General features: G+C 38.7%; 2 protein-coding genes across 3 annotated transcripts; one reads left to right on the top strand and one right to left on the bottom strand.

Moving 5' to 3' along the window:
- The first annotated feature begins 24,885 nt into the window (after positions 1-24,885).
- On the top strand, positions 24,886-40,254 carry sts (steroid sulfatase (microsomal), isozyme S). Of its 2 annotated transcripts, none has more exons than XM_053477139.1 (10): positions 24,886-24,956; positions 25,373-25,513; positions 27,868-27,989; positions 32,483-32,605; positions 32,845-33,259; positions 35,685-35,821; positions 37,619-37,756; positions 39,055-39,214; positions 39,528-39,649; positions 39,752-40,254. In XM_053477139.1, exons 2-10 carry the CDS (start codon positions 25,377-25,379, stop codon positions 40,153-40,155), a joined length of 1,758 nt encoding a protein of 585 aa, XP_053333114.1. In that variant the 5' UTR covers positions 24,886-24,956; positions 25,373-25,376; the 3' UTR covers positions 40,156-40,254. The 2 variants fall into 2 exon arrangements, with proteins under 2 accessions (XP_053333114.1, XP_053333115.1); XM_053477140.1 differs by having other exon boundaries at positions 24,897-24,939.
- Positions 40,255-52,460: 12,206 nt separating this feature from the next.
- Positions 52,461-63,627, bottom strand: pnpla4 (patatin-like phospholipase domain containing 4). Its single transcript, XM_053476566.1, has 7 exons — positions 63,575-63,627; positions 61,791-61,980; positions 60,605-60,699; positions 57,784-57,919; positions 54,790-54,855; positions 54,399-54,551; positions 52,461-52,607 (listed from the first exon to the last, which is right to left on the bottom strand). Exons 2-7 carry the CDS (start codon positions 61,968-61,970, stop codon positions 52,473-52,475), a joined length of 765 nt encoding a protein of 254 aa, XP_053332541.1. The 5' UTR covers positions 61,971-61,980; positions 63,575-63,627; the 3' UTR covers positions 52,461-52,472.
- Between the last annotated feature and the right edge of the window lie 8,462 nt (positions 63,628-72,089).

Below are 72,089 nucleotides of genomic sequence, written 5' to 3'. Positions count from 1 at the left end.
GCTAACTACTAAGCCATTGGCTTATTTTTACAACTAAATACGTTTTACATCTTTATATGTCTAGACTATAGGAAAAAAAAAACACACAGTGATTTAGCCCACCTAAACCATGTATCAACATGCAGGATAAAAATGGCATAAATCTAAAAATAAAATAAAGAAAAAAAAAACAAGACACCTTATCACCCAAAGGACACCATGCTCATGGTGAAGCACGGTGGTGGCTGTATCATGTTATGCATCTGTTTCCTTTCATCTCGAATTATAGAGGTTGATATCTTTACATTTGGATCTCTTCAAATACCAATCCTTGGACATTTATGGAACCAAAAAGTTTAATTTTTTCTCTCTCTTCCCCTAAATGTTGAAGGTTGAAAAGGTGAATCTGATATGATTTATTTTGGTTCTCTCTCTCTCTCTCTCTCTCTCTCTCTCTCTCTCTTTTCCTGCAAAACAAAAACCTGACATTTTTCATTGGGGTGTGCAGACATTACACAGGTAGACATTGTAACTATATTTGTTGTTTTTTTGCATCTTAATAATATTTCATGTTTGAACCTTTTGTCATCAAAATGTTTTTTTTTTGTTGAATGAAAGCACAGAACTTTGAATAAACAGAATGCATTTTTAAAAATGAAGCATTCCTTCATAGATAAGCATGAACGTGCATCACATCACCATTATAATCACCATTATGTCCTGCTGTGATTTCCAGTTCCAGGCTCCTAGAGCTCATAACAGGCTGCCTTGTCTATATATAACTCTATGCTTTTCTCACCCAGTAGCTCTGTATAGCACCGTGTCTGGCTTGCTTTAACCTTATTTGTCAAACAAGGACGCAAAAGGTTGGAATTGTAACTGAATTAGATGTTAAATAGGTTTAAAAAAGGAATCTATACAGGCAGCCCAGTCATGCTGTAACGACTAGAATTGCAGTTTTTGCATGAACAGACCTAAGCTGTGAAAGTGCTGTTTGTATCTTTGGGCTCAGACCTTGTCAGAGCGAGTGTGTACCAGGCAGTCGGTGCCTGTGTTTTGAAATGCCATGTCGAGAGTGATCACCCTGGGTCCTTAATGCTGACGTCTTGAATAATGGCCCAGTTTACAGCCAAATGGGGGATCTATTACCTCCTGTGTCAGAGAGTGAGGGAGACTGAAAAATAGGGACGTGTGTGCATATGTAGGTGGATATATAAGTGTGTGTGTGTGTGTGTGTGGAGAGATACAGTTAGAGAGATCATTGCTCTGATAGTGCTGATGAGGGCACAGATTGGCACTTAATCAAAAGCAGAGGCATTGGAATCACACGCCGGGGATGAGATTTCACTCATAAATTAGCCACGAAGGACTCGCAGAGGCTCACTGTTACCGAAATGTGCCTGCTCTCCATCACTTTACTACACTCTGAAGAAGCTCAGAGCTCTTTTAGTGCACATTTATACTTCGCACTTTAAGTGCACATTCACCCATGATTTAAAAATAAATATATAAAAAATGTGCTTCATAACAGCCCGGAATGGTTTGATTGACACCGCATGGGATTGCATGAAAAAAAGAAAAATGCAAAGATGGGAATATCAATGTGGTATGAATAATTCTGACTGATGAGATGAGTTGAGATATCTTCCTCCAGTGGAGCATATTTTTGGAGTTTTTATTTGCTTTATTTTGTTTAAAAACGACTACATTTTACATTTTATCAGCAAGACATCCTAGTATATTTAAAATCATACCGATAATAATCGACAAGTAGGTCATTCTGATGCCGGACAACAGTGATTGACATGTAGATGAGCTCTCATTAGGAAGCTGTTCAAATAGCGGCAGCGGATCAATATTTAATCACGGCCACTTTGTGCTGCCAGGCATTCTCATTTCACATGCATTTGACTTAAAACCTCCTTCAATCAATCATCCGGATCATGACCCCTGGCCTGGATGTGCATTGTTCATGAAAACAGCCTTTAGACTATACAGTATATGCACTAGATCAGATAGAAAACTTGAGCTTGTATTAAATAATAAAAAAGAAATAAATAAATCATTCATAGCTTCATCTCTTATCTTCTCTTCCTTGTCAGTGATATCAGTTTCTCATCAGTAACTTAGCTGTTTCTAGGTTCTGCAGTGTTTGTGTAAGGATTCTTTGTTTATTTGTTAACTAAAATACTTGTCAATAAGAATAGTTTTTTATTTGCTTGTTTATGTTTGCATGTAAGGATTTATTTATTTATTTATTTGACATAGAAGAAGTTTGTTTGTGAGAACTAGATATTTATTCTTTAGCTAAGATGTTTGTATATTCTTTTGTTTATTTATTGTTTAAGATGCTGGATTGTTTATTTGTTGTATATATGTGAGGATTGTACATTTATTTTAAGTTTAATATGCTTTCATGTAAGAATTAGCTGTGTCTGTCTGTTAACTCGTAAATAGGATGTTTGTGTGTGAGGATGATTTGTTTATTTGTTGTCAAAGATGTTTTTGTGTGAGATTTATTTGTTTATTTGTTAAATAAGACATTTGTTTATTTTTAGAATAAAATGCTTTTAAAGGATGTATTATTATTATTATTATTATTATTTTGCTAAATAAGATGTTGATATGTGAGATTATTTATTTATTTTAAGTATAAGATGTTTTTATGTAAGGATTACTTGCTTATTTGTTAAGTAAGATATTTGTGGGTGAGGATTATTTGTTTATTTCTTAGGTAAAATATTATTTGTTTGAGGATAATATGTTTATTTTTGTATAATGTGTTTGTGTGTGGGGATAATTTGTTTATTTTTTCAATAAACAGATTTTTGTTTTAGGATTGTTTGTTTATTTTAATTATAAGAGGTTTGTCTGTGAGAATTATTTATTTGCTTGTTAATTAAGAAATCTACAGTATATGTGAGGATTATTTGTTTATTTCCTAAATAAAAATATTTTTGCTTGATGATTATTTGTTTATTTTTAGTATAAGATGTTTACCTATTTGTGTGTTATACTGTATGAGATGTTTTAATTTGAGGATTAGTTGTTTATATGCTGTCTATTTGTTTTTCATTATCTGGATTATTTGTTGTTCAAGGGATTATATGTTGTTTAAGATTGTTGACTATTACATTTCATGGGGTTTTCCTGTGCTTGTTCTTTCTTGTGAACTTTTGTGTTTTTCGAACTTATAATTTGCCATTTGTGCTGGACTTCAATTCCCAGAATTCACTGCACATATCAAGAGTCACATAAATTGTCACCTGTGTTTTATTACATTCTGATTAGTTTCTCCACTTACAGTATACCCTGTGTTTTTGTTGTTTGTCTTGCATCTTTGGTTGTCACTGTTTTGTTCTTTCTGTTGATGCACACATGCCCTTATGTTTTTGTTTGGATATTTCTCCTGACAAAACTTTATATTAAAAAAGTATGTGCTTGCATCGTGCTTTGACTCAGTCCATGATGAAAAGGAAAAGAAAAGGAAAATGGAGATTTAAAAAAAAAAAAACAGAGCAAGAATGCAATCAGTACTGGGGGGAACAAAACACTTTGATGCCAAGTCAGTTCAAAAATTTGGAAAGAGATCCTGAAATCTGAGAAATGAATTTGTTTGTAATGAAAAGAAACAGTGGCTGTTTAAAGGCTTTGAGATGTAGAAATACTTTCCAGTGCTCTCGATTTTTTTTTAAAGCTGAATCTTTACTATGTCAAACATGATTAATTAAGAAACGCAACCACCCTGCAGCAAGTGTCGTGCTGACCAATAGTGTATGCATATATGATTAGGCTGCACTGTTGTAAATAAATGAACCTAAAAGTGTAAAAATGTGCAATAAATCAGATCTTTCAGTCAATCAATCCCTCCACACACGCAGCTCTATATGTTGAAATTTATGTTGAGCTTTAAACCTTAAAGTTGACACACAGATTCATTCATTTGTGTTTCATCACCACCGATATGAACGCCGGTATTGATTTACTCGACATGTTGACCTGCATTCTAACGTGAATTCATCAGTCCGTGAATCCGTGTGCCCTTGAAAACTGTATGTTAAAGGAGTAATGGCTTTCATTAATAAATCTGCACAGTATGATTCTGTATGAATACATCAACTGACTAGTAGTTTTCCATCATACTTTTAATCAATAGCAAAAACGCTTGAAACCATAGATTGATTATGGTCCACGCTCCATTTTTATTTTTTTATTTATTTATTTATTTTTTTTAAAGCACCAGCCAAGAATCATTTTCGGAGAAATCAGGCTATGAAAAAAATTCACAACATGGACTGACACGGTTAATGTCATACTGCGGTGTTGTTTAACAGTTTCATCACATTTCGCAGGTCGTGACAAAAGACCCCAAAAACTATGACTTAAAACGTACAATGAAATATACCATATAATGCAAGTCTAGGAGCAGGCGGCATGGTGGCTCAGTGGTTCGCACTGTAACCTTGCACCTCCAGGTTCGATTCCTCGGGATCTGTGTGCATGTTCTCTTCGTACTTGGTGGGTTTCCTCTGGGTACTCAAGTTAACCTCCCACAGTCCAAAGACATGCAGATTCTGTTAATTGGTGTTCCCAAATTGTCTGTAGTGTGTATTTGTGTATGTGCCCTGCAATGGATTGGCACCCCGTCCAGGGTGTACCACACCTCGTGCCCTAAGTCTGCTGGAATAGGCTCCAGGGCTCCCTCGACCCTGTATACAGGATAAGGCACTACAGACGATGAGTGAGTGAGTTCTTGTTACTTGTTAAACTGATTTATATAATTAAGATTCAGTTATTTGTCGCTTGTACTTAACAGGCTTAAGGGCCTTGCTCAAGGGCTCAACATTAGCAACTTGGTGATGCTGGAGCTTAAACCCCAGAGCTACCAATCAGTAACCCAGAGTCTAAAGCCAGAGAAACAACTGCCACCATAATTTATACATAATAAGACTGTAAAGTTGGCATGTCTGTACATTGTAGATATTTGCAAAATAATTATTTGCTGGGATGTAAGATGAGTAATAGAGCACATCAAGATGATTTTGGGAATTTTTGTCTGTCTGTCTATTTGTTTGTGCACGCATCACTTACGAACTATTAAAAAATTTTTAATGGGGTTTTCACAGGTGTATTTAGCCGAGCTTGAGGTAACATATAGACTTGTTTCATTACAATTGGCCCATAGGAAGAGAAGATATGCTACTTTGAAATTTAAACAGAAAATGCCCTTACATCATGAAAAAATCGACTTTGAAAAAAAATCATTAATTCATTTCAAAATTTAGCAGATCCGGCTTTACATTTTTTTTAACTCGCACCAATGAGTGTGAAGGTTAAAATCTATTTAATAAACACGATCTCACACCTTCATTCCGCACACTTCACGGTAAAGAATTTTACTTCATTTCAAAATTCAAAGGATGCCGTTAAACATTATTTAAAACATGCATATGAATGTGCAATTAAATTCAACACGAACGAAGTCACAGGAACCAGTGTTGTGTATGAGGCAAAAATCTTGAATGTTCTGCTTTTGCAAAGTTTTTCCAACATGCCAAAGAAAAAGTAGTTTCAACTTTTTCAACAGGTTTCGCGATCTCCCTCCATAAGCAAGGATTTATAACCCTTAAAAAAACTTTTCAGCTCTTAAAAAATGAATTATAAAACACCCACCCTAAGATCCATCATTTACATGGATAAAACATACTGGAAAAGTTCTTCTTAACACATCTGATATTCTACAGATGTGGCAATAAAAGATTAAGTATTTGTAGAAATCTTTTAACAGGGACAAAGGGCAAACCCAGAGAACATCAAAACAATGTGAGGGAGTTGTGTCTAAATTGTGATTAAATTACTAAGCAGTAAATCATGAAATATTTTTAGACTGCTGGTATGCTTACTCACTGACCTAGATGTAAAAGAAATGTAAAATAACAAATTCAGTGACTAGAGATCAAAAGTTACATCCATATTAACGCAGAGAAAGTTATGTAAATTTTAATAATTATTATTATTTTATTTTTTTTGTGGTTGTGGGACAAATCATCCTAGTTTTCATTATTTCTTATGGGGGAAATTCACTTTGATGTATGAGTGTTTTGGATTACAAGCACGCTCCCAGAATGAATGATGCTATGTCTGTATATGTATATATATATAGCTACATAATATATATAAAGTATATATATATGTAGCTACATAAAACTATCAGAGAGTAATGCTAGGTGCTAATATTAAACATCACTTAAGCTGAAATAAATGCTTTTAAGTGCAACATTTTCACAGCACTCATGTGTTTAGAATACCAATTTTGCACAATTTTCATTATGCATGCTTATTTCTGAATACAGAGGAAGACACTTAAAGCAAATGAGACGCAACTTAACAAAAGACACGAAGCAGCTGTGAACAAAATGGCAGGGTGTGGTTGAAGGTAGAGCAGGAAGAGGTATGAGACACACAGCATGTAAACAAGAAGTGCTAGAAATAATTTATCCTAACCTGATATGAGACTTTTGATCTTGGGTTTATTTATCACAAAGCATCAGAGCCTTTCACTCTCTTTCTCTCTCTCACACACACACACACACACACACACACACACACACACACACACACACACACACACACACACAAGTGCTCACAGATGAGCCATCTGACATGCCATTCATCATTCCCATAATTCTCTGGATTTTATCAAGAACACACCAGCAGATGGGCTGTGAATAAGAGCAAGTGTGAAGCCACACACACATTCGCGCGCACACACACACATGCCATTTTGTGTATAAAAAACACAATATTCCAAGCATCCATCTTCTTCAGAAGATGTTAATCTTTGCCACCTTCTGTCTACATTTAATTGTAACCTCGCCTGACCGCTCCGGTGTCCAGGTGACCGATTCCCCAATAATAATAATAATAAGAAGAATTATGACTTTTCTCATTATGCTTATGTTTTAATGCCGGTCAGGTCAGGGTAAAGACTGCTTGATCTCATTTACCTTCTGCGTTTGGGACATGAGGGAGCTTTTGGCAGAGAGTCTGTTGACATTTGGCCGTATACTCGGCAGATCCTCTGATGATGCCACAGGATATGATTTAACCAAAACAACTGAACCTGCAAAGTCAGATTCTTTCCATTCTGTGTCTCCGACAGGGGAAAAAAAAAAAGTTAAGACAATAAGTATTAAAATAATAGCAACAGACATTCGCTATTTGGTGGAAATCGTCTCTAATTGTAAGGTCGGTGTCCTTCGGCTAGAAGTGATTATTCTGGCCCGGTTCTTGCACCGGGACAAATGAACTCTTGTCATAATATTGATACCTAAACAATACTCAGTTCACGAGTGTGACATGTGCACATGATAATGAGAACAAGAGGCCAGATTATCTTGGCGCGTCATCTTTCGGGCCCAACCGCTGCCTCTGTCATCTGTGATTAATGCCAGAAAGATTGTGTTTTATATTTCTCTTTCCTGTATGCTAACGATGAGGTTGACTGTTTCTACAATTCATTCAAAGTTTTTTGTTTGATAGTCAGCCAGTTAGACCTGGCCTATTCCAACATGTGACAGAACTACCCGGCGTTCAACAGTGTTAGACTTGCAAAGAGAATATGAGGTTTCTATTTTTGCTACATCTCATTTTCACCATCGCTTCTACTTTAGGTTCGACCTTAAGGGACGGAAAATGGCGAGACTATTGACATCCAGGCAATTCCACCGGATCACGTATTGCTGACGGCATCATGAAGAAGCATGAACAGACTCTTGGTGACCTTTCAGTTTGACACTAAAGAAGATAAGCTTTGGAAAGGTTGCTCTAAGGAATAAAAATGAGAGAGACAGTTATTAAGAAACTGACCGTTCATAAATAATGGAGTGATTCTTTGTTTGTTTGTAATTCTTGGCCCAAGCCTGTTCATTGGGCACGTCAGACAGCTATGGCCTAAAGCATGAGTTCCTAATTTTTTTTGTATTTTTTCCCCAGCCAAAGATTCCTTCCATAGTTGGTGTCAGTGCCAGGTCTGAGCAGATCTAATGCATCTCAGAAAAAGAAAAAAAAAAAATCATTGATACCATACACTTTCCCTTTGTTTGCCATAGCTTATGATTGCAAAAATATGTTTTTTTTATATTAATCCCAATTATTTACTCTTAAAACAACTATCCAAAAAAAAAAAAATATATATATATATATATATATATATATATATATATATATATACCACCCACAGACTAACTTTTTCTACTATAAGATTTATTCTAAACCTAGCCCAATTCTGTGTGTAAACCGTGACCTGACGGTAAGGGCTCTATTATGAATACGGCACAAATTTGTAATTTTAAGAACAACATAGCAAATATTTTCCATCACATTAATTTATTTGAACCATTAGAGTTGTTTTAATTCCTGAACTTTTCACTTGGCCAGATGTAGAAAGACTATGCATCATTTTAGGAGGAACTTCCTGTCTTTTGGAAAATTAATAACATTCATACATTATTTATTAATTTAATTTTTTTTTTTTTTTAAAGAGAACTAAGCCTTTTATTTTAAATCACCAGTCTATTATAGTAACAACTCACTCACTCATTGTCTATACTGCTTTATCCTGTATACAGGGTCACGAGGGGCTTGGAGCCTATCCCAGGAGACTTGGGGCATGAAGCGGGGGCACCCTGGACAGGGTGCCAATCCATCACAGGGCACACACACTACGGGCAATTTGGGAGTGCCAATCAGCCTCCTCCTGTCTTTGGACTGTGGGAGGAAACTGGAGTACCCGGAGGAAATCCACCAAGCACTGGGAGAACATGCAAACCCCATGCACACAGACCTGAATCGAACCCAGAACCTGGAGGTGCAAGGTGACAATGTTAATCACTAAGCCACCGAGCCAACAAACAACTATGATAAGTAAATAATATGTAAATATTGTACGTATAACAGCCTTGATTTCCATCGTTCATTCACTTACTGTATTCTTTATAGTGTTTATGCTATACATGGCTAAAAGGGGCACATCCTGGGCCAATCCATTAAAGAGCATACAACCGTACACATTAAGAGAAATTTAGAAAAGCCGAATAACTTAATCTGCACGTCTTTGACTGTTTGGACCAGAAGAAAACTTATCAAGCACAAGGAGAACATGCAAAGTCTATGTACACAGACCCGAAGCATAACTCGAACCCTTGATGCTGGTGGTGTGAGGCTACAGTGCTAACCACTATGCCACTGTACCTCTAATTTCCATCTAATTTTTGGAAGAACAGCATAATCAGGAAGCCAAGACAGGATGGGCATTATAGATTCCTGTAGATCTCTGGACCCCACTATGCCACCATGGGCCTTCATTAAAGACACGTGTTTTTCGATGCTATCTTGATTGACATTTGTTAGGAGGGTTGGGTTAGTATTAGCATAAATTTCCCAAACAGAATTTACCCAGAAGGCCTCCTAATAGAAAATGGATTCTGTTTGTTATGATTAGGGCTGAAAACAGTCTTGAAACATTCGTGCTAATGTGGTTGGTGGTGCCTGGGAAAAAAAAAAAAAAAAGAATTTTAGAAAGATCGCTGACTACGAGTGCAACTCGCTGAAATCCAGCGGCTGAAGTGTGATGGATGATATCTTGGCATGTGTAGGAGTTGAAAAAGACGTGTTCCACCCAAACACCTGTAGGTTTGTTTATACAATCCCAGGAGCAGCGCGGTTTCGGGGAGGACGGACATGTTGAAACATCATGACAGACTGTCAACACCTGTGTCAGGCGCCCTTCGGAAACTGGCATCCTGTGCACACCGTCTCGAAATAAAGACAGCAAGCATAAAGAGAGCACATCACAGAAGATTACATGAAGTTCCTCTAGGGAATCTATCACAATGTGGCTTTCAGCTGTTCACACATAGTAGGGAGCTGGATGACTTAATGGACCACGTAGTGTCAACATCCTGGCGCGGGATAAAGCAGAACGGGTAATTATCCATTAACGTAAACTTCAAAGTGTTGACATGGCAATACTTTTGGGTGGAATCGTTTCAGCGCCAGTAATCCTTCGAGGTGGTATGTCATCGCTTTTCTGTAATACTGAGCTGTCTAGTTTCTTTAAAAAAATGTGGAAATGAGAATATGACAAATTTCACACCTCAAGGAAAACCCAATAATTGTGTTTATGTAAAGCTAACAGTGCATGCATTGACGCTGAAACAACCCACTGGCGGTTTGCTTTTCATCAATTCACACCCTTATTAAAGAAATAATTAGCTTGTCATTATAACCTCGTCTGATTTACCCCTTTAGTTATTTTGGTATGAATGAAAGAATTTATGAACAAACCACCACGGAAATTAATTCATCACTGGTCGCTGGTAGCCAAATAAACAAGCTGTATAAACTTTTGATGGCTCACTTTCGCCCGTTCATTTGAATGAGACATCTCAAACGTCATTTGGGTTTTCGTAAGGAAGTGACATCACTCACAACAGCTCGTTTATCACCTCGTAAGGATTTACAAATCAACCCTGAAAAGCGAAAACATATTGCGCGTCTTGATAATCTCACCGAAAAGCCGTAGCGCTGGATTAGACCTTAAGTCTCGAATGCACGACTCGCTGCACGGAATACCGCGCTCGCCACAGCATGCCTTCATCTTGCCATATCTTCTCTGGTGGATAATAAAAAATGTCACCGCCTGCTGCGCTAATGGCCTCCATTTGTTCTGCATTACAATGCCTGGGACCGCAGCCCAACTTGCAGGGATTCAGACGGCTTGTTTTCCAATGGAAGTTCTGGAAACGGCTCCCCATGTTAAATTGTTTATTTTGGCTTATGAAGGACTCGTGCTTGATCTCTCGACACGTGCTGCTGTGGCCAGGCCGTCCATTTGGCCTTTCAGCTTGTGAATGGCATGTTTCTGGGTCACGTATGCACGGCCTGAGGCTAATTCCAACACATGGGGCTGAGCTGTGTTTGAGTTTAAGCATGCCACAATGAAAAATGTCTTAGATCATACAAGGTTTTGATCTTCGGTAACTAAATAAATGTAACTTATTGTTTGGTTCGCAATTAAGTTTAACCTTGTCGGGTATCAAAACATACATATTTCTTTTTTCTTTTCTTTTTTTTACTAACATACAATAGGAACACTGGAGATTAAACAGCAAGTGTTTTTTTTTTTTTTCCCTCTGGTTTTCTCCCTAATTTTGTTGTCACTAGAGGCTCCCACATTAAAGCTGCTACTACTACCAGTCAGGGGTGGCTGAAGACTAGCCAGCTGACCTCATCTTTTTGAACTGCCTCCCATCCCATCCTGCTGAGAGATCAGATATCTCTCTATATTGCTATCCCGGCTGCGGGAGGCTACTAGAATCAAACTAGTGAACTCTGGATAATGGGACGACCACTGCGCCACTTGGGGGCCCAACAGCAAGTATTTTATTAATGATTACAAAAAGAACAACATAAAACTTAATACAAAGTTATTTTGTGTTGTAGAATGTCCACAAATCAAGATCAGTAAATGCAAGCTGATTTTCTTTTATTGCCACATAACGTTGCTAAGCCTAGACTTGATTCACTGAAGCAATCCTAGATTACAGTATAACACTGCCTCCAAAGGCTTGTACATTGGCCACTAGGATGCATGATGTGTATATTGCTTCACGTGCTTCCTTTCTTACCCTGACACGCCCATCACTTTGGAAATGCTTTTACATTTATTATTCAACAGAGCTGTTGATGTTTTATGATGCAACTTCACAAATCCACAGTCCTACCACGAAGTTGATGGTTCAGCACTATCGTCCCATGCTTCAGTAATGCATTAAATGATTTTAACCCAATTCCAGTTATGTCAAATCTCCTTAGTTGTTTTCTTTGCTTGATGTTGGACAATATTACCCTTCTGAAATAGGACTTTTTTTTTCCAGGCAACTGTTTTTCCAAGGTGATCACTATTGTTACTTGCACTATGTGGTACACTAAAACACTAAAACAGTATCACAGCTTAGTTACAAAGGCTAAGTAGAAAAAAAGTGCTTGAACTTAGAAGTAAGACGTCAAGGCTAATGCTGGTAATTAATGCTAAAAATGTATGAGCCTGAAGACTAACCTGGCTGGTTACACCAGATACAGCCAACAACCTCTCAATCTGCAAGATCAGTCCTTACTTATTTTGCAAAACTAATCCTAGAGTTTGCAGCAGCTCCCAGAGTAACAGTGTCCAACATTCCCATGAATGCTCAGCTTACTGTGGTTTAGCCTTGTCAGTCAGGAACAACCACTAGAAAAATGAATCTGCACATTCTGACATACTAAAGATGTGGCCAATTGTCAGATATCTCCCACTTGTCTTCGGTCTGCATGAAAAAGAGACAGATATTATGGTTGACTATAAATTTAAGCCTTAGACGTTAAAATTATACATTTTATTATTTTTATTTTAAACTATGTTAACATTTCAAGAGCAAGCAAAATCTACGCCTATGTACAGTACAGTTCAGCAGCTGAAGTTGCTTAATGTCTCATGGTCTCTTAGGAGTGTGACTATTATTTATTTATATGGTGACACTCATTCACTTATTCATCATCTACACCGCTTTATCCTGTATACAGAGCCGTGGGGGGGCCTGGAGCCTATCCCTGGAGACGTGGGGCATGAGGCGGGGTACACCTGGACAGGATCCTACAAATACTATCCTCTAAAGGAATAAAAATCATTGTTGTAAAAGATTTATCCACTTATACAATTAGTGATTTTTCAATTATGACACTTTTTTTATTAATTAATGATACATCTGCTATTTAACTGATCATTTGTTACATTTACTGTTATGCCACATCTGTCAGACTAGTTAGTTCCTGTTATGACTGAAGTTGTAAACAGGCTTTCCCTTATCAGTCTCTCTCTCTTTCTTTCTCTCTCTCGCTCTCTCTCTCTCTCTCAAAATGCAGCTTGTCCTGCTACTGATAATCCAGAAAAACTAATGATTTGCAGCAGCTCTGAAAATAGTTCTGGCACAAATCATAAGTTTATATTAACATGCTCGTTCTCATACAGTACATTATCGTTTTTTATAGTAACAACCTGCACAAGAATGTCTATAGCAGACGCTCCACAAACAAATCTTTAAATGTTCCCTGAGGATTTTTAGTCATCATTCATGGATGGAGACTCCGAAGTCAGCATTTTGTAAAACTTTACCTCCGAGTTATTATCAAATATAGAAAAGTTTTCATTCCCGACAGAAAACCTGGGTTTGTTGATTTTAGTCACACTCTCTTTTCTTAATCATTCACAAACATTTCCATCTGAGGTAAACAAGTTCATGCCTTTACGCTGCTTCTACAGTATCTACAGTGTGGATAGAAAGTAACTAGGCATTAAAAATTGGTAATAAAGTCCATATTTCTAATACAAATGTATTGCACCAAATTGTACATGTTTTTTTTTTTACAAAAATTAAAACAGATTTTTACATTTCAAAGTAGACACAGGTGGCATCAACCAGTTTCCTCAAACGGTCTTTTTAAAGAAGTCGTTTGAGATATTGCTGAGAACCACCTGAATCCGTGCCTCCAAGTTCTCCAGTGTGCGAGGCTTTGTCCTGTACACCTCCTCATTTGTGTAGCCCCACAGGAATAAATCGCATGAAGTGAGATCTGGACGTCTTGGAGGCCATTCATGAGGCCTGCATTGTCCTAGTTAATATTGTCCATATATAAAGAAAAAAATAATAAAGGTTTTGTCTTTACATTGGTCAGAACTCACTCTCTTAATGATATCTTTACATTTCATACATTTAAAGGACCATAAACCAGTCTCAGAACGATGGATGGAGGGATGGAGGGATGGATGGAGGGAGGGAGGGAGGGAGGGAGGGATGGTCGATTTTTGTCACAGTATCACACAAAACTTGTTAGACAGAATTAAATGAAACCAAAAATAAAAAAAACCAGCAAAACTAATAATAGCTAAAATGCTCTGAAGCTTGAAGGTCTACAAACAGTTTGTTCTGAAACTGAAATCGTGATGCTAATAAAAATCAATAATGTAAAGCCAATTATGAGGAAAAACATGAGTCCTTAGAGCAAACGTATCCGCAGCAGTACGAGTATGAGGCGTGTAAAATACCTGAAGTGAGAGCACAATGTAATGCGCTAAAATCTAAATGTTGAGTAAAAGTGTTATGTGTCGGATTTAATAATCTTATTTAAACAGGAAGTGTGTTTTGGCTAACAATGAAAAGAAGTCCAACAAGGCGTAAACAAGGCGTAAGAGCTTATTTTTAGCTTAAATCTTTTAACCATTTTTAAAAACTCTTTACCCATCAATGATGAATACTAACACTAATACTAATAAAATTGCTAGCTAAAATGTTTATCCTCAGTTCCTTACTAAGCATCCTTGCTAGCAGTCCAGTCCATATGTCTCAGTTGCTTAGCGACAATGTTGTCACAGCTTTAACCATTTAAAATATAAATATAAAATGAATTACATGATGGACTTACCAAAACGACAAAATTGACTAACCCCTCAGATATGCCTAGTTTTGAGGTTATAGCATTACAGCTGTTGTGCTTATACAAAGCAAGGTGGTCTCTTTGTGGAAGAAGCTAGCCCACATCCAGTCATCTCTTTTATGTTCACATAAAAAAAAAAAAACACATTCATCAGTTCAAGCGTGTCCTCCCTTTGAATCTTTGCATAACAGACTATTACATTCCTCCTTATGCAAACTGCGTGTAAAACTCAACAAGGTCGCAGCCCTTTGTTGTTTTCTCAGCATCGCCTCAGGCTAGCAGACAATTTTTGAAGCGCACAAATCCCTCGTGTCTGCAACGTGGCTACAAAATTGGTCTCTCCTCCTGTTAAACAATGCCCGCGTTTGCATCAAGAAGTGTGAAACGGACTAAGAAGTGTATTGCTAATCATTGGCCACATGTCAAGAGGAAAAAAACGTGTCAAAGGTCAGGAGTGTGTTTCCATCTCGATTGACAAACGCTCCAGGATATAGCCCAATTTCCTCCTGAGATGCTTTCAAAGCTGGAAGAACATGGATAATGCATGGACCACCTAATTTAACGGGACAAAATTGGCATTCAATGCGATCCTATCTACAGTAGTAATGCCATAACAGAAAGATATTTTGCAAAAAAAAAGTAAATTTGGGTTACCTTTCCCTTAAACCCTAAGGCTGAAAGGATCAGGGTAGGTCTGTGGTGAACGTGAGAAACGTGAAGAACTTTTTCGAGAATTTCATCCATCGATGTTTACATCTGAAAATTGGTACTACTCTAAATATGTCATCGTATGTATGTATGTATGCTATGCAATGGCTTCAAGATTGACTCACCCTGGGATTTTGAGACAGCGAGAGACGACAGAAGGAAATACCTGAGGCATTGTCACAGTTGTCTACGGAGATGGAGCTTGATTCTGAAAGACAGCATGTCAATTACACCAGGCTGTCATGACAGATTAATCCCTTCTATTAGACTGAAGACGTCAATGTTTTGTTTTTTTTTTTTTAAAGGGGGGGGGGGGATTGAAGTTGTGTAAATATAGAAAATCCATAGTTACAAGAGGTGTTCAAGTCAAACTAGGACTTGTGATGACATTTTGACAGTTACTGCAGACTTCAAACACAGTACAGTGAGGAGACTCTTAAATATTTGAATGGTGCAAAAGTTTAAAAAAAAAGCAATCCATCCCTTAATGACATTAACATTTAGGCATTTGGCAGACGCTCTTATCCAGAGCGACTTACATTTTTTATCTCATTACACATCTGAGCAGTTGAGGGTTAAGGGCCTCGCTCAAGGGCCCAACAGTGGCAACTTGGTGGTTGTGGGATTTGAACCTGGGATCTTCCGAACCGTAGTCCAATGCTGAGTTACCCCTGGCATGGGGTAGCTCCTTAATGACCCCTTACCACTTAATGACCATCCCAGGTGGCTGCAGTCATTCCCTTAAACATTTTGGGAGTAGAACAGTTATTCCTTCCAGAAACTTTGCTGGAAGTTATTGTTAAATAATGTTAAATAATAATAACCTCCTCCCCATATTTTAGCCATTTAACGAATTCCTGGGAGGCTAGCGTTTCAGACGTGAAGCAGGGTCAAGGTAAAACTTTCTACCTTGTTGGTATCCAAGCACAAGTGAAACACTGAAATAAATGTATTAGTGTGCAGGAGGAAAATATCTAGAGACATAACTGTGTTCTGTTATACTGCCAATAAAAGGTCTTGAACGGTTTTACCTTCCTACTAGCAAATAGCAAGTTATTAAACAGCAAAATAGCAAAGGTGTTGATGTTCACTATGACATTTTGGCAAGAAAAAACAAAACAAAAATACACCACAGCATAGCAAGTGCTTCTGTAATTGACATTGTATAAAGGTGGAATTACTAATCAACACTTCCTGTCACCCACTCTCACTCAATTCATCTTCTATACCGCTTTATCCTGTATTCAAGGTCACAGGGACCTGGAGCCTATCTCAGGAGGCTTAGGGCACGGGGCAGGGTACACCCTGGACAGGTGCCAATCCATTGCAGGGGGCACACACACACACACACACACACTCATTCACACACACTACGGTCAATTTGGAACACCAATTAGACTAACATGCATGTCTTTGGACTGTTGGAGGAAACCAGCGTACCCGGAGGAAACCCACCAAGCACGGGGAGAACATGCAAACTCCATGCACACAGAGACAGAAATCGAGCCTGGCTGGGAATCGAACCCGGACCCTGGAGGTGCAAGGCGTCACCCTTCTAAAATTAATGTCACTATGACTACAACAAACCTCTCATTCTGGAGCTATAGATCAGTTCGTAATGGTTAATGTTAAGTATACATTTTAGCAAACTAAATTGATAATCCTTAAGGTGGCCTTGCACCATCAGGGTCCGGGTTCGATTCTCGTCTCGGGTCTGGTTGCATGTTCCCCCCGTGATTGGTGGGTTTCCTCCCACAGTCCAAAGACATGCAGATTAGGCTAATTTGGTAGTCCTAGAAATTGCACGTAGTGTTAGTGAATGTTGACCGGAGGTCCGGTTCCACAGTCCTAAAAATGCGAATAAATACAATGATCACAATGATAATTTGAGCAAAAAGGTGTGCTTTAATAGCAATATGTTGCGACATATGTCTCTGGAGGATAGGTTCAGTTTATTTTTTTAAGCTATATGTATTTCATATAAATCCAATGTAAAAATATTTATTTATTTATTTATTTATTTATTTAGGTTCTGATTTTTAGATTGCCTTCAAAAGAAATGAAAATCTCTAATGACTTTTCAGTCATACAGAACTTCCCTCTGTGTGTCGATTCAGATAAGCAAACAGTGACAACGACTTAGTGAAAAGAACTTGTGAAAGCAGAGAAGGCCCACAGTTGCGTTCCTCGCTATGACTCCGTGGCCTTGAGGCGTTTCCTCATGTCTGACAAATTGCCATTACTCTCATGATGTGTACTCTGAGACAACCTCTGAGAGCAGGACCAAGACAGAGCGCTCAACAGAGACATAGAAAAATAAAAACCAGAGAGAGAGAGAGAGAGAGAGAGAGTGGAAGGTCAATCAGTACACATCTTGATATAAAACCTTACATAATGTACAGCAGGGTGCAAAAGTCTGACTACACCACCAAAAGCAGCTCTTTACATAATCACTTGTTAAAGTAACTAACTGATAAAAAGTCATAATCGTTTAATCTTATCACTTTATGACAAATATGATTCAAAGCACAGACAAGCCTTTGTAGCACACACACACACGCACACACACACACGGTAATACATACTGTAGTCATGCTCCGTAGATTATAGACTGGTGATGATCTTTTAGCTTAGTCCCCGTCCAAAGTTTCTCTAGGACTGATGTCATTACCATCGATCATAATATTCATTTGCAGGTTTTCCAAATTAAACAAGAATCACTGCAAATAGAAGTCTAAGGGCAGTTGTAGAATTGTAGTAATAGATAGATGTCTAAAGCACTTAACTACAAACAAAAGCTTATTGTTTAATAGTAAGCGCATTAGGATGAGACTTTTGGTAAAAAAAAAAAAAATACAAGAGGCATTCAAAGTCAAACCAGGATTTTTGATGAAGCAGAATAACAGAACACAGTAAGAGTGAAAACCTCCTTCAGTTCTTTATATAATCCCTTGTTACACTACTGCATTTCAGCATTTCACTAGGGCTTGTAATCTCAGCATTTCACCAGGGCTTCCAGGATCACTCTATCTGCTTTACGTCTGAAACGCTGGCCTCCCAGGAACTCCTTTAATGGCCCAAACTTGTGGAAATTACTTGGAGTGAGGTCACGCCTGTTCAGGGATATGGCTTAAAACTTCCAGCCGTTACAGACTACACCTTTTAAATGTTTTACTGTGGCTAAATGTCTCCACCATACGTGAATGGCCATATGATTCTAATAACTTCTAAGATCTTTAGAATTCTGTGGTTTTGATGTGCAATCACTCTGAAACAATGCTTTAATTTATGGATATCTATGAATCAAAGAATTCAAGACAATATTTAGCAATTTGCATTCAGTACATGCCTTTAGACTATACATATAACTGGGTTTTTCTTTTGTCAGATTATAATTCATTATAATTTAATCTATAAATAAATAACATCTATACAACAAATACAGATAGAAAATCCTTTCTTTGCATGTGTACCCGTCTCTGTTTTATTCCCAGGCCCGCAGCACAGGTGTGCTGTCTGTCATTGCCCCATAACGATAAGATCTGACACTGAGCATGAGAGACGGCTGCGGGACCCTAACCTGATATGTATTGGGCTCTTCCACCTGGGTGGGCTGTGAGCATTGGAACGTGCCAAAGGCGGGCCTGGAGGGGGGCTACCTGTTCCCTGCTGTGATTGGAGCCTGAAGCTAACGACTCATAGAGGAGACTACTTCTGCTGAAAGACGACGGCGTGTGACCCTGAAGGTATGGACAGACGAGAGATTAATTACCTAGGGGAAATGGAAGTTAGAGCGCTAGAGGGAGGAAAAGAAGGAGCACAATGGATGACGAGCAATGTGTTAAACACGTGTTGGACGTCATGAAAGATTAAAGCTTTTGCCAAAACAGATTGTAATCACCCATACAGTATGGATGAGCGTAAACAAACAGAGCTGAATATAATGATTTGTGTTGCAGAACTGTACATACTTCCGGTGCGTATATGAACTGCACAGTAGGATTATCCAAACAGATGATGGCTAGACTGGAAGAATGGCTGTGATTATCGCCTCACAGTCATGTTTCTGGCTGACTAGAATGTAGCTCAATGCATTCTTTCGCTATCTAATGCCAAAACCTTTGCGTTTGACATATTTGAGATGCTTTTCTGCTTAGTATAGTTGTATAGAATAGACATCTCGTCAGCTTAATCTGATCTGGACTTCTCCCATCAAGAAGGGGTTAATGCAACAATGGCCAGACTTAATTGGCTAAACTCTAAGTTGTCATTGGACTTTTGTAGGCTCACATTGAGGGGTAACTTCAGAAGTCCATCCGCTGCACACACTACTTACTGTCATCTAATCCTGACGCAGGTCTTCCATTTTATCCAGGCTTTGGACCGGCGCTGCATCCAGTGTCTGGGGTTTGGGCATTGGGTGGAAACTTAACCCAGCCTTTTTCATGGCAGGCAAGAAACCTACCATGGAGCCAGCAATGCCTCTAGCAAAAACTCTATACATAAATACACTGACCTTTCTAAATCCCAAGGTTTATGAGCAGTTTGTGAAGTACTCAAATTCTAAAACATCTGGCACCAACAAGATTAACTCAAACTCTTGACCTGCATCTGAACGATTTGTATGCACTGTGCAGTTGCCACTTGATCGGCTGATTTGATAATTGCATGAATACGCAGGTGTCATGCCGCTCCTATTAAAGTGGTCAATGAGTATATATTCTTTGTAATCTGTTCTAGTCTTGTGCTGATATTTAAGGCGACTTAACACGCAGTCTACAAAGCCAGCCTACTTAATTATACTGTCTAGTTAACATGAAGCGCCCCGTGCTGGGCTTGTAGTTAATGTTTGTAATTACAAACGCTGTCTCATATATTTATCGTATCATGCTGCACTTGTTCTGGTCTTGTACTCCTGCACAGCTGTATTATCTTGTGCATAGCAAGAACAATGCTTTAAACAGGGATGACGAAACAGAAATGGACTTGAGTTTTTTCCTAGTAACATAATAAGGAAAAATGATCAAACTGTTTTTTTAACTGTATTTCATTTGATCAAATCACTTATTGAAAAGTATAAATACTGAATTTACTATGTATTTAACATACTATAGATTTTTTTTTAAATAATTCATCTACATTAGAATGCTACTACTGCCATCTGCTGGTGAGGAAACCTTGGTGAGTGTATTACCTAATCTAGGGTGACTAGGTTGACTGACTGTATTTTATTTTTTAAACCATAACCTATTCAAGATAGATAAATAAATAAATAAACAAGATGTCACACTAATGATGTGCCCTTTTGCTCCACACACATTCAATAGGATTTTTGATTAAAACGGGTCCCTTGATTGCATGCAACATATGAAACATAGCAAAGTCTCCTCCACATTGATCAGTTTAAAGGGCAATCTATTTTCCTTCTCGTGTTATTACCTAGTTTGTGATCAATGTTTTGTTGGTGTGTGTGTGTGTGTGTGTGTTGTTTGTGCATAAAACTCCAATATGAATCACTGACTGGTTCTCACCTAGCCAAGACCCAAAAAATCCATAAGATTTATAAATGAATATGGTTTGATGTTTCAATTCTGTTTCGTGGCCTTGGGAGCTTGCTGAGAAAAAGACACATGCTTCATACAGAAATGGTGCTTTTTTTTCTGAAGCATTTCCTCGAAGTAGATCCGCTATACAAACCGGCCTTCATGTGGATAGGCTAAGAAATGATTTTCGAAAAATTCAACCTTTTTGAATGACTCCTTTTAAAGTAGAAGTGCATTTTTCTCTCTTGCTGAACTTACCTGAAACATATGCACCGAAACTGCATATAGCGTTTAAGGAAAGAAATTAGGAATAAGAAGGTTTTTTGAGTAAATGTCACTCAATTACTGTACTCATCATCTATACTGCTTGATCCTGTATTTAGGGTCGCAGGAGGGTTGAAGCCTATCCCAGGAGACTTAGGGCACAAGGCGGGGTACACCCTGGACAGGGTGCCAATCCATCGCAGGGCACACACAATAAGGGCAATTTGGAAACACCAATTAGCCTAATCTGCAGGTCTTCGGACTGTGGGAGGAAACCTACCAAGTACGGAAAGAACATGCAAACTCCATGCAGGCAGAGACAGGAAACCAGCCTGGCCAGGAATCGAACCCGGACCCTGGAGGTGCAGGCGACAGTGCTAACCACTACACCACCATGCCGCCTTGAGCAAGAGTTTTGGAGCAAATCCAAAACATTCAGATTTTTCCTATACAAGGTTGCGAGAGGTGTAACACCTAGTTGGTGTATACCCTGCACAGTGTGCCAGTCCATCGCAGGGCAAACACTATGGGAATTTGGTGAATTTGGAGACACAAGTTGGAGACTGTCTTTAAACTGTGGGAGGAAACCGGGGTACCCAGAGGAAACCCCCAAGCACAGTGAGAACCAGCTGAGAAACCAGCACTTTTCCCTGTACAGTGGCTCGTACAATATTTCTAGCAGTGATATTTCATCAAAATACTCATTCAACTCACGTATATAAGACAAACAAAAGGATGAAATCAAATGCAGGAATCAATTCACTGAGGTCTTAATGCTCATTACTAATACAAGTGCTAGTCACAGTGCCAGTAACTAAATGTGTCTGTATATGACAGCAAGTTGGCCAGTGGGATGTTGTAAGTATATAATTAATCACTTGATTAAATCATTAGTGAAGAAGGAACATTAGCTGGCAGTCTGATGACTTTGTTGCATTTGCATACAAACAAGGACTTATTGCTATTATGCAAGAACTGGGACTGTGGTGGTAAAACAAACAAGAGAGAGAGAAGGAGCGAGCGAGAGAAAGACTGCTATAGATTCCTTTATGAAAATATTGCCTTTTTAAAATGTAGCCATTTCTTTTTTCCTATGTTGAAGAACCTATACGTAACATTCAGCAAAGTCAAGTGTAATACATTCTGCTTTAAAATACAACACTAGGACAAGTATACATTCGTCGCCATACAGCACGACACTATCTTGTAATGCATTATAGGATGCTGTTAATGCATGTGAGTTCCATTGCTTGAGGGTATGAGCTACATCGGGGAACCTTAAGAAACAGCCTCATTAGGTTTACTGCATATGGGGCAGATTCCAAATTTCCATACAACTGTTAAGGTTTGCCCGAAGACTTGTTTCCAAGAGCATAAAACATTTATGTAGGAACTCACCCAGTGTGCCAGTAGCCATGTGTATCTATTTGTATATAGTGGATGGTATACATGTGTGTTTTGCTCATCGTTATTTGTACTAGAAGTATACAGTAGTAATGCAATGAGAATTGTAAAGAGCTTGACATACACACATCAGCTGATTTTATTTTATTTTTTTCTCCTGTTTGTTGTTTCTTCGTTGTCTTTCTTTTTTTTTCATCTGAGGATTTAATTACCCTTTGTTCAGACCACAATGCTTCTGGAGAATAGGGGAGCATCTAGGGGTCACGTCAAGACACATACTCACTCACTCACTCACTCATTGTCTATACCGCTTTATCCTGCATTCAGGGTCGCGGGGGATCTGGATCATATCCCAGGAGACTTGGGGCACAAGGCAGGGTACACCCTGGACAGGGTGCCAATTTATCACAGGGCACACACACATACACACACTCATTAAATATTCTAATATGCAGGTCTTTGGACTGTGGAAGGAAACTGGAGAACCCTGAGTAAACCCATCAAGCACAGAGAGAACATGCAAACTCCATGGGCACAGAAACAGGGATCAAAGCTGGCCGAGAATCGAACCCGGACCCTGGAGGTGCGAAGCGACAGTGCTAACCACTCCACCACTACGCCACCCAAGCCACAGGAAGTTGGGTCATGTCAACTTAGTCTTCTTCTTAGTTTAGTGGAAAGGTTTCACTACTCATTTAAGTAGCTTCTTCAGTCTGAAACATGTTTAACAAAGACATTTTAAACAGTGTACTGTAACGCATTAACGCCCACATATGCAAATTTGTAATCTTACTACAGAGTAATATCTCATGTGTCAGGAGCAGTGCAAGGTCAATACTGAAACACAGATTGAAATTAAAAAAGAGAAAATCATAAAATATGAACACTGTTTCATTCCTACACTTACAAACAGTTGAATCAAACAGTTGAATCAGTAATCAGGTTAGAAGTTAAGTAGTTGATGATGTAACCTAATATTTTAATCTCTCTCTCTCTCTCTTTTTCCTTCTCTGTATCTTGCCTCAGGTCTGTGTGCACGGAGTTTGCACTGCTTGGAAACCGACTTTGCCTTCTTCCCACAGTTGATGTTGCTGTTGTTTAGTCTTTTGGCTGCTTCCATCAAGCGGTCGCCACAGGAGACCATCTGATCAACACAACAACCTTACCACAGGTTTTACATCGGATTCCTTTCCTGATGCAATCCTCCCATTTTATCTGGGCTTGGGACCGGTACTGCATACAGTGGCTGGGGTTGAGGTGAAAAACCTACCACTGATTCAAAATGGTAACTGCCATCTCTATGTCACTGTAGTGTATGATGAGGTTTGTGCCCTGTGATGTGTTGGCACCACTTTTAGTCTCTTTCTCAGCTTGTGAAAATATATATGATGGATGGATGGATGGATAGATGGATGGATGGATGGATGGATATACTAAAATATTCGGTTAAAATATCTACATGAGCTTGGTATGATTGATTTTTGATTGATTTTATGTTTCACAATTTTATAAATGTCACTGACCTTTTGAGTGAGATTAAAAAAATTTTTTGTCAAAAATGAAATTCTCACTTTTCTCCAGCTGCAATATTGACGTCATTTAGATGGTTTACAGCAGGTGGCGCTGTTCGACTGTACAGAGTATATCTGATTCTCCCTATAGGAATATACCACAGAATAAAGAGATAATAAGTGACAACTAATTGTTGTTAATAAATTACCCATTACTATATAATTGCATTAGTGTTTCATTTTTTAGCAGTTTGAAGGGAAAACATCTGTCTCTTGCCATTGACAATGGCTGTATTATATATATATATATATATATATATATATATATATATATATATATATATATATATATATATATTTTTTTTTTTTTTTCCTAAATTGCCGTTGACAATGGCTGTATTTTTAGCAGTTTAAAGGAGGAAAAATTTATAAATATTTAAATTAATGTAATATTTATATAACCATATACAGTGTGTATAAAATACTTTTTCTTCGTTAAACTGCTAAAAATACAGCCATTGTCGATCTCATTTGTTTTCACAAGGGATAAAGAAAAACTAATGTAATACATATAAATAACATATTTCTTTTATTAATTATTATTTAATTCGTGTTCAAAGGGATTGTTTGCATTTCTTAGTGTACAGTAATCTAAATAAATCATTTTACACTGTAAATTCATACATACACATACACAAAAATTTAAATTCGGTCATTAATCATCGTAATATATATATATATATATATATATATATATATATATATATATATATATATTTTGTATTTTATTTTTTTTTTTATTTATTTTTTTTATTCCTGTTTATTATTAAAATGACTCGCGGGCACAGTATCGGAGATCCTACGAAGATCAGGTTGTCCAATCAAAACGACAGGTTCAGGTCACGTGATTTCAACCGGCGTTAACTTCCTCGTTTTGACTTCGCGTGAGTTCAGTACACAACCCACTGACGCTGCATTATTATTTCTAAACATTTGAAGTGGGTTTGTATATAAAGTAAGGACGCTGTTTGTAATTCGACACAATGTTACTCTGCTAATAAATCATTTCTCGTGTCAGGTGACCTTGAATGCTCCACCTGGGATATGATAATACGAGGGAAATGTGGTGTTTGTACAGTGCGCGTGAAGTGTTTGTTGTTTGTCTTTGAATGTGGCTACCATTATAATGATGTTGTTATTATACACTTTACCTGCATGAGGTTGTGTGTGTGTGTGTGTGTGTGTGTGTGCACTTTTTATTCTCATCCATGCATATGCTTCACTTGTAAAGCAAAACATGGCAGATTCATCTTGCATTTGTTTTGTTTTTTTGTTTGTTTGTTTGTTTATTCAAACTAGTCTGGCCAAAGTGAATATTTCCCAAGGTGACTATCTGTGTCCTTTTTTTTTTTTTTATTTCACCCCACACAGAACGATGTCTCCATGGATCCTGTTCGTTCTGCTGTGCGCCCCTCCTTCAGTTCGGGCGGCTTCGAAGCCTAATTTCGTCCTAATGATGGTGGATGATCTGGGAATAGGAGACCTTGGATGCTATGGAAACACCACTCTGAAGTAGGCTGTGTGGCGTCACTGTCGGCTTTCATTTAAGCCCTTCAGGGACCCAGGCGCTTTTTTTTCTTCTTTTTCTTTTTCAATACACAACAGCTCGGCAGCAGAAAGCAAAAGTGATGTCTAGTACTCGAACAAACAGCCGTACTGGATGGACGATTTGAACAAATACGGCTGTACTAGTAGATACAAAGGTTGTCAGGGCGGTAACGTGTGGTTTAATCAGCCACTTCATGGGGTTGTCATGGATGATGACCCGCTCTGTGTAGGCAGAGTGATATGGATGAGGCTCTCACTGCACAGCGTTCCACCTCCCCATATCTGTTCATTAAAGTGTCATTCCTTTTAGGAGCATTGACTGAGAAGGAGATGGAAAGCGGCAAGTGTCCTTTAACGTTCGTATTTGGATTTGACGCTGATGAAAAGCTGCCACAAAAAGTTTGCATCCGCTGCCGAGAAATAAGTACAGCATAGTTGAGAGGCACAACTAAATAAGATTTATGGATTAAATGTCACAACGCTGGAAAATCACAAATGAGATAATGTTTCAGGTTTAGAAGGGCAAACTTGTGCTGATAGTAGCAGTTCTTGTGTAATATTTTTTTTTGCGGTTATTCTTATGGTACAGTATGTACTGTAGGTATAAATGATGATTTTATTTTTTGTTGAACAACTTAACACTAAGACGATACTTGTATGCTTGAAACATCAACTTTCGGCTTGAAAGATGTCTGAGAACAAGGTGACGCTCAAAAACTGTCAGCCGATTGAGGCAGAGTAAAACGTATTAATGTACTTGGTATATAATGTATTTTATTAGCCATTCTTTTCACTTGTTCAGTAATTGTACACCAGGGTATAAGTCAGTCCACTGATCGATAAGTAACAAAGTCCTATATAAATACGCCTCCGAGTGGCGCAGTGATAAAGCGCTCGCCCTATCATCCAGAGATCGCTGGTTCGAACTCTCGCTGTTTTCCTCTCACAGCCGGAGGCACAGAGAGAGCTGATTGGCCGAGCTCTCTCAGGGGGAGGGATGTGAGGTACTTTGTGCTCCCACATTAATCACGGCTCTACAGCCAATCAGGGGCATCTGTGAGCTCACGCACATGTAAGGAGCGGCTAGCGCTATGACTAAATTAGGGGAGAAAATTGGAAAAATCCCCCCCAAAAAAGTCCTATATAAATATCGAGGTCAGAATTAATTTTAAATAAAAAAAAAAAGCAACCATTTCACATTAAGTAAAAAAAATAAAATTTCTCTGTCCTCAAAACTTATTCTATAAAGACATGTGAATCTACTATCCTTTTTATAAAAATTGGATTTTAAAATCGTTTGTACACGTTATAATTTTAGGGTAGAACCTAGGGAGTGTAATGAAATTTATTCATTCATTCATTCATTCATTCATTCATTTATTTATTTATTTTCAGCAGCTGCTTTATTCTCGGTCAGAATGGAAAAGGGATACGGAGCCTGTCCCAGTATCACTTAGCCTAGACTTGAGCTGTGCAATTTAAACATTATACAATTCAATCAATCTTTTGGTGGTCAGTTTTTGACTCAGAGTCGATTAAATATCCTTTAAACTATTTAGAGGTGGCACATGGTGTAGTGGTTAGCTCTGTGGCCTGACATCTGCAGGGTCAGGGTTTGATTTCCACCTTCGGCCCGCGTTTGTGGAGTTTGTATTTTCGTCTTGTGCCTGGTGGGTTTCCTGTGGGTACTTCGGTTTCCTACCAACATCCATATTGCCTGTAGTGTGTAAGTAAATGTGTGCTTGTGTAACCTGTGATGGATTTGCACCTTGCCTCGTGCCTCATGGGATAGGCTCCAGGTCGCCTGCAAACTCTGTACAGATTACAGCTTGGTAAAGACAGTAACTTGGACTCTAGATCGAACTGATACTTCTGAAGCTTCGGTAATGATACCAAAGTATGCAAATTAACCAAGACGTGAAATGTTGCAGCATTCGGAAAACATAATACAACATGTAACACTGTGTTCTAGTGTACGTCAATGATTCGAGCTGGACTTAATTTTAGGCAGTTACTTTAATAAATGATTTTGGGAGAGCCTGACTTCCAATATTTGTTAGGTAAATTAGTGGAAACCAAAGAAACAGACATTTGACACGAAACACATTTTTGTCGATTACACTCCATTTAGGATGAGTGGGAAATCTGGGTAAATTGTCTTTTCTGCTGAAGCATGTAATTAACGGTTGATATGATAAAGTCGTTAGGACCGAATCGCCTGTCAGGCAGGAAAAATATTCCCTTATTCATCATTTGCTGCAGAGAGAGAAGTGAACAGGTTTGGCTGTAATGGATGTGCTTTGTGTTTTGCGCTGCAGGACCCCTCACATCGACAGACTGGCAGAGGACGGAGTGAAGCTGACCCAGCACATCGCCGCCTCTCCTCTGTGTACACCCAGCAGAGCTGCCTTCCTCACCGGCAGATACCCCATACGCTCAGGTCAGCGTTAGCTCCCCGACCCGCTGTGCAACCCGGGAGGAGGAAATCTAGTTATTTCAGTGAATGGATGGTATGATGTGCTTTAGTGCAGAAGATTTACAGGGCTCTGTGCTAAAGCTGTCAGACATTAGGCCTTTCATTATGACATCTTACTGCTATATAGAGAGAACATATGCTGTATGTTTTCAAGCTCGACCTTTTTGGGCAAGTCTTTAGTTAGTCTTTAATTAATACCATATTGTTAAAAACTATGAGGAAAAAATGTCACTAGGCACTAAACTTTGGACACGGGGAAGAAATCAATACAGTTATGAATCGTAAATCTTTTGTGTGGTGATTAATGTGAGTGGGGCAGTGGTGGCTCAGTGTGTCGAGGCTCTAAATTACGGATTGGAATATTGCCCTTAACCCTGTCTGCTCCAGGGATGCCTTTAAAAATGGCTGACCCTGCGCTCTGACCCCTACCTACTAACAAGAACCTGGGATATGCAAAGAATAAGGAATTTCACTGTGCAATAATGCATGTGTGCTGAATAAAGGCTAAACTTAACATATCGCCACACCGACTCCAAAATAATTTTTTTAAAACAAGAACTGGTTGAGCGGCCAGTGACGAGAACTGGCTGGTTTTCAGTTTGATTGATATAACCAATTCTGTACTGAGCGCAGAAGCTTCAGAGTGATGCAACAGAAACGCATTTTTATAGTGTTACGTTATCAAAAAACTCAGAGTGGCGCAGTGGTAAAGTGCTCGTCCTTTTATCCGGAGATTGCGAGTACAGCATCGCCCGAGTTCGATCCCCGGGTGATGCTGTAACCTCTCGCAGCCGGAGGTCTAGAGAGAGCTGATTGGCCGTGCTCTTTTAGAGGGGAGGGATGAGAGGTATTTAGTGCTCCCACATTAATCACGGCTCTACATTCAATCAGGGGCGTTTGTGAGCTGTGAGCTCACGTAGGCGGATAGCGCTGTCCTCAGAGTGTTAAGCTGCTTGCGTGAGCGAGCAGTTAAAAAAAAAAAAACGGTCAGTGATGTCACGTGGTTCGGAGGAAACACGTGATAGTCTTCGTCCCTACCGACTGAGGTGTAGTAGCTTAATGTGGGAGCTCCAAAGGACGGGGAGGAATTGGATATGACTAAAAATAGGGAAAAATCTGGGAACCCCCACCCCCAACCAAAAAAAAAAAGCCTCTGTGAGCGAATTAGTGTTAAACCCACTCACCTACACAATTCTCAAAACACAGCGAGTTGACATCTCAGTGTCTTGTCTTGAGCTTTAAGACTTTGGAGGCATTTGAGGCAATAAAACATCACTGTTTCTTTATTATCATTCAAGTCGTACTCTCTGAAATGCTTACACATTTTCATCCTATGAGGTAGGAGCAAATTATTTGCCAAGTTTGTTTAGAAATAATAATTATCGCGGTTGACATGACCGAGATTCATGCTGCTATTTTAAGATAAATGATAAAACTCTTGTAATTTGTTAGTTTGTATTGTTTAAATGCTGCGCTTGTTTTTTAAATGAAATTAAGTAAGAAAACTAATGTTGTAAGGAATGAGCTATGTTTAATTTGTTTACAAAATTGGGGTAACTAAGTGATATTGAATCCCGATTAATATATTATAATACTTAAAGAATCGCATTGTAATTGAATCGCCAGCGAAGTATCATGATAGTCTTGCATCGGGTGGTGACTGGTGATTTCCATCCCTACTTAACTTGTATACATTCATTTATTTATTCATCTTTTATATCACTTATTCTATAGCGTACTCCAGGAGCATGAGGCGTCCTCCGCAGGCCACACACAATGGGCAATTTAGAAATGCCAGTTTGTCTAGTCTTCATGTCTTTGGACTTGGGTCTTAGAATACCAGAGTACCCAGAAGAAACTCACCAAGCATGGGAAGAACATCCAAATTACATGCACACAGACCTCCAGGGGGGAATCAAACTCTTGTCCTTGGAAGTGCAAGGTGGCAGTGCTAACCACTAGACCTCTAGCATCCCTATAGACACTTGTACACTTAATATTGAAGTATTGGAAAAGAAGAATCGTAACCATGAAAAATCCACACGTACTTGGCCCCAGAACTGAAGTAGTTAACAAAAACCTAGCATGCTTAGCAATAAACAGAAACAACTTTAAAACCATGTGCTGATACCACACATACAGACACAGACAAACAAACAAGACATTACTACAATAAAAACACACTTAATCCAACATAAAGACATTAAGGCACAGCTGCAGCGGCTCATGTATATGCAAATTAGAATAGGGCACGCTGCTTCGAGAAGCTGCAGCAACATTAACAATATTTTACTACAACAACCGTAACAACACTGTGCCTCTTCTTTTTTTTTTCTTTCTTTTTTTTAACAACGTAGGGCTTGGACTCCGTGCAACTTTCTCACATACCTCCCAAGCCCCTTAACATTTAATATCACTCTGTGACGTCACGTGACTGCAGCTAGAGGACAGGATAATGTCACCTGAACGTGCACACAGAGCTCTAGCACCTGTTCCAGGAGGTCTTAATGGCAGTGCAGCGTTTAATGCTTTACCTTTTTACAGACTCTACAAACTTTTATAGTTACTGTGAAATGTGTTGGAGGATGATTTGTAGGTAAAGCAAACCTGCTCCAGCTTGGTGTAAAAGAACTTGTACTCTTTCATGCATTCCATTATAAATTTCTGAATGTTCTTAGGTTGGTGTGTATAGAGTGTCCCCAATAACTGAGTCCAAAGTTTGTTTGTAAGTTAGAGACTGAAGTGGCCTTTGGCAAACATTGATTTCCTGTTTCATCGAACTATTTCTAGGTCGCTTGGAAAACACGATATTTGGGCCAAACCTTTTGTGAACCCACTAAATGGACTTAAGCACTTGGTACAGTAGATGCACTCAGAATTTAGTATTTAAAAAAAAAAAACCAACAACAATCTTGGTACAGTTCACTACAACATTAATTAACTTTAGACTTCTTCGATTTTAACTGTATCTCCATTGATGCTTGAAGTAAGAGCGCAACATTTCAAGCAACTTCCTCAAGAATCTGTTAACCCGTGCAATTTTGAAGATTCCAAAGTTGTTGCAAATTGTTTCAAACTTTTGGAATTTGCTCACACTTTGCAACACATGCCTAATGTTCATGGACAACAAATACAGCTAAGATAACAATAAGACAAACAACCATCTCATTAGAAGTGAACGGAGATTTTAGCTAGGCCAGTAACCCGCTTTCATGATTTTTGCTAAGGAGCTGGCGGTAGTTGAACAGTAAGATCATGGCTTAACTGTGTGTGTCAGGGTGATCCATGGCTTGCCGTCAATGGCTAAGATTTTTCTTGTGGGTCTGTAGGTGAGACACTGATCCACTGTAATGTACATAAAGTATGTAGGCCTATCCGTGATTATTTGTTGCTTTCCATAGTCAGCTGTAGGTATTGTAGTCATGGGCACCAGGCATGACGTGAGGTCCTCTGGCACAAGGAGGCCAGGATGGTATCATTCATAAGTGAATTCTTTTTGTTGTTGCAATTTTTGGTAATTAACGTCTAAAAATTTCAATGCAATTTTATTTATATAGCACTTTTAACAGCAGCTGTTGTCGCAAAGCAGTTTTACAGAATCAATACATTTTGGAAAAAGGGTCCAAAAGTATGAGGAGATAAAGTATGTATAAATTATGATTATCAGTTTGGCCCCAATGAGCAACCTAAAGCGAGGGTACAAAGTAAAGGAAAAACTCCCTGAAATGACAATAGGAAGAAACCTTAAAAGTAACCAGACTTCTCAAGGAACTATGTGGTCATAGTGTGTGTTACTGAACTTTCAGCCTCAAACAACAGGCGACATGTTTAAGTTAATATGGAGTAGACTTCGGTTATTGCAGGATCAGGACCAAAACTGTTTATGGGAGTTTAAGTCCTGAACTAACTGCAGTCACAAGTCATCAAACTGCCTGCATCAGATGAGATCATGCTTAAGTGGAACCGTCCAAACCACCATGTCTTTAAATAACCAGTTACTGTTGTTAATTACCTAACTCCATATGTTATTTCATAGTTTTGAAATCCCCAGTATTGTTGTAGAATGTAAAATCCAAATCACTAAACAAAAACAATACACACACAGACACAGACACACACACCACTAACAGGTCTCTCCATACACTCTATTCCCTTACAGTTCACTCTAATCCGCACGCCTACCATTTCACCTTGGCTCTGCCTTAAGTACGTCGTTGCTACGCAGCAGCCTAACAACATCCGAGCCTGTTCTAGCCATGTTGCACAAGCTGTGTTTTGAGTATTATTAGTGTCCCAGTACAATATCCTACTTGGTCCACATTTTGTGGTTTGCGATGTGGAACTCTCTCTAACATGGTGCCTCACGACCCACATTACTTTTCACAACTACTTTAACAACAGCATTGTCTACTAATACCCTTCAGTGACAACGCCGCTGTGTGTGATTCTACCTGCAGGAATGGCCAGTCAAGGTCTTGTCGGGGTGTACATTATCTCGGCGGTATCCGGTGGCCTTCCTAAGGAAGAGATTACTTTCGCCAAGGTCCTGAAAGCACAAGGCTATGCAACAGCTCTGATTGGTACGCAATATACAGTATATACCACCTATACTACAAACCATTTCATAATGTACCAAAGACATTCAGCGTGCAGTATTCATTAATTAAGTCCTTGGTTCTTTCTTTGCTTTCTTTTAAAGAGCATAAAAAACATTTCAGTTTTGCCTCAAGGTAATCGTCTTTTCTAAGAAGCAACATCATGTAAACAACATGCAAAAAAAAATTTTTTTTAATACATAATTTGGATATTTCCTTTACAGGAAAATGGCACTTGGGCCTAAATTGTAAGCACAACACTGATCACTGCCACCATCCCAGCACTCATGGCTTCGAGCACTTCTACGGCATTCCCATGACCAACCTGCGCGACTGTCAGTCAGGCCACGGCTCCATCCTTTTCAACGTCCGAACTCACATTCCCTACAGAGCGCTGGCCATCGCTCTCGCCACCGTGCTTGTTCTGCATGCTAAAGGACTTGTTCTCATTACCCGCAGGCTCGTTCTATGCCTGGGGCTGATGCTGTTTATAGCAATAGCTCTGTTTTTCCTGTGGGTGCTCCTGTTCCCTTACTTTAACTGCTTCTTAATGAGAGGAGACGAGGTGGTGGAGCAGCCATTCATATCCGAGAATCTCACACAGAAGATGACCAACGAAGCCATCGAGTTCCTGGAGAGGTTGGTGAATATTGACCGTTCTTAATTATAAAGTAAATAGTTAAGGTTTTTTTTTTTTTTTTTTTAAATCAGCCTAGGGCATTACATTTGCAGTGTAGTTTTTGATGACCACAGAAAAAACATTTGCTTGAAAGTGACCTGTAATTGAAATATAAGGGCAGTTGCATCATAAATATTTATGACCTCTTTATTCAGTTCTATTTATGTTGGTTGCCGTTGTGTGGTGCTAGCGCCTTTTAATATACTGCGCGTGGGCGTCTGGTGTGAGTGCAGAGAGCATTATCAGCAAGCATAGTCATTAAAAGTGAGTGCAAAGTGCTGCAAGTTGTACCTTGACTCGAAAGGAAATCTTAGACCTCAGCAAGAGAGAGGGTCTCACTTTACTGGCCCACACTGTTACATGTGCGCAGTTCAGGGCAGGCTTTGCCCATTCTTTATGAATTAAGTACAGTTTATGCATTATAGGCTGCAGGTGTGTGACGGGACACGCATCCGAGTTTGGTACAGGCTTTCATTAATTCACTTAATTAAATTGGAAAGAACAGGCAGTATGTTATGAAGAAGCAGTGGTTAGTGATATGACCTCAAATCGATATCACAATTAATTGAACATTTTACACACACACCCCACCACCAAATTAGGCCTCGTTCTCTGTACATGGTGAACGCAGTAGGAACTTGCACACTTTTTTTTTTTTTTGTATACTTTTATATGCAAAAAGTGGAGGATGTAATATTGTCCCTCAAGACATGGAGCTCCCATGCTTTTGGCATGTTCGAAGCAAGATGCAGGAAGAACTTAAAGTATATATTAACCAGTTCACACCTCTCAGGGACTTCATTCACGTACCACAATCATGGCAGGAACATTTCATTAAGAAATCACTGCCATGTTACTGCTGTATGTCAGTGGAATTCCCATGACGCCCTCTTCAGGCTTGTGCTATGACCCATGGTAGGTCCATGCCATGTTATAGAAGGCCACATTAAGTTCCTCTGGTGCTTACCAGGTTTATGGCGTGCATGCAGCAAGTTATCAGCGTGTCTAAGTCACATTTAAGAAATTTATGATAACTCCTGGATCAAATTCCTCACACCATCACTTTGAGATAAAAAGCACCGAGTATGTTGTAGTACAGTATTTATACCAGCATGTCGGAATCAGTGACACCGTAGTAAATGCATGATAAGCGCCTAGCGAGTCTGTGGTGCATTCTGTTTGGACATATTGTAGTAATAATTCGGCCCGCTCTCATTGGACCTGGTAAGTGCATAATCATGAGCGTGACAGGAAAATAGCGAGGATACAGTAGATGCTGTGAGAACCTGACAGGGACGTGGCTAGGAAGTTGTATGAACCTGATAAAGGCACATTTTCCCATTTGAGTTTTATGGCTATTTTAGGCTGAAGTGGGGACCTTTGTGGTTTTCATCTCAATGTGATAGGAATATACTTTTATTATGATTTAGGGGTAATTAGGTTTTTTTTGGCCCCTTATAGTTTGATGACAAGGTTTGCATTCTTAATATGCTTTTAACTATTGTTGGGATATTGTTTACTTACATATGTGTTTCAATCAATCAGGCCCTTTATCCCCAGTGAAGGGTATTTAGGAAGCTTAATGCTTCACCATACCAAGACATCTTGTGGCAACCGTTTGGGAAAGACACACATGACAGTGCACAAAGTAAGGGCTATAACCATATGGCTTGATAAGTTCGGTGTGGAAGAACTTGACTGGCCCTAACACAGAACCCTGACCTCAACCCCATTGAGCACCTTTTGGGATGAACTGGAACAGAGATTGCGAGCCAGGCCTTTTCATCCAACATCAGTGCCTGAATGAATGGGCACATATTTTCACAGAAACACTCCAATATGGACTTGGTTCTCTTTTGCAGTTACAGTACAACAGCTTCCACTCTTTTTAGAGGGCTCTCCACAAGATGTGATTGATACGTATTTACAGTAAATACAATGTCATTGCAGGTTTGACCAAATACTTTTGTTCATATACTATTGTTCATACTTTTATCTGTCGATTCGATTTGCATTGTGATTCTGTAAGTAGCAGTTTTACCAAAGATTAGCTCTTGCCACACAGGATGTGGTCAGCAAGAGCCTCCTGTATACAGTATGTGTATAGATTAGAGTGCTACCTGCAGGAATATAGGGGAATTGCAATTTTTCCCCATCACAAATGTAAAAATAAATTTAAAAAAATATATATATATAAAAAAAAAAAAAAAAAGATTTTGGAAGAGTGTGGTGATGATGTGAGTGTACATAAATTTCCATCAGTATCTCTTTAACATTTTATATTGCAAATAGTGGTGCTGTTTTAGATCTGTTAGCTTTTTTACTAGCTTTACATGTCCTTAACGAAGCTTGGTCAATAAAAACCTTTTTAATCTTTTTTGACAGAAATGCTGAGAGACCATTCCTGCTCTTTTTCTCCTTCATTCAAGTTCACACAGCTTTGTTTGCCTCTCCTCGCTTCCGCGGTCAAAGCCAGCACGGGCTGTACGGAGATGCGGTCATGGAGGTGGACTGGAGTGTAGGTACTAAGTCTGCACTTGACACTTCACAAGTTCGAAACACTGCAAGCAATGTGTAGGACAGATGTAATTATACAGTAGTGTATGGAACGAGACTGGCTGCGAGTATAACAGCTGCAAGCTGAGAGAACTTCAAAATAGAAGAAGCTCTTTTTGTGATAACGTATTTATCTTCATGTCAGTGTTGGTTACAACAGCTATTATCCTTAGATACCGTTTTTCTCTGCAACAGCATGAAGTCACCCCAGTTCTTTTTTGGCTGTAAAAGTCAAAATGAGAATTTTATGATCAAGGTCAAAGTGAATGGCATTTGTTATATAGAATCTGGTCATATTAAATGCAAAAGGGATTTTAAGAAAAAGATAGGTTTACTAAATATTTAACTACTGAAATAATGTAGTGTGTGATTTTAAAATCAGAGTGGAGGCCTTTTAGCAAGTACAGTGAAACCTCGGATTGCGTGTAACACGGTTTCAAAGATTTTTAATAAATTTTGACTTGAAAAACGAACAAGTCTTGATTTACGAGTACCAAGTATCATGTATCACGCATGCGCTTCTTGTTTTGATGCCGAGCGTCACGTGATCACAACTGAGCCTACATTTTTTTCTGTCTCATTTATGTACTGTTTCTTATAAAACGTGTGTTAGCTAATTTTTTCAACAAAACAGTCTTCCCATTAATGGTGTGTGTGTGTGTGTGTTTGGGTGAAATTCGAATAAGAGGGGAGAAAGGTTTACTGTGTAAGATAAGAAGAGAGAGGCTAATTCCTCCTCTTACTTCAAACACACACACAGAGCATCTGCGCGCATAAACAGAAGCACTTATCTGTCGCAATTTTTATTATTATTTTTTTTTAAAGGTAAGATTCAGGTTAATTTGTTTTATTTTTACTTAATATTTTGTATTAACTATGTATGTGTATTTATTTTTCTGGGCTGTGGAACGAATAATTTGAGTTTCCATTATTTCTTAAAATTTGCTTTGAATTACGAGTGTTTTGAAATACGAGCCCGCTTCCGGAATGAATTATGCTCGTAATCCAATGTTCCACTGTAAGTGTATCCTTTCTTTTTTTTTTGGGGGGGGGGGGAAGAATCTTACAACATCTTGCTGCTTGATTAAAAGCATGTTTCTAATATGCAAGCTATCCTGCTCGTAAATGAAAACACCTCCTAAAAGGAATACTCTTAATCATTTCTGTTAACTATTAAATTAATTAAATACTGATTGGTTAATGGAAACCACTAGGCCAGTTTCTATTATTTTTTTTGTTTCCCAGTGTAGTAACTTACAGATCCTGTTTGTTAATTACTGGATTTTTACCATCGGGAAAGTTGAAACCTTTCACTTGATCGAGTCACTCAAACCAGACTTTTGTGGAAAAACGGTGCTTTTCCCACAGCACATATGTGAGGTTATTAATTTTACATGCCCCTAACTGCTATGTAAAACTATTTAATTTGGATAGGTTGCTCTAAGCGATTGTAATGTTGAAAAAGTGTTGGATGTATTTTTTGGGGAAAAAAAACATATATGGACAAATATATAGTAGGAATATAAATCAAACTATAGTACTATATAAAAGTGGACAGATTTCATACAAAGATTTATGAACATATATTGAGTAATAAAAATAAACACATTGGAATTGACTAGAGGTGATAGTTTTGGTTAGTTTTAGTTCTCCACATTGTATTTCTGTGGAAAACAGCACAACAACTTTTCTCACAGCTCATAAACAAGTGTGCAAGTGTGTAATTGTGTCCTCACAAAGTATCCTGTTCCTGGTCCTCCTAGGTCAGATAATGAAAACTTTGGAGCGGCTGAAGCTAGAGGATAACACGTTGGTTTATCTGACCTCCGATCAAGGCCCACACTTGGAGGAAATATCCATCCATGGAGAAGTGCACAGAGGTTACAACGGAATATATAAAGGTAAAGTGTAATATATATATATATATATTTTTTTTTTTTTTTTTTTTTTGGGGGGGGGTGGGGTTAGTTCAAATACTGCAGGAATTACAGGTGTTCAGTTAAACAGCCATTTTTTGGCAATGTGTTTATGTCATTGGCGGGAATCACTAGAGCAGCCTACTTTATTTTATGCTATTATATGGAGTTATAAGTCATAGGAAGGTGAGAAGTCCACAGAACAGCAGTGTTTTCCCCTATAATAGTTTTGGACAAAGAAAAACACAACACGACAGGCCATTTTATTTTTTAATCTAATTCTGTCCAATGTCGGAGACTGTCAGGTGCCTTTTTCCATATCTTCTCCCTGCTTCTGTCCGATTTGCTTCTGACAGCTGTGGTCAGAAAAACAAACCAATCCTGGAACGTGCTGTGCATGAAAGCGCCAATTTTTTAGCGTACGGTGCACCTAACGGATCAGTTTGCAACTAAATGTGAATGTGAGCATCTTTACCATGCAGAGTGATGAATGTGAGTGACATAGATTTTGTTCATTCTGTTTCTAATGTTCCTAATACAGACATCCTGCACATTGATACAGCAGCAGCTCCCAGGGGCTGAAAATTATTTTTGCTAGAGAGTGAAGGGGAGAGAGATGATAAGAGAGAGAAAGCACACATACAGTACTGATTCGGCTTGAAATGACAATCGGGGCTTTACATTTAAGCGCTCTGTCCATCACCATCGGTCCAGTGGAGTCTCATGCCTGAGTTGTCGAAAAAGCAAAGATACAAAAGCACTTCACCTCAAGTACAGTATAACAGCAGTAAAAATATTCAAGGTTTTGTTCATTGCATTTTGTTATCGCCCATGTTGGATTTAATGGTGGTAAAAGGGACATTTAAAAGGAATTTAAAAGCCTTATTCATTCAATAGCATTTGATGGCAAACATTATTTGAACTAACTGGCTAAAGGTTCCGTACTGTAAATGTTTTTGTTTCATACTCTCGTTACCAGTAATGATTCTTGATCCAAATTTTGTTTGCAAACATCCAAATGTTTCTGTTTATGCTCTTCCATGAGTTCAACACCATGAGGTACACCCTCAGACCACATGAGGTACACCCTCAGACGACAAAAAATTTAATCACTTCTTTAAACATCCGTTTTTGAAACTTATTTAAAAAAGTGTCCACTAAGGGCACTCATTTTCAAGGGCTCTTCAATGAACACCAATTAAAAAAAGACTTTTGTGAACCAGAAATGACCTTATCGTTTTGTCACCCTCAGTGTCTCAATGATGACTTTTCTTTTCAAACAGGAGGGAAATCAACGAATTGGGAAGGAGGGATCCGGGTGCCGGGGATCCTTCACTGGCCGGGGAAACTACCAGGAGGGAGGGTCATCGATGAGGTCACAAGTAACATGGACCTCTTCCCTAGCGTGGTGAAATTAGCCGGAGCTAGTGTACCCAGTGATAGGTGGGTCTGACTTTAAATGACTTTGCTGTCAATTAGGATGATATCTTTTAGTAGAAATGCTTGCTAGATGTCAAAAGTGCATCTGATGACCTGTAGAATAAACTGGATCTTCACACACAAAGCTTTTGTATTCTATCTATCTATCTATCTATCTATCTATCTATCTATCTATCTATCTATCTATCTATCTATTCTGTATGTGTTTTTGACAGCTCTTTATATATATTTAAAATGCAAAAAAATTGCACAACAGATAATGCAGCGCTCTCTCTCTCTCTCTCTCTCTCTCTCTCTCTGTGTGTGTTTCTTTTAGAGAACTAGATGGACATGACCTCATTCCATTGCTGCAGGGTCGAGTGCAACATTCAGAACATGAATTTCTGTTTCATTACTGCAATGCTTTCCTGAATGCAGTGAGGTGGCACCCCACAAACAGTGAGTCATAACGCACGCACACATGCGCGCACACACATACACACACACATATACTGTACACACACAGTTTATTTTTTGTACTCACCTGTCTCCTTTCACCAGGTACCTCAATATGGAAAGCTTTTTTCTTTACTCCCAATTTCTACCCCGAAAACTCGACCGCCTGTTTCCACACACACGCATGCTTCTGCACTGAGGCCTACGTAACCCACCACGACCCTCCGCTGCTCTACGATCTGTCGAAGGACCCATCTGAAATGAACCCGCTCACCCCGGACACGGAGCCCAACTTCGGCGCCGTGCTGGAGGTGATAATGGAGGCGAAAAGGGCGCACATGCAGAGTGTTAAAGCAGTCGAGGACCAGCTCGCACCCGCACACATGTTGTGGAAGCCCTGGCTCCAGCCATGCTGCTCCTCCCTCCACCAGCTGTGCATGTGCCAACGAGACCGGCAGAGTGGGATTGTGGGAAATGCGCCAGACGAGCAGGGAAAGTTTTTTGCCTAGTGAAAGGCACACAATTCTTTGTATACTGTAGGTACAGTGGATATTCCAAAACACTCGTAATTCAAAGCAATTTCCCCTAAGAAATAATGGAAACTCAAATTATTCTTCCACAGCCCCCCCCCCAAAAAAAACCCCTAAAAATAATTAATACAAAGTATAAAATGAAAATAAAACTAATTAACTTGAACTTTACCTTTAAAAAAGTAAAAATAAATCCGACATATAAGTGTTTTCATTTATATGCGCAGGCGTGCGTGTGTGCGTGTGTGCGTGTGTGTGCGTGTGCGTGCGTGTGCGTGCGTGCGCGTGCGTGCGTGCGCGTGCGTGCGCGTGCGCGCGTGTGAAGTAAGAGTAGGAATCATCTTCACCCTTCCCATCTTACACAGTAAACCTTTCTCATTTGAATTTCACACACACACATTAACGGAAAGACTGTTTTGTCGAAAAAATTAGCAAGGAACATTGCTAATAACACTCACGTGAGCGCATACTAACGGAATCACTGCTGTAAAGTAAAACAAACAAAAAATTAACCTGCACTTTACCTTTGAAAAGAATCGTGACAGAGCAGTGTTTCTGTGTAGAGCAGTGTGTGTGTGTGTGTGTGTGTCTGAAGCCGAGAGGGCGTGGGGGGGTGTAAAGGTGAGAGTGTGTGTGTAAAGGGGCATGGCGTCAAATTACGAGTGCGCACACACAACCTCTCCTATGAGACTTATAAGAAACAGTATATGTGCGCTGTACACCCGCGCTCTACACACGCTTACAAACACAAAATAAAATGTTTTACGCACACACATATGGTCACAGTGTTATAGTAAACAGTACTCGCCTGCACGGATGTTAATTATACCAGTGAGAGATGCGCTCTAAGACCAAGCAGGGGAGACGATTACCCACAATTCCACAGCGCAAGCAAGAGAAAAACCATTGGCTCAGTTATGATCATGTGACGATCGGCATCAAAACAAGAAGCGCATGCATGATACATGATACTCGGTACTTGAAACCAAGATTTTTTTTCTGTGTCAAAATTTGTTAAAAATCTTTGGTCGTCTTGCGTAACACTCGCAAACCGCGTTACTCGCAATCCGAGTTTCACTTTATAGGGCGGATGATTTTAACACCTCAAATCAAAGTCAAATCAAATCACATGACTAGACAAACCACAGTCAATCTGGATGATTTAGAAACCTAGAAATCGACAAATGTAAGGCTAGTTTTGGACATTAGCAGGACAGTACTGAGCAAACGTCTTGAGACAATCCTGATTTCTTTACATTTTGCTTCCAAAAAGCTTCCAAAGATTTTTTAACATTTAGTTTAGTTTTTTTGGTAGACTTAAGAAATAGTTCTCAATGCTTTAGTTTTTTTTTTTTTTTTTTTTTTGTCAAGCCCCACAGTAAACTATAAATCACTCAGGCATATAGAAACTATTTAATGTATGGCATGACCCAGTGAAAATTAGGTGCAGATGATAAGTTGATTAGTATATCAATGATGCTGAATGCTGAGTGGTTGGAACAGACAAGATGGAAAATGCCGAGGTTTTTACATTAACAACCAATTTTTTTAATAATATCTTTATGCACTTTGCAGCCTGGTGCAGTAAAATGTTTCTTTAATTTAAATAATTAGATTTCATTTAAAGAAATAAGGGGTGGCTCAAGCCTTTTTCAAAGTACTGTAGATCATTAAAAAAAAAACCTGAGGTCTGCACCTGCAGTATGCTTGGCAAAAGTCTGATCATGCAACATGAACATGATATTTATAATACTTAGGCAAAAATTATGTATGAAACTCTCCATCTCCCGCAGTGTCACACTCTAACATTGATATCGTGCCCTAGAAACCTTGAAATGCAACACTAAATATCACCCACTTAATCCCATGGCTAGGATTTAATCCCATAATCCTATGGCCAGACTTTATAGAGGACCCTGAGTTCAGATGCTAATATTAAAATCCCTTGGCATGCCGGCAAGTGGAGAAACTTCCACAAGTTCCAGCCTTTCCTGACGATCTACTGCACTCCTTTCATATCTGCGGATGAAAAAGGACATGCGAGAGGGGGAATACCACTCTTCTTTAGAGACTGTATGGTTTTTGGAAGGCATGTGGAAGCTTCATTGATTTATTTCTTTCTTTCTAAGGTGCACACTTGTGCAAAAGATGCACGCTTTTTTCGTCTCACTGTAAGCTCAAACCCAGCACACAGTTTTTTTTAATATGGTGCTTAACACAGGTATTAAACCCAGTGTCTGGTTTATATTTTTAAAGTTGTCATTATTGGCACTTTTTATGGTTCGTAACCTGAATTTAAACTGAACGTGGTGTTTTTGAACATTTGGTTAAACAGACTTTGATCAGTTCATATCTCTGCTACTTCCTGGAGAAGGAACGAGACAGTATGTTTATTTTAATCTGTTTGAGTAACTAGTATTTGATTGCCAGAAATGTCCGTTCACAAATTTCGAACTGATGAAGTTGTTCCATGTACTGTATTGAAGGATAGGAACAGTTTTGTTATGGTATTCAATTGAGCAATAAAGTGAATATTTGGTGGATCATTGATGGGTGCCTTGTCTGCCATGCTGAAGACCCACGTTTGATCCCCAGCCACTGCATGCAGTGTCGGAGTCCCAAGTCGGACATAATGCATCAGCATGACATCAGACATAAAATCTGTGCGGATTGGATGGTCCCTTGAGTATTGATACTCTAAATTAGCGCTAAAAAAAAATCATATTGCAATACAAATTTTTACAATTTAAAATGAATTAAAATCATATGCCATCTTGTTTTTTTTTCTTCTTTTTTTCAAATGACTTAACCAAGATACAAAGTCAACTCATTGATACGATTTGAAGGCATCATCAAGGGGTGCTTTTAAAGGTAACAGTTTTGGGTTGGAATAAAGACTTTTGCAAGGGCACCTAAACGACAGGGGGTACTTAAAAATGCTATGGTGCTTGTCGAGGTTGGCATACTTTAAGGTCAGTGCTTTGTGGTACCTGTACATCTTCACAATGGAGGAGTTTGTGCTTTCTCTTTAACAGTTACAGTAATTACAACTGTAGCTGTTGTGTTAACTACAACTGTAATGTTGTAAGTAAAGTGTCAAATGAATAGCATATCATAAACACTGTTTCATCAGTCAATTAGGGTATCTGTGTAGATTATGATTTTTTTTTATTAATCTCAGTGATTTGTACTTCACAACTCTATCACCTCATTCAACTTTATTAACTTTTGCTGAATGGTTATAAACCTTTCAGGAATGGCATAAATTCCAAGGATGGTACTGTACTGCTTCTTTCTTGTCTAGTACGTTTGAGGAACCACAATCCATAGACGTGGAGTTGGTTTGAATCCCAGACTGAGAACTTTCTTTTTTTTTTTTTTTTTTTTCTAAAATGCTTATTGCAAATTATCTGGCGCATGAGGTAAGACACTGGCGAGGCTGGCGTACTCAATTAAGACCTTATGCTTGGAAAAGTGGTAATAGTTTGGCAATTTGGAGCCACAGAGCACCTGGCAATGGAGTAGATGGTTTATTTAAAGAGTAGAGTTGCTGATGCCAACACAGCTACACAGCCATCATTTTTCTCACCGCCCTAAGCCAGCTGGTCCTGTTCCCTTTGAAAAGAAAGATGCATCCCGTCTCGACATTTTTAATTTCTCTCTGCCTTGAACTTCATTAAGCAGTTTTTGATAACTGTTGGGAAAACATGCTACTTCCAGTCAACAGTTAATGAGATTGATGCAGGTTTTGTTTGTATTCACAGCAGCGCGACTAAGAGTTACTTTCCTCCAAATGGCTTGACGTGCCGTGCAGCGTATAATTAAATTAGATTCAGTTTTTGTAAACACTTTGCATTATTAATTAACAATTAAGTGTCGGTTGTAGTGCTGGCAGTTTGATAGAACCCTTTTGTGTTACCAGCTGCTTGAATCGGGGCCTCAAAGTGCATAATTCGTGTAAATGTTTTTTGGAGAAATTAAACACCAAACTAAAAAAGAAATTTAGGACCAAAAATTATTTTAGTAGTAATAGAACGAAGGTCGTTGTAGTTTCACTAGTGCTTGGTAGAAGGATTCTCGGCATGCTGGAGCCATGATCAGACTGCCTGTTTCAAGTCTGACATGCTGGCCTCTGAGGAACTCCTTTATTAATGGGCCCAAACATGATGGAATGTACAAGTGGTGCAGTGGACGATATGAGCTTGTGCATTGTCCTGTAAAAGCAGAATGCCTATTTTTGATAAAACCAGGCTCTTTTCCTAAGAGCATTCTACTTCATGAATGTTTACTGCAGTGGGCTCTGAGCCACCTCGTCCGGGATCATCCGTCTTTAAAAACTTTTCACCATTCAAATGTTTTACCGTGGTTAAGAGTTTCATCACTGTACTGTGCTTAAAGTCTTCTGTAAATGTCCATCAGTTTTACAGTATGCCTTCAATCATTAGACATTTCATCACAAGTCACGGTTTGTCCCGAACACCCCTTGTATGTAACGTAATCTGCAATCCAGGTTACAGTTCCACAGTTTGACACACAGGAATGATTAAAAGTCAAATATTTTGGGTCATGGGCATGCCTACAAGTTTCAAAGTAATAAACCCAAGCTTTTTATCTATAGCCATGACCGTGTGTTTACCCTGGCTGGCAGCACAGTTTAATCACACTCATTGCCTGGACCATGCCAAGCCACAGCATATGTGCTACAGAGATACTCTTCCTGCCCTCAGTTGCCTAACCCCTGCTTGGAATAGTGGCTAACCCACTCCTGGAGGAATTATGTCCAATCTCACCCATCCAAACTGTTATTTTTGGATTTATCTCCCTGCAGTGTTTTTATGGTCTTGGTTGGATCAGTTTCCTAAAAAGAAAAACCAATTAATAATTTACCCTGAAGCGATTTTACTAAACATCTAAAAAACGTACAAAAAAAATATATAGATGCTTTTTTTTATTATTGTTGGGTCAACTAAGAACCGAGTCCCAATACGTTAAGAAATTCTAGTACTTCACATTAAAAAGAACTAATTAACCTTTTCTACAGTATGCTGTTTAACCCAATGGTAACCAAAATGGGTCAAATATAGACTGTGCTTAAAAAGACTTTAAATTCAAATCCGACATTTCCAACTATTTTCATCCTTAAGTCACCCTTGAAACACTTGGCACACTGACAGACTTTAACCTTCTTTTTTACAAGAGACCCTGTGCAGCTCAGCTGGACTTATCTTTGTCCCAATCATGCAACAAAGTGTTTTTTCACGTATATGCTAGGGACAAACTTCAGAGCGCAATATAGCCTTCTGGCCACAGCAGGCCTTTGCTTTTTTTTTTTTTACTCAGCATTTGCACTCTCGCAGCTCATGACCTAGCAGGGTGTAATTACATAAGCGAATGAATACACATGTTGGGAAGCCTCCAGAAAACAAGCCCACTATGGCTTCTTCTGTTCTTCAAGCCACATTTCCTTTGGAAAGAATGAGGAATACCTGGAGTGTGGCCCCAGGTGCATGTGTTACAAGCTGGGGAAATCGAAATAAAATAAAATAACTAAATTTTTCCCCCCTCTAAACACAGCATCCAGCTGTTCTACGAGTTTAAATTCTGCAAGCGACATCTTATTAATGATGGTGAATGAAGCTATCCTGTTTCGTAATGACTTGTTTATTTCATTGGCAAACACTTTTACCTACTCCAACCAAAAAGTGAGACAGAATAAAACTGATGCATAGAGGCAATTGCTTTTTCCACCAACAGGGTACCAGTGTCTGTTCTAGAGTGAGTATATGGTCTGGATTTACTAATGTTTTCACCATCAACCCAGTTCTTGGCTACTAGGAAGCTGTGGAAACCTGTAATGAACGAGTGATGTTAGTGCCTTGGGGTCACTATGAGGAGATTTGTTATTTACATGACTGCCATTAAAGTACAAAGTAAAGCTAAGAAACATTCCAATGGATGCATGGCTTGGTTCCAGTGGTTTGGCTGTTCAAGCCATGATAATTTTACTTGGAACAATACTTTGATCCCAGCGTTCTTACATTGTGGTAAATGTGGGTCTGTGGCTATTGACTTGGTAAATGTTTGGCTATTAAACTGGTGTAAACATGGTTTGATTTATGGAAATGCTCTTTGGCGTTAGCATTATATTTGTAGAAAAAGTGTCATACAGTAGCATTTCTAAAGTTTGAACTCATGAACTTTTGATTGCAGTAAGTCCCCGACTTACGAGCATTCGAGTTGCGAATTTGCACAGATACGAACTGACCGCAGTTCTACGTACATACAGGGTGTAAGTAAATGTATAAAATGTCGAAAGTCCAGCATATTGTATGTGTTGGGGTGCGGGAAAAATAAACCGTCCTCACCGGTTTCAATAAATCAGTCCAGGAGCATGATAATTAAAAATGGCTGTCCTGTAAATCCGTGCCGATGGTGAATAATCTTAATTTTGGAAAATCCTCAACGAGACAAATGTTTACAGTCCGAAAAAGCTTTTAGACAAAATGGCAACTGTTAAAATGCTCACCAAACACCATGTAGCATAGTGTCCTCACCTCCGACGTCTTCCCGGGCTCCCTTAAAACAAGGTCAGCTGACCTCGCTGCGTCACCAGGATGCTCTTCGTGATCTGGAGGCACAGTCTTACAAAGGGTTTAATATGGAACCAAAACAATAAACCTGTGTGGGGTTTTTTTAAGCCTTAAATTGTATATTTATGTCAAAGGTGTACAGTATAAGATTCACTTTGTCGGACTTGCAAACGAATCCAACTTGCATACATGCTCCTGGTGCGGAAAATATTCCTAAGTCTGGCACTCAAACTTTCTGGCTGGTCTGAGGTAAGATTATTTAGCTGACAATAGCTGCTAGTTAGCCAAAGAACCCCACCTGTGAATGAAAGAAAAAGCTACAATGTCTGAGCTTTTTATCTTTCTTTGTAGAATGTTAACAAGGTTGTACGAAGATGATAAAGTGATGAATGAATGCTAAACTGTTAATTGTAGTGCTAGCATGACACAGGCATTTAGTTAGGTTGCTAGCGTTAACAAACACATTAACATTAGAACTTTATTAATCTCACTGTTTGAGACAATAAAATGCTGGGGTGTTACAAAACACTGATCGTCTCACAAATATACAGACCTGCTAACCTTCCCGTTTTTCACTAGCTAGTAATTTACTCTGCGGTCAAATTTCTCACGCGTTTCTCCCGAGTTATAACAATATTTTACACCTTTCCCCCTTTGGCAAGTAGTATGCAAATATGACTGCTGCATGTAAGCTAACCAGGTAGCCCTCTTTAACCAAAGTTGCTTGTGACTCAGGCTAAATTAATTATTAGTCAGCTGTACAGATAACTACTAGAGGGAAGTATTAATATTTGGGTGATTGTAATGTGCCTGTATGACCCCAGCTATTTTTTCCGGTAATTAGCTTAAAATTAACGCAGACCACAATATCAACTAGCTTTATCCTAAAAGTCGTGCTTATTTTGCTGTTTTATATTTGGTAGTAGCTGTCTCCATGTTTTTGTTTCAGGTTACCTATACCCTAGCTTAATGGACAGCTTTGTCATTGTTTATTTAGTATAAATCCTATTACACACTAAATTAATAGTCTTATTCAGTTTAATCTTTGCTATTCAACAAAATTTTAAATTTTTCATTTTTTTCTTTCTAAGGTTGGAACCAACATGGTGGAATACCTCCAGCAGGCTGAAGTGTCAAGGCCGTACCCCTACTGTACATCCTGACGTTGGGAGATGATGACCAGCGCTGCTCTCAGGCATTCGTCATTCTGGTGGGAGGCTCTGGAGCAATGCACACTACTTGGGGTGGTTGATGTGTGCTTCAGGGCATTTTATATATTTGACATTAACTATCCAAAGCATTGTGCTCCTGTAGAGGACTTTTTGTAATGTTGCTATAAAATAGCGAGGCCTACTTATCATAGACAGTGTTTGTATGTTAAAATAAGACCAGGGCTGGATAGTTTTGTTTTGCAGAAAAGATATCTGAAGTCACAGAGAGATCCTGCTCTGTAGAAGCTGCCTCAGCCTATTTGTGTTATTACTCCATTCTGCCCTTGTGAGTAATAGTATAGTAATGATGTCGCTGTTGATTATCTGCTCTTGTGCTTTTGAAAAATTGACTAACATTTAATATAATGTTGTTTATTGCATATATGTATGGTTTGCAAAACTTGTAAGTTTTTTTTTTTTTGTAATAGTCCAGTATATCAAAGTAATTTAACTGTTTAATAGACATGAGTATTTTTTTTTCTTTTTACAGATTCACTGTAAACAAATAACCCATTTTGCTGGGTTAAATTAACCCAGCATGTAGTTAGTCCAATATTTACCCAGCAGCCCAGTTAAAAACAACCCAAACTGGGTTGTTTTTAAACCCAGTATTTTTTAGGGTGTATGAACTGTATATTGTTTTTATAATGAGTTTTATTCTTTATTTTATGTTTTACAAAATAATTAGTTTTTAATAGTCTGAATTTCTGAAAAAAAATTCCTGGGTGTTGGGGGAATTGCAAACACTGCAAAAAATCTTACAGACATTTGTAGTCAGGAGTAATTTGTCATAATGTCTGGTTGGACTGGACGGCATTAGAATTCGGATTGTCTTTTGATGTCGCATGAGCAAGCTTACAGTATATCAGACATTACTAAATCGTGGGCCGTGGTCCTGATCCAGGCGAAGTCGCTGTTTTTTCCAGACTCTTTTCAGATAAATGGAAATGATTGATGTACCAATAATCTAGGGCTGTGGGTGTGGCTACACGTGTCACTCAACGCAGACAGAAGAAACAGAAATGAAACGCGACAGAGCATGACTTAATTAAAAATAAAAAAAAAAGGAAATTAGACTATGAAATCAGAACATTCGAAGATGAATGGACAGATCGATATGTTTTTTCTTTATGCCGTAAGTTTACAAACCGTTTGTCTTATGTTTCCTACAAAGAAATATACACGTCCATCAAACTTTACGTTTAATGTACAATAGTTACGAAAAAATTTGCAGAAAAAAAAGATTGAAATGCTATGGAAATTTAAAATTGCTTACTTTTTATAAACTTACAATAACTGCATATATGATAATATTTTTTATTGACCACACCTTAAATTTCAATTCAGTACTTGTTATACAGCATTCAAAGATCACATTGCAGGGGGATGGAAAACACTTGGACAGAAATGGCTAACAGCCTTCATCGTTTATAAGAAGTAAAATATGAGTTCATACAACAAATGTTTAAAGAAAATTATCAAATGATAAATATCTAAACATGGCCCGTGCTTCATAATTACCCACAGAAGATGCTCCAGCAGATCTATAGCATGAATAATGTCTCAAATACCTCCGTCTTATGTTTTAAGACGAATGGGATATCATGTGATGCCAGTGATCCACAAAGTCGATTCATTCATCAGCATCAACTTAATGGTGCTCAGTAAATAATATGCAGCTTGTGTCTAATGGAGACTAATTGGAGCGTCTGCAGTGTTAGTAGTATATGCTATCATGTATCTCTTTTGGTGAAGCTTCTGTAAAAAATATTTCATGTTGAATGCTAAACAACAGCAAACATACTGTACTATTAAACTTGTGGGGAAACAGCTCAGTTCTAGAGGTCTGATTATGGAAATGGTTAGGGGCTTGTGGTTTAATGACTGAATTCAATGAGAAAACATTGATCAGGTCAAACGTGACTTAGTTCTAGTATTTTGGCTGTAGTGATGATGTAACTATTGAACTGGTAAAAACATTGCTCAGTTCTAGCAGTTAAGTTAAAAATATAGGTTTAGTTATAATTCAAAACAAATTGAATCAAATCCAGTGGTTTGGCTAATTAATATGTGGAAACATGGCTCAGTTCTAGTGGATGGGTTATTGAACTGATGGAAATGGATCAAATCTTGTGGGGGTCTAATTATTTTGTACAACCGGGTCTAACATGGATCAGTTGTGGTGGAAACATGGATCAATTCAAGTGGTTCGGCTACTTAACTAGTGAAAACATTGACCAATTCTACTAGTTTTGCTGTTATACTGGTGGAACATGGCCCAAGTCAAGGAGTTTGGCCATTGAACTGGTGGAATCATTGATTCTTGTGGTTTGGCTATTGAACTGGTAGAAACATGGCTCAGTTGTAGTGGTTTAGCTACTGAACTGGTGAAAACATGGATTGGTTTTGGTGTTCTGGCCATTGAACTGGTGGAAACATTGATCCGTTCTAGTACTTTGACCATTGAACCGGTGAAGAAATGGGTCAGTTTTAGTGGTTTGGCCAATGAACCGTTGGCAACATGGTTTGGTTCTAGTGGCTCAGCTATTAAACTGGTGGAAATATGCATCGGTTCTAGTGGTTGGTCATTAAACCAGAGGAAACATGGATCAGTTCTTCTAAAGTTTCTTTTGTTCTAGCCCCAATGATCTTAAAATAAATATCCAACTATGGTCTGGGCTTCATAATCACCCGCAATACACACTCCAGGGAAACTACAACATGAATAATGTCTCTGCTTTGGTGGAATTTTCATACCTGGATGCCTTATGTTGAGTGTTAAACACACACACTTTATCAAAGTGGTTGGCAAAACCACTGCAGACTCTATGCACAATTGTTTTCCGCAGAACAGAGATTCATCAGGCCGCATGAAGCCAAGCTGAAGGCATATTTATATCTATATTTCTGTCTCCTAATCCCTCTTTCTCTTACTTTGTCTTTAAATCACAAGCACACACAGCCCTGCTAATCTTTCACTCTTCCCTGGGGAAACATAACTGGCTGGCGAAATCAAGGCCGAGCAAAATGGCTGTTCAGAGAAGTTAGGCGACTCGCAGAGTTCAAACGGCCTCTCTCGTGGTTACCCTTGTTGTCTGAGCATGAAACCGAATGACCTGCAGACAAATTCCGTTACGGTGCTCTTATAAAAACTGGTGGCAGCAATCCTGCTGTGAGTTTTAAGCTTGGGAAGTTAGTGTTCTCGAATAAGACAGGCTTCATCTTTGATTCTGCACTCCAGTAAGAGCTCGGTGAGGGCATGTTCCTTCAGCTACACAAATTCAACCCCTACTTATTTTTGCTTGCTGCTTTCAGAATGTCATGCTTAGGCTAAGCCAATTCTCTCAACGTTGGCATATCGGTTAAATCCGAAAATAAACTCCAAATATATTCAAACTTTAGTTCCCCAGATGTAAGGCTCCTTGCACATAACATCACACTCATACTTCAACAGTTACACCAGCTGCATGTTTTGAGTTTAGCACACTTTCCAATAACCAGATCTGCCTCCACAGGGGGCAGGACACGCAAATACCCAGAGACTAAGATACGATCACACAGGGACTGCTGTTCTGTTCTGTCCTGCTCCAAACCTAGCGAATTTATTTTTCCAAAATGACCTCAGCTTGTAAAGCCCCCTTAAGTATTATACTAATAAACATTACTACTTCTATTATTTCCTTATTAATAAAATTTTTATGTAATGTGAAAGGCAAATGACACAAACTGAACATGATGGAGGTATTCGGAAGTAGTTAGGTTTACAAAACACTTTCCGTTTTAGCATAAAAAAAGTACTTAGATTTAGGTTTAATCTGATGAGCATTATTGAGGTTTGTACTGAACCTATTAAATTGAGGAGGTTAATAATTACAGCAGTCGTTCCCAAAGTGGGCCGAGCTTTCGCACATGGACAAGTTTGTGAGAGGGCTCCCAGCAAAATATACAGCAGAGAATAAACCTTCATATATTTAAAGCAAGGCAAGGAAATATGATGATGCGTGTATCGCTCCCTCGGCTAACAAGGAGAGACCACAGTGTGTTGTGTCTAAAAATATTAGCTTCTGACAGTTTGAAAGCGTACAGTACAAGTTAAGACGCCACTTCGAGACAACACCTCCGGAGCATGAAGACAAGCCGGTTGCGTTCTTCAGGGGAAAAAAAATTGTGTCCTATTCCTGGTTCTTACAAGCAACAATAAACCAAAACCTAAATATGTTTAAGATTGTATTCTGTCTTTGAATGAAATATATGTAAAAGTCAATCTCAGTTTAAGAAACAGTCAAAACAGACAATCTCCAAGAGCAACTCATTGTGTATATAACTTCAATTGAGACATTACAGTTTAAAATGGTACACCACAAAAAACACAATAAAAGTTACTTCAAAAAAAATCTATTTATTGTTGTGCACAAACATCCAAGCTTAAATAACTGTAATAAAATAATAAAATGGAATAAAATCAGCCCCCCCCCTTTTTTCCTTTTTTTTTTTTTTACATCCGTGCCCAGCCCTCTGTCCTAAGAAAGCGCAGCGTGTCCTCGTACCCTTCTCGATGTAACTCTTGCATTCGGAGCGGAGACGGCGGGAACAAGGCCTGATTCAGCCGTTTGATGTTTTCAGTGGAAAGCTGAGAGGAGAATCAAAGCGAAAGCAAAAGGATCAGTGCCTCTGCTCAATATGCACACCACTGCGTACCAAATTTATTCCTATAAAACATTGATGAACATTGCTTGGGGCAGCGGTGGCACAGGAGTGAAGGTTGGGAGTCTAAATCCCAGTGTGAGTTTGAATTAAAAATAAAAAAAAGCAACAAATGAACAAATAATAAAACAAAATATATATATATATATAAATCTTTTCTTTGGGTTCAATTAAGGGTAGAAATAAAATTTTAAAAAAACTCCAGTTGAACTGCATTCTGCTAATAAGTTAATCCTGGCAGGCATAAAATAAAAAAAAATATGTGGAAAAATAATACCAGCCTTGGATGAGAAGCTTACTATTGCCCCCTGTGACGTGCGCCAACCGCAGTGAAACTAAAAGTCTGGTGTTTTTTTTCTTAATAATAAGCAAATCCTTGTTTTGTTTTGTTTTTTACTGGAACCGAGACCCAAGTCTCGCCTGCTTGCAACTACTTTGCAAAATTCATATTTTAGTCAGTTGTCCACATTCAGATGGGTCTCCAGTGTACATTCCTTCCTGTTATTTGTCTGGTTTCTGTTTTTGTATTGGCCAGGGCTTACACAAGCCAAATAGATTTCCTCCTAATGTGACCTCATATAGGATCATTATTCCGAGCTTGTTTCTCAGCTCTGTAGTTCTCTGTTGGCGGCGTAGCTCAGCAGTAGCTCACATACTGTACAATTGAAAAACATGTTCAAGTCAAACCGGGACTGGTGATAAAATTTCTTGTGAAATGATTGACATTTACAGAAGACTTCAGACAGAGTACGGTGATGAGACTCTTCGCCGCAGTAAAACATCTGAACGGTGCAAACCTTTTAATGACGATGACAGTCGAGGAGGCTCTGGGCACACTGCAGTCTTACTCAGGAATATTAATGCAAGTGGAACGCCTGACGGATAACATGTTGCTCATTTGCAGAAGGGACGCATCTGTCTGTGGAAACTGTCAATCATTCACCAACACCACTTGCACATTACAGAAACTCGCCTGCGAGTTATGGCCACATCCTCTTTATAATTCTGTAAATCTCGTAAGTTTCCATCCATTTATAATTCAGCTACAGTTACTTCTGGGTTCGGAGGTTAAATCCCAAAGAGTGTAAAATGCAAAGCAAGTGCGCCAAGATGTACAATTCACTCCAAGTAGTGTTTATTTTATAATAATAACTTGATTATTATAAGGGCTACAGCGGGATTCACATACTGTAGGATTCAGCCTAAGCCTAAAAAATGCCAAAATGTTGCTTAGGATGATATAACATTATCAGATATATTTTCTTGCTAAAAGTGCACTTATGATGGGTTTGGATGTGTGTTTTGGCAGGTAGTTACTCTTTCCACAGTATGGTGTGGATCGTACAGACCCACTTTTACACATGCTGTAACCGACAGTGTAATTAATGATTGTAGAATACCAGTGACGTGAGTTGATACGTATAGTGCTGTTATTCTTCATTATCACCACTTCTGAGATGCTTCTTGTCCAATCAGATTATGCAATCTTGTTTTTTTTCTCATAACTGTGTCCTGTGTGATCAACTGTGTGTTTGACTTAAACACCCTTGTACATAGATACTGAAACTGTGTATCTTTTGGGTTTTGAGTAATGACAAAATGGCAGGTATATGAATCCCATCTGACGCCTAATAACTAATTCTACCACTGTATCTTCCCTGATGTGAAAGTCAGTAGATTGTTAAACACAACATCACCAGCTGTAAGACACACTCACTGTAACGCTCATGTTGGGCAATCTAAGGTTCAGCTTCATGTGACCCAGGCGGGGCGGACACACGTCTTGTGGGCCGCTGAAAGGAGACACGGTGATGGTCCGTCCCACAGGAAGGATGGGAAGACTGTCTGTAAATCCTCCATCCATCCATTTCTACTGGAATAAAATAAACACTTGACTTGATCCAGGCTTAATATAAACATCACCCAACATCAGGTACGCCGACGTGTGCTGTCATGTCTTAAACTAAACTGTGACAACCACACGCGCTGACTGCCGTCTGACAAACAGGCTGGGACAGACCGTCCTTAAAGCAATATGCTATGAATCAAACATGCACGCCCACACACTCAGCATTCAGATCCGACTCGCTCACACTGCAGCACATTACCTGGCCCTGGAATTCCACTGGTTTCACTCCTGCATACAGAGGAATAAAGCTGCTGGCCAGAAGAACCTGAAGAGTGGAGACGGGGGAAAAAAAAAACAATATACATCAGAAGGAGAACTCTGACATCAGCAGAGAAGAAAGTAGAACGTGTGTGAGAAAATGTAAGAAAACAGGTATCACACTAAACAATGGTTGTGTGAGTGCAGGAGGAATGGAAGAGGATGATTAAAGAGAGGAAAAAAGGACAGAGAGAATGAGAACATGAAAAGAAAAGAGAAAGCAGAAAAGATAAGTCGACATGAAAAATACATAAGACAATGAATAACAGTAATTAAAAATACAGAACGGATCAAAGAAATGTACAGAGAGGAGAAAAAAGGTAAGAGGAATAAAACAAAGTTATGAAAATTATGAAATGAGGGTACATGACAAAGGGTGAAAAAAAAGAAGAGAAAAAAAATGTGGAAAACAATAAATTTAAAATAAAATGAAAGGGACAAGAGAAACGAATCCTGAAGAAAGGACAACATTATGGATGAATGAAAGAGAATGAAAAATAAAAAAGTAAATGGACTAAAGAACAAACGTGTTAAAGGAATGAAATGTAAAAATTTATAACATTTTTGAAATAAAATAAAAGATGCATGAATAAAGGGGAAAAAACAAACATGGATTACAAAGAGAGAAACAACAAGAAGTGAAAAAAAGAAAGGAAGAATGAGTTTAAAAAGCAATATGGGAAAACAAAAAGGGATTAAATATATATATATATGTACAGTCGTGGCCAAAAGTTTTGAGAATGACACAAATATTAGTTTTCACAAAGTTTGCTGCTAAACTGCTTTTAGGTCTTTGTTTCAGTTGTTTCTGTGATGTACTGAAATATAATTACAAGCACTTCATACGTTTTAAAGGCTTTTATTGACAATTACATGACATTTATGCAAAGAGTCAGTATTTGCAGTGTTGGCCCTTCTTTTTCAGGACCTCTGCAATTCGACTGGACATGCTCTCAATTAACTTCTGGGCCAAATCCTGACTGATAGCAACCCATTCTTTTATAATCACTTCTTGGAGTTTGTTTGTCCACCTGCCTTTTGAGGATCGACCACAAGTTCTCAATGGGATTAAGATCTGGGAGTTTCCAGGCCATGGACCCAAAATTTCAACGTTTTGGTCCCTGAGTCACTTAGTTTTCACTTTTGCCTTATGGCATGGTGCTCCATTGTGCTGGAAAATGCATTGTTCTTCACCAAACTGTTGTTGGATTGTTGGAAGAAGTTGCTGTTGGAGGGTGTTTTGGTACCATTATTTATTCATGGCTGTGTTTTTTGAGCTAAATTGTGAGTGAGCCCACTCCCTTGGATGAGAAGCAACCCCACACATGAATGGTCTCAGGATGCTTTACTGTTGGCATGACACAGGACTGATGGTAGCGCTCACCTTTTCTTCTCCGGACAAGCCTTTTTCCAGATGCCCCAAACAATCGGAAAGAGGCTTCATCGAAGGATATGACTTTGCCTCAGTCCTCAGCAGTCCATTCACCATACTTTCTGCAGAAGATCAATCTGTCCCTGCTGTTTTTTTTGGAGAGAAGTGGCTTCTTTGCTGCCCTTCTTGTCACCAGGCCATCTTCCAAAAGCCTCACTGTGAGTGCAGATGCGCTCACACCTGCCTGCTGCCATTCCTGAGCAAGCTCTGCACTGATGGCACTTCAATCCCGCAGCTGAATCCTCTTTAGGAGATGATCCTGGCGCTTGCTGGACTTTCTTGGACACCCTGAAGGCTTCTTAACAAGAATTAAACCTCTTTCCTTGAAGTTCTTGATGATCCTCTAAATTGATGATTTAGGTGCAATCGTAGTAGCCACAATATCCTTGCCTGTGAAGCCATTTTTATGCAACACAATGATGGCTGCACGTGTTTCTTTGCAGGTCACCATGGTTAACAATGGAAGAACAATGATTTCAAGCATCACCCTACTTTTAATATGTCAAGTCTGCCATTCTAACCCAATCAGCCTGACATAATGATCTCCAGCCTTGCGCTCGTCAACATTCTCACCCGAGTCAACAAGACGATTACTGAAATGATCTCAGCAGGTCCTTTAATGACAGCAATGGAATGCAGTGAAAAGGTTTTTTTGGGGATTAAGTACATTTTCATGGCAAAGAAGGACTATGCAATTCATCTGATCACTCTTCATAACATTCTGGAGTATATGCTAATTGCTATTATAAAAACTTAAGCAGCAACTTTTCCAATTTCCAATATTTATGTAATTCTCAAAACTTTTGGCCACAATGGTACAAACATATATACTGTATATAGGGAGAGAACGAAAAGAGGATGAGAAGGAATAATAAAAAGAGGAAAAAAAAGAAACATAATGAGAAAAAAAGGAAAGTGTACAGGACAAAAAAGGAAAAAAGAAAACAGAGCAAAAGTGAAAAAAGAAAGAAAGGAAAAGAAGGAAGAAAAAGATAAAATAATAGGAGAAACAAAAATGGAGTACAAAATAGTAAGAATAAGATAAAGAAAGGATGCTGAAAAAAAGCAAAAAATAAAAGGATGAAAAATGAAAAGAAGAAAGGGAAAAATTAACAATAAAAACATTAATAATAAAGGTAATATATAAAGAAAGAATAAAAGAAGGACAAGCAAGAAGTAAAGAATACAGAAGGAAGAAGTACGATTAACAAATTCATTAATTAGAGACAACAGAAGGTTGGATGGAGAGAAGGCTGATGCGAGAGAACAGGAATACTAAAGCGGACGCAGAAAGAGACAGGGAGCGAGAGACCGAGATAGAAGAAAAGAGAGAGAGAGAGAGAGAGAGAAAAGTAACCCGGTGTTAATAAAATCAGAGTGTCAGTGAGAAAGATCACATGGTGTGTTAAATTACTGCTTACAGCATCACTTACTGATGCGCACTCGTCCGTCCCCTCGGAGCTGATCTATAAATCATTCTCTCACCCTGAGGAGTGCGAGTACCTTAATGAGCTGTTCCCTGGAGGGGAAGCTGGACACCGTGCTGTTCCTCCCCGTCCTGCAGTTGGTTAGGGAGACGTGGAGGCGCTCGCTGGCCAACAGGTGAGCGTCGGGAGGGAGGATGCGCTCGATGCCGTCTCTAGAGGGCCGGGGACAAGACACGTGCTCGTTTGTCATCTCTGCATAATTAACAACGCCGCCGATTCTCCCCAAACGCCATCCCATAATTACACAATCTGTTTGGCCAAGCTGCTTCAGTCACAACGCGGGAGGTGATTCAGATTTAGACGGATTTTTTTTTTTTTAGAAACCAGATTGATGGAGGCCTCGATCACAGTTTAACTCACGCTCAGAAGGGTGTTTTTTTTTCTCTTCTTTTTTTTATTGCAGTGTCAGTTTTATCTGCGTTCACACTTGAGCACATCTTTCTCTCTCGCACACACACACACACGGAGAGAGGATGAACTTCTCCCCAAGATCTCTTCTTCTCCTCTGACAGGCCTAATAAGGCCGTGGTGGAAGATACGCGCTCGCCCAAAACGGCATCGCTGATTCATATTTCATGGCTCGTCGAAATGAATGCGTTCTGGAGGACGAGCATCGAGTTACCTCAAGGTCAAGACAGTCCTGTTCTCTCTCTCTTTCTCTCTCTCTCTCTCTAACACACACGCACACAAAAGCACGCGCAATTATCTTGTAACCGCACAGCACAAGGACGTCCTTCCTCGCCCCAACATCACCATGATGCTGCTATTTAACAGGATATCTTACAGTAGTCTGGGACAGGGAGGGGAAAAAAAAAAGGTGGACGTGCGAATGTGAGTTTCGCAGAGGCGATTAAGTTAATGTACAGGCGTATTCGTCTGTTTTACGAGCCGTGCCTCGCCAGCAGGGGGAAAACGTGTGATAATGGTTGCACAATAAATGGAGGCTGACCGCCCATTTTGGCAATAAACTTCAAGGACCCTGAAACACAAATGATATTAGCCGGGCTAGGACAGGACTGAGCTAAGAAAGGGACAGTGTGTGGGGGGGAATAATTAAGATGAAGTTATTATTACACCTAGTTTAAATATGCATTTGTACATAAAGCTTGGAAGAATTAAATAATAAACTGCACAATCACAAAAAAATATCGCAATCAAAGATTTCAAAATGCAATTTAATCCAATCTTCTATTGCTTGTACCAAAACAATACAACTTTCAATGAATTTATGGTAACAACATTAATAATAATATTATTAATTTATAGTTAAATTTGCGGCGGCGTAGTGGTTAGCACTGTTGCCTTGCACCTTCAGGGTTTGGGTTCGATTCCCGGCTGATTTCGATTTTTGTGTGTGTGGAGTTTGCATGTTCTTCCCGTGCTTGGTGGGTTTCCTCAGGGTTCTCTGGTTTCCTCTCACAGTCCCAAGACTTGCGGATTAGGCTAATTTCCGCTCCCGAATTGCCTGTATTGAATTGTCACCCTGTCCAGGGTGTACACAGCTTTGTTCAATAAGTCTATAGGCTCCAGGCCCATCCATGACCCTGAATACAGGATAAAGATGTATAGAAGATTTTGATCTGTTTGTACTTTAAAGAAGCTCCTTTTATCATTTATGTTAAAGCTGGGAGATTATAGGTCACACCCATTCTTCACTCTTTTCCAAAAAAACTATTAAATGCTAGTGTGTTTTACTTTTTAACTGAGAAATGGAAAGTGGTTAACTCCATTGTCCTATACTGGGACTTTCAATGACTTCCAATGCTGGAAAATTCAGAAAGCGCTGGAACTGCTTTAGTGAGACTTCATTTTATTAAATTGTTTATTATTAGCCTTTAGATTTCGTTAAACGTCTCCCCAACAAGAACAAGCGCATTAATATTGACCTATAGCTCACGTTAAAGAAGGCACCAGTGTATGCACTGTGCAGTTATACTAAGATAATCATAATCAGACCTTAAAAAACCAATGAGAACTGTACAACTGAGGCTAAAAATACATTGAAGAAATGAATAATTACTTTTCTTAAATGATATTTAAGACCTGCATAACAAAACCAAGGTGACTGAAACTCAGCCTCCACTGACCTCGGCTCTTTCTTACACACTACTGAGACTCTAAAGGTATCTTGTTGTCATGGTAACAGAAACAACAACAACAAAAAAAAAAGACAGGGAGAAAGATTTTAGACATACTGTATGGGTTCGGGTATTACATAACTGCAGATACAGTTTTATTGTCATTATTTCACTGCTGCTGAATAGAAGCTTTCAGCTTTTTGATTGCACTTGGTTTAAAGCCATAATCCGTTGTTCGTGCGCAATATGTATTGCTCGTTCATGCTGTTGAAAGCCCATTGTGTAAGCTTTCTTCGACTCACAGTACATATATACTGTACATATGATGCTGTGCAAAAGTCCCTCATTTCTTTAGATTTTACTTCCAAAGACTTTTTTTGTATTTTTAAATGTAGTCTTGAGTAACAAAAGTTCTTCAGGGTTCCTGAAGGACTTTTTGTGCCTCTCATTTTTAGTCCTATATCTGACCAATTTCAGAGAAATATTTGGTTTGTTAAACCATCATGAATCACACACACATAAAAAACAACCAACTTAAGGTATGAACCAGTGAGAAACAGTTGCAGATGATGACAGATGATCAGGCCTGTGATTAGTATCCCAGTGATGTTAAAGGGGAAATGAGGTTGCTACTCAAGTTGCATCTTGAGGCACTTGCAGTAAAACATATGTTCCCATTTCTTTATAGAATATACATTCATTTAATCTAAAGAAATAAGGTCGCTCAAGACTTTTGAAAAAAAAAAAAATTTACCTCACCTCAGCTCGATCATGAAGTCGAACCCAGGCGTCATTGCACCAAGCTTCTGTTTTCTGACATTGCTGGCAAATCTGTAGGTAAATTCTTTACAGTGCTAGGGCAGAAGAGAAAATGACAGTTCAGGGTTCTAATTCACAGGATCTACTCTTGGACCTAAAGTCTTATTTTAATTGCATGCATTTCATTTCCAATATTATAATCATGCTGCTTTCGTCATCGTTGTTGCTGATGTGACTGTTTGTTCTGGCTGATTTTACTGTCGTCGTCTTGTCGTCGTCATTAGCCATCTTTATACTAAACATAGTACAGTATAGATGTATAGATGTATTTCAACAAGAGTGTTGAAACCCTCCTCTCTCATTCTCATTCTCAAACGGCCCAGATCAGGTCAGACTGTTCCGAGTGAGGTGTTTACATGTGTTTTATTTTTTTCCTGATTAAGCTATGACTCCAAATACATGACTTACGAACAAGTTCTGTTCCTGGAGCACGCTTGTAAATCTGATTTGTTCTTAAGTCAGACAAAGTGAGTCTTATACATCTTTTATACAAATATATAAAGCAATGTAAATCAATCCACTTGGCTAAATATGTCCCCTTTACCCACAGTGCAAAAAACGTAATCGCGCCTAAAGAAATTAATCTCAAATGTGAAATGTAACGCTGTCTCTCTGCACCTTTAGGGAGGGGGATGCCATTCTGTCTCAGAGATGTTTTCCACTGAACCCCATGTTGGACTGTAAAATTAGGATTATTCACCATCATGGCAGCTTCATACGAGAGCCACTTTCTATCATTGTGCTCCTGGACTGATTCATTAAAACCGGTGAGGTTGACTAATTTCTCCTGTAACACGCGCACATTCATACAATATACCAACTTTAGACATTTTATACATTTACTTACACGCTGAATATAACTGTATTGTTAATCAATTTACATGATTGTAAATATTGGTATACTACAATGTCTATTTTTTGTACAATGCAAATGATTGAACCGGACGTAAAACTGCAGTACGTTCATATCTGCGGAAATTCATCATTTAAATGTTCGTAAGTCAGGGACTACTTGTTTTAGGGACCATGTAAACACACTTTGACTTTGTCATCACTACTGCTGCTTTTGTTACTTTTGCTGCCATTTTCATTTTGCTTTAACTCTTATTGACACTGGTTAACTCACCTCCAGCTTGTCAGGAGCAGTGACAAGAACAGCGGCCACCAGAGCTCCAGCTGACGCCCCAGCGCAGGCTCTCAAACACGACAACAGCCTTTGTCCATGTGCGAGGACGGCACCGACAGCACCAAGGTGATAGATACCCAGAAAGCCACAAGCAGCAAATGACAAGTTGACCCCAGCCATCCACACATGTCTGCAAGAAACAGTGTGATTTACAGAAGGCTTTCCGTCGTGCCATTTCAGTTAGTTTGTTAAATTTTAAAGGCCCAGACAGTGAATTAATTTTTTTTTATTAAATATTGTTTTCAGTGATCTTTCTGTCATTAATGTATCGCCAAAGTGAGTCTAAAAAAAAACATACATACACACATTTTATATTATATATAAAATGTGTATGTATGAGAGACAAAATAAAAAAAAACCAGAAAAATCACATTGTAGGACTTTTAATGAATTTATTTGCAAATTAGAGAGAAAGAGTTTATAAATATTTTTTTATTTTTATTTATACATTTGCATTTGGATGGTAAAATATTGCTATTCCTTTATGATCCTACAGGTGGTGCTCTAAAATATTCCCACAATGGCAGGCAGCATCCTGTGTGATAGGAGCAAATAATTGTTTTTTTAGACAATTTTTCGAACTAACAAAAAATCAAATTAAAATCCTGATACTAACAATCGCAATACAAATCAAATATCTGTGTTCACCATCTCTACAATACACAGTCATAGTAATGGGAATCACCAGTCACCACCTGATGATACAATATTATCACGATTCCTAGGTGTTGATTTAATTACAATTGTGGTTCTATAAGTATCATGAATTTATAAATATCCTGATTCTATATTAAATTTTTTCTGATTTTGTTACAATATTAAACCTTTAAAAAGTTTAATGAGTAATTAAAGGTAGTCCATTCCTTATAACATTAGTTTTCTCCAAGCGCAGCAAAACCAAGCGCAGAATTTTAACAATTTCAAATACAGAAGAGTTTAACATTTGACTGAGCAGCACTCCTACTAGAAATAGTACAGAGTGCGCCACCTGCAGGAATATAAAGACACGGTGACATGCTACTTTCTCAAATTCCTCAAAAAGTCTCTAAACTCAACATATTTGACATTAAATTTGGACTAATTTGCTCACAGAGTTAAGAGAAGAACTGAGGCGTGTTGTTTCCCCCACCTCTACAGACAGACTCTGAACACTAATTGTTATTCAAGGATTTTATTATCAATATTATTATTGACATCATTTTCTACATCCTAAAAGACATCACTTTTTTTGTCACAGTCCTGTATAAACAGATAGCATGTCTATTTTAACAATAGTAAAATTATAAATATGAACAATGCACTTTAAATTACATAAGAAATCAAAGCATCACCGTTATAATTTTGAAGAAAAATATCTATTGAGAATGAGGGATCCAATTCAAAAAATAACAAAAGTGTTTTATTTCCAGTTTAAATAAACATTATTTAAATATTTAAATATTCTGTTTTGGAACCTTAATTCCAGAGTAGTTACATTTTACACAGAGTAGTTATGTGTTATTTACAATATTCCGGCACGACGTGTAAAGAGTAAAGTAATAATAACAGTGCAACTTTTTATTTATTATACCAGCTGTCTTCTTAAATCTAACTAAACGTAATTCACCACGTGTATGGATAAATTCAGACACGTGTAAAACTCTAAACTAAAATAAATGAGTGCTGAAATTGCTGAACTTGTGTTTAACCCGTTTATTCCCAAACAACTCACAATCACCACTCACTCAGCGACGGCCACCTGACACAGCACATCTACACGCGCTTCCGCTTTACTTCCGGGTTTAAACCGGTTTCAGAATAAAAGCCCCGCTTTTTTGTGTAAAAAAAAAAAAAAAAGGAAATGATACGTGGTTTAATACGGTCGTACGATATGATATAATTATGTTATATGATGTTATTTAACTATATACTCTGTAATATGTTGATAAATCATTATGGTTTGTTAAATTTTGTTAGTGCTATAAATTTATGTACTATAAATTATAAATATATTACACTTTTTTGATAAATATTTTTATGGCGGCAGGGTGGTGTAGTGGTTAGCACTGTCGCCTCACACCTCCAGGATCGGGGTCTGATTCCCACCTTGGGTCTGAGTTTACATGTTCTCCCCGGGCTCAGTGGGTTTCTGAATAGTACTCCAGTTTCATTCCACAGTCCAAAGACATTCAGATTGGGCTAACTTTGTTTCCTCCCACAAAGACATTCAGATTAGGTTAACTGACGTCCCGAATTTGCCCATAGTGTGTGATTGACAATCGGGCATCGAGCTGGCAACTCGACCCCTTAAATAACTGCCCCAGAAACAACAGATATACAGTACCTCAGGATACGAAAGTCCATTCTGGAGGTGAAATGTCATACTGCGTTTTCCCATATGCATAGGAGATAATGTAAATGCAGATGATCCGGTCCAGCTACCCAAAATCAAAAATTTTTTTACATATATTTTTTTTTATATATTACCAATTTTCAACATAATAATCATATTTTTGCATATAAAAACAATCAAAACCATTAGACAACATGTAAATGAAGTACAATATAAAATAAATAAACATTAATCTATGGTTTGTTAAATTTTGCTATTTCTATTAATTTATGTACTATAAATTATAAATATATTACAATTATTAATTATAAATATTATTACTTTTTTTTTTATAAATAAATACTTTTATGGTGGCTATTATTGGTGATAACCTAAATTTATGATTCCTCTTAACACCTGCTGCTTTAAAAACCAAACTGAAAGTGACTCGTTTTAATCTTGCTACTGTCCTTGCTAATATTCCTGGGACCAATGGTGCTATGTCTTTACAAAATACAAAAAAAAAAAAAAATTATAAAAAAAAAATATGTTACTTGCTTTGCTTGGCTTTCATGGCACAATGTTTAGAACAGCTCCTGGAGAGGCATGTGTATGCCGAGGTACCCCCATCTCTCCATGGTGAGGAGTATCATTGCCTGATGTGCCAGATGGCATGTGGACGGAGCAAAAAGTTTCAAAACTGTGTTTTGAATGCAGAACAATACGTCAGTCAATCTGTAATTTGTGGTACATTTCATATAAGTAGATATGTAGTAGAACAGATACTGGGTCAAGTTAGTAAATGCCCTTAGTGTACCATGTCTGCTAGTTGCTAAGCTTACACATTAACACGTGTCTTTTCTGATTGGTTATGTACACAACTGGGTAACATAGTTAACAATTTCGTTATTTTGACCCATAGTGTCAGTGGTAGGACTTGCCTTATTTCTCATTTTCATGAACAGTATACCATCATATTTAAAAATAAATAATGAAATTAAACTAAAAGAATCTGTAAACCATAACAGTGTACATACTGTAACATTATTAAGGGTCAGTGAATATATGTAATAACAACAAGCTATTAGATTTAAAAAAAAATAATAATAATAATTGATAGAACAATTAGCACATTGGGTTTCATTGCCGTTCCAATGGGCAATTTTGGGAACTACAGTTATCGTAATCTGCCTGTCCCGAAGCCCCCTGGACGAAACCCACCAAGCATGGAGAGAACATGCAAACTCCATGGACACAGACCTGAGACGGGAAAATAGATGTTGCTAACTCTAAACTGTAATGTTTGTCTTATGTAGCATGATTACGTTTCATTGCACGTTTCATTTCCTTCCAGTGTTTGTGTTCAAAAGTACTCCTACAGACGAAAGTCATACATTCTAGAATGATTTCCAAATTGCTTGCAGCGTATGATTAAGTGTGTAAGTGAGATGTGTTTTTGAATAATGTTTATTGGAATCTATTAAAAAGCTTTTCCTAAGGCATAGAGGCTATTTATATTAGAATAAATTAAGGTCTGTGGTTTTATAATGAGCACATAATGGCATGATGGTCAGGTGTCCACATACTTTTGACTATACTTCTTTCAGTTTAACTCCTGTATTAATCATTTAGGTCGGAGTGTGGCAATTCCTTTCGTTTTCCTGGATATTTATGGATATTTCGGCTAACTGCTATGCCTTTTTTTTTTACTAGCATTTGGTCAGTACGCTACAGTGCACATTTTCTTAAAAAGTTATTTATGGAGTTCAAAAACTTGTAAGAGAAAGCTACGTCTGGGCTTATAAAAAAGTGTTTATTCTTCAGGCTGGATGGACCTAAAACACATTCTCTGCCTCTCAGTCAATTGAAACTCTTGGCCACACAATAAATAGACGTATTAGTGTGACACTTGGTGCAGCTCTTGAGAAACTGACAACACATCCTTTATAAAGAAACATAGCCGGCTAAAGATCCATTAGCTCTTTGTGGTTCGGCTCTAATTGTTCTTGCCGTGAGTGGACTGAAGTTTAATCAGTCAGTGTTGTCAGTGTGTAAGGCGAAGGCCATCGGGAATGTATGTGACCAGATTCAATTCATCAACAGTCATGACCGATCTTTGCAAATCTCAGGGGTGAGTTCCTGTTACAGTACATGTTTTATTTATACTGCTGGGCACGAACCTGCTTTAAGGTGGATCCTCAGACATGGCAATGGTATTTGAGTTTAAATAAACACTACTAATAATTGTATTATGTGATGAATGTATTAACATGCACATTTTCCATTAAATCACAATAAATAATTATCCAATTATCCAATTATTTACAATGGCTTTACTACTTCTTTCATTTCTCTCCATTATCCTGAGCTACACTAATGTTTTTAACCCAACGTTTCACTAGTGCTTGGATAGTTAAGTTGAGCCTTCATTTTTCACATATACATGCACGTGAAGATCTTTATTGGCATATCCCAGCATTTACACAGATCGCAGGGTCAGCAATGATCCAGCACCGCTGGAGCAGGTAGGGTTAGAGACATTTACATTTACATTCAGGCATTTGACTGACGCTCTTATCCAGAGCGACTTACATTTTTTTTATCTCTTACAGTTGAGGGTTAAGGGCCTTGCTTAAGGGCCCAACAGTGGCAACTTGGTGGTTGTGGGGTTTGAACCTGGGATCTTCCGAACCGTAGTCCAATGCCTTAACCACTGAGCTACCCCTGGCCCAGAGACCTTGCTTCATGGCCCAACAATGGCAACCTGGTGAAAATAAGGCTTGGACCACCATTCCTTCCGATCAGTAACTGTCTGTATGATCGGACTGTCTGCTTCACATCTTAAACGCTGGCCTCCCAGGAACTCCTTAAATGGCCAAAATAAATGGAAATGGCTTGGAGCACGGTCAGGACTGTACGTACGGTAGATATAGCAACAACTCCCAGTCGAGTTCCTGTAATCTGTTTGCAAAGATCACCCATTCAACTTGCTGAATGTTCACGGAAACAACTTCAGGGAGCTCTGAGCCACCTTGGCCGGGATTGGCATTCACGCACGGACGGACGGCTGTTTCCGTCATTCAATAGTTTTACTGCACGTAACTCATATCTGTTCTGTGCTTGAAGTCTTCAGTAAATGTCAATCAGTTTTACACTTTCTGTAAATTAAAATGTAAACCTTTACGATACTGTAAAATGTTATAACCTTTAATTGAAGCCCATGGAGAATGACTAGTGACATAAATAGTGCACTAAAACAAGACAGGTACAGTATACCATGGTTTGTGCTTGTGTCCCATAAATCCAAATAAAGTTGGCTAGAAATATAAAAAAAAAAACTATTTTTTTAATATTCATTTTTAGTCAAAGGTCGAGGTCATGGTGGAAAATGAGCGTCACAGATTAGCAGTGAGTTTATACATTTGTGCTCTGGATATTTTCTCTCTATCACTCTGCAATTAATTTGTTCAGTGTGAAATTGTTCACCCTCAGGGTTCCTGTATTGGTGCATTACATTTTATTTATTTGACAGGCATTTTCTTTTCCAAGCAGCTCGCAATCCGAGTGAGGCAGAATCCAATTTAAACCCTGAGTTATTAAAGGAAACACATTTCCATCAGTTGACGAGCTATAAATGTAGTAGTAGATAGAACCCCAGCATCAGGGTTGAAGTAAGTGCCAGTGTTCAGAAGTGCTACAAACACTAGTCAGTACATATTTACCTTCTGTAACCCCCCTCCAACATTCACTTCCTTTATTTACTGACTTTTCACTCGGACTATACCCGGAGCTACGATCTCCTGGTCAGCATTGAACATTTCCCAGCATGCCCTGTCCTCGAGTCTTTGGCGTGTCACCACAGATTTACCATCGCTTTACTCTTCTTTGTGCTACTACTGTATGTAATGTAGTTATAGCCTCTGCAGGGATTACAAGTCTGTGTGTGTTCAGTTCTTTAAATAACGGAGACAAAAGAGTGTGTTCAAGGTGATGGAGCGTGTTGTGGTCTACATCCTTTTCTGTTGTCGCTGCTGGGGTTCGAGTGACAGAATGCAGATTGATTTATTTCAGACAAACTTTGAGGCTTTTTCCGTGACGATCCCTGTGCAAGGAATAGTGGCCTTGAATTAAACATGGATTAGGACACATCGAGCACTTACACACTGCTTATCAAAGTTATTCGATCCAGAATATCACTAATATGTGTGATTAATACCAATATGATTAAACTATACACTATTTGATATGGCTCAAAAAATGTTTCATATTTTCTCGTAACAACTATATTCAATGTATGTCAAAGTAGGATGTGGTCTTACATTCCAAATGGGTTCCATTCGTATGTTCCCAAGGTCATATATTACCCAGATTTACAGTAAATGACACATAATGGGAGCATGACAGAAGGTCCTACTGTATTTTCCCATAGCGCTCTGCTCCCAATAAAAAGCTCCTATATTTCTTAAGTCTATGTAGCTCATAATGCAAACCTAAAAAAAAAAATTTCCCTAGCTTTCTTTTTGTTTGATGAAATTCTTTCTAGAGACCTCTGAAACCATATTAAAAAAAACCATTGATTTTGCTGTGTTAAACAAGTTTTGAAGCCTTGTTCCCATAAATTAAAACTGGACAATATTCCTAATAGGAGAGCCACTGTGTGGAACATACTGTACAGTATCTACACTTCCGTACAAACAATCATCTCATCCCATTAAAATTGATACTTTTTTACTTTTTATTATGCACTGTTAACACTGCCTGATGAAAAATAAATAAGTGGTGCCCAAACCACTGGATGCAGTGCCAATCCCAAGCTCAGATAAAATGGAAGGGTTACGTCAATAAGGGCATCAGGTGTAAAACCTGTGTCACGTTGGTCCATACTGTATGATCCACCGCGGCGTCCCCTTCATGGGAGCGTCCCCCTGATGGGAGCAGTGGTCATGTGGGAAAATACATTCTCATGCTCACAATTTGAGCTCTGGAATATGCCAGTGCCATCAGGAAAGAAAAATGCCATACATGTGATACTCTGGTCATTCAGTACATTCAGGTCGTCAGCTGACTTAATTTTATTGCCACATAATGTTGCTGAGCCTAGACCTGACGAACTGAAGTAACCCCAGATCATAAACCTGAATACAGAGGCTTTTACAGTGACTACTATGCATGACGGGTGCATCCAATCATGCCACTACTGTACATCATTCTTACCGTCGCTCTGGAATACGGTCAACCTGGACTCATCAGACCACATGACCTATTTTCATTTCAAATCTTTCTGCTCCCTAACAATTGGTTTTTTTATGGCTACACAGTTGTTAAGTTCCAATCTCATCATCACCTCATTACCGTGCAACTTCACCAAGTATTAAAGTGATCTCCTTTCAAAGTTTTCTTTGCTTGATGCAGCCCAATAATTTCACCCTTCTGGAATGGCAAATTGTTGTTTTTGTTATTTTCTTTTTGGCCAGGTTGTATATTTCTACTTTGAATTGCAAAAAAATCTTGTTCTTGAAAAGTAATAAGTAATGCAATGATAAGAAATGTATTAATTATTTAATTTAGTACCATTTTAGATGGGGTTTCCCCTTAAATGGCTGTAAAACCCATTACACAGTGAGAAGAAAGCTACCATACTGTATGTCGATTATTTTCTTATTACGTCTAGACATAATCATCATGAGATAACATGCCTAGTTAAATGAGATTACAGTTTTATCAGATGAAGGATTTCTTTAAAATGTGACGTTTTGTATTTTAGCTTCCTTACTGGCCTTTAGAACTCATGACCAGGACAGGCAGATCTGCGGGCAACCACACATCAGGGCACAAGGCGACGCTGTTGTAGTGGCACTCAGGAGAACTGTGTGACGTCTGGGAACACCTCTCCATCAGCCTTCTAGGAGCTGCACCCTGCATGCGGACATTAGTTCGACACCGAGATACGGAAGTGATAAAATCATAAAACCACTTTGTTTGGAAAGTGATAAAGGACGAAAAAGAAAAAAAAGGAAAGAAATTTCCCAGGGTATTCTACACAGTCCTCCATAGCAGGTAAACCCTGAAAGATTAAACTCCCACTAAAAATCAGGAGAAGCTGGTAAAAGTTCTTTTGGCCTACATAGATGACAAAGTCATTAATCAAGAGTTCTGTTCAGGTAAGGCACCTTCACCACCCTCGCTTGCATAAAATCTGACAGTAAACCATCTGATTGCTGTATCTTCCCTTGTTCCTGGCTTTTCGTTGGGATTATGCTCGAGGATGACGCCGTAATGAAGTCGGCCAATTTGTCATGATATTGAGTTAATAAGGACAAAATCATAAAAAGGGGGAAGATTCCCGGTAACGAAATGAGCTGGGTTCCGAGTACGACCTACCGACGGAATGAAACGATCTCTGGTGTTAAGCTTAATCGCAACTAATTAAACTCCGTCAAATCTCCAAGTTTGAATCATTTTCATGATGGAAAAAGTTCTTGGGTGCTGTGAGAACGAAAAAAAAAAAAAAAAGAGGCCTGGCTGAAGGTAATCTGCCGTAGATAGTGCGAATCGGCGTCAGAGATCAAATAGTGTCCGTGGATGGAGAGGAAAGTCAAGGCACAGACCAGAGGGATGAAAGGAGGACAATATCAAAGAGGTGTCTGGAGTAGGGCGAGGGGAAGGTTGAATGGCGGATCGTCAAAGGAGAAAGGGTTCAATGTCATGTATGAGTAAAGAGACCTGCGCTATTGATAGGGATCTGTGCACTACAAACAGTCGGAGCAGAAGGTGTAAAATATGTGCCCTGTCTGCTTGTTTGCATTCACTCTGCGTACAAAGTGATGGCTGATGCACTCAGTTACCCAGCTGTCAGTCTTCTTTGTCTATACTTTGTGTGCTTGGGATTTATAGATTGTAAAACACCACTCCGATCATATTCCTCAGCTATGCAAAGACATGTTCGACTCATAATTCAGCATTTGCGTCAGCGTCCTGATCGATATAAAAACACATTACTGATATACAGTACTATATATGGACAAACATAATCTACTGTATTACTGGTAAGTCATTTCATCTTCTTATACAGTACAAAATTTTGGCTTGGAAATAAAATCCTTGTCACGTACGCTTTTCGAATCAGCTTGGTGAATGTAGAATATTCCAATGTCTGAATGCATGTTGGTATTTACTGCGGATACTACAGCATGCGTTATCGAAGATCTAACCATGCTTTCTCACATGCACATGTGCGTACTGTAGGTGAGGTGAAACAGAAGTGTATTCTGGAGGATTCTATAAGCCATGGGTAATTATGTGATTAGATACATCTATGTCGAATAAGTTGTATGATTACATTAAGGCATTTGGAAGACGCTCTTATCCAGAGTGTCTTACAATTTTATCTCATTATACATCTGAGCAGTTGAAGGTTAAGGGCCTTGCTCGAGGGCCCAACAGTGGTAACTTAGTGGTCATGAGGTTTAAACGTGGGATCTTCTAAAAAGTAATGAGCTACTCCTGTGCCTAAGTATCTAATCTGATTGGAAAAATATCGAGGCTTTCTACTTCTCATGTTCTCTGTAGGAAGCTGGCCAGGGAATGAGTAAAAATCAATAAAAATCATGTGTTATTTTGCTGAAATATAAAAGAGTCAAACCAGGACTTTTAATTGTGCAGAATAACAGAACACAGTGATGAGAGTAAAACCTGACGTTATTTAATCCGCTGCTACACTAATGTACTTATCCCAGTGTTTCACTAGTGCTTGGATACTGTCAAGGTAGAAAGATTTCTCAGTACACTGGAGCCATGATCTGAGTTCCTGCTTCATGTTTGTAACGCCGGCCTCCCAGGAACTCCTTTAATGGCCCAAACTTGGGGAAATGACTCGGAGCGAGGCCAGGACTGTGCGGGGATCGTCATTTACAGATGTACGGCCTTCT

Source organism: Clarias gariepinus, chromosome 18 (genome assembly GCF_024256425.1).
Source record: "Clarias gariepinus isolate MV-2021 ecotype Netherlands chromosome 18, CGAR_prim_01v2, whole genome shotgun sequence".
Lineage (NCBI taxonomy): Eukaryota > Metazoa > Chordata > Actinopteri > Siluriformes > Clariidae > Clarias > Clarias gariepinus.
This window is presented reverse-complemented; position numbering and strand designations above follow the sequence as displayed.

What these genes read in the sequence shown, in the direction of transcription:
- pnpla4 (XM_053476566.1), bottom strand. Translation starts at nt 61,970, where the DNA reads ATGGCTGGGGTCAACTTGTCATTTGCTGCTTGTGGCTTTCTGGGTATC. An exon ending in CCAGGGAACAGCTCATTAAG is followed by an intron (nt 54,856 to 57,783) that starts GTACTCGCACTC and finishes TCCACTCTTCAG; the next exon opens with GTTCTTCTGGCCAGCAGCTT. An exon ending in TGCCCAACATGAGCGTTACA is followed by an intron (nt 52,608 to 54,398) that starts GTGAGTGTGTCT and finishes TTCTCCTCTCAG; the next exon opens with CTTTCCACTGAAAACATCAA.
- sts (XM_053477139.1), top strand. Translation starts at nt 25,377, where the DNA reads ATGTCTCCATGGATCCTGTTCGTTCTGCTGTGCGCCCCTCCTTCAGTT. An exon ending in GCCATCGAGTTCCTGGAGAG is followed by an intron (nt 33,260 to 35,684) that starts GTTGGTGAATAT and finishes CTTTTTTGACAG; the next exon opens with AAATGCTGAGAGACCATTCC. An exon ending in GCTAGTGTACCCAGTGATAG is followed by an intron (nt 39,215 to 39,527) that starts GTGGGTCTGACT and finishes TGTTTCTTTTAG; the next exon opens with AGAACTAGATGGACATGACC.